Raw genomic sequence first — 72,089 nt, forward strand, 5'->3', positions numbered from 1 at the left:
TATTTAATGATATGCTTAATCTGTACTTGATCATCTTAAATTTTTCAGTATTGTGTAATACACACACACACACACACACACACACACACACATACACATATACATACAGTGGTGGCCAAAATTATTAGAACACTAGTATTTTCACCTGCTAAAAAACAGTTTTAATTCAGTTATTTCTATCCTTTGCTGTAGTGTGTCAGTAGAAAATAAGTTTACATTTCCAAACATTCATTTTGCCATTAATTGTAATAATCCAGTGAGATAATTGTTTGCACACGGAGTCTGACAACAGCCAGTGCTCCACACAGAGATCTGATCTGATCATCATCAGTCTGTCTGGAATGACATGAAGAAACAGAACAAACTGAGACAGACTAAATCCAGAAGAACTGTGGCAACGTCTCCAAGATTCTTCAAGAGACCTACCTGCAAAGCTTCCTGAAAAACTGAAAGGGAAGTCACAACAAATGTTGATTTAATTTAGTTAATGGAAGTTAATTGATAAAGAAAATCTAATTATGACATTATTTTTGACAGCAGTACTGTAGTACTGTACTGTACAGTACTGTAGCTTTGAAGGTAGGTTTCTTGAAGCATCTTGGAGACGTTGCCACAGTTCTTCTGGATTTAGTGTTGAGATCGGATCTCTGTGTGGAGCACTGGCTGTTGTCAGAATCCTTGTGCAAACAAAAATCCCACTAGTATATAGTTCATCTTATATCTTTATTTACCTTATTAAACAATGTATTATATTTGATCATTTTAGAGTTAGTTTTGAATGTTAGTTGTAAATTTATGGTATTATTTTATTTTGGGGCTTTTTGCCACTTCATTGATCCAGCAGGAGAGGACAGGAGGTGATGGGGAGAAGAAGGGAAAGTGGAATCAGTAATATCACAAGCTAAATTTGAGACACGGCTCGCGGCCTTGTGCGCAAACCACTGGGCCACATCTCATGGCCACTTGTCATGACCGTACACTGAAATCCTTTGCAGATGAACCTAAATGAAAGGTCTGCTGTTGTTTGTTCCTTGGCTGGAGAAAATAAAGTCTTGCCTCACTTTCAATCAGAGGTATTCTCCACCTCTGAAGTCCTCTTGTGACTAAACATACAACCAAATCAAGTCAAATTCTCACAGCCATGTACATGGAGCAGACATATCTGGGGTTTCCATTTCGAAGTGGGTTAAATGTGATCGCTGCAGGCTGAACGCATGTCCCATCGCAAGTCTCCTTAGCGTTGTGCTCGCTGGTGTGAAAACATGCCCCGGCAAGGCTGTTTCTGACCAGCTTTCATACATGGATGGCTTTTGTGTTCTTTGGTTGACTTTTGGTATAGCCTATGTATAAAAAAGAGAAAGGAAGTAGGAATTGTCGTGAGAAACTTGTTTTTGAATGAATGTTCTAGGTTGTCAAAGTTTCTTTGGTACTAAACCATTCGCTAGACATTTTAAAATTATATTTTTAGTTGCTAAAAATGCACTTATCAGACCCTCAAATTACAGTATTTTCAAATTATCCTCCTGCATATATGTGACCCTGGACGACAAAACCAGTCTTAAGTGTAAATTTTTGGAAATTGAGATTTATACATCATCTGAAAGCTGAATAAATAAGCTTTCCATTGATGTATGGTTTGTTAGGATCGGACAATATTTGGCTGATATACAACTATTTAAAAATCTGGAATCTGAGGGTGCAAATAAATCAAAATATTGAGAAAATCGCCTTTAAAGTTGTCCAAATGAAGTTCTTAGCAATGCATATTACTAATCAAAAATTAAGTTTTGATACATTTACGGTAAGAAATGTACAAAATATCTTCATGGAACATGATCTTTATTTAATATCCTAATGATTTTTGGCATAAAAGAAAAATTGATAATTTTGACCCATACAGTGTATTTTTGGCTATTGCTACAAATATACCCCAGCGACTTAAGACTGGTTTTGTGGTCCAGGGTCACATATACAGTAGCCTATATATATATTTACAATTGATTTGTTGAATTTTGCAACAACTTAAACTATTAATATACATTGTTTGCGGCTGTTAACAGAGGAATACAGTTCATAGATGCTTCATTCATCCAATACTCAAATTCCCACAGCATAGGCTATTATATCATGAATTACCTACAATTAAATATGATTGTACATTTTATGCTAATGTTAACAGTGCCATCTCATAAATTCGACAGTCGTTTAAACCGTCAGCTTGAAGTTTAGCTCTTCGTTTCTTTTTGTTGTCTTTAATATCAACACGATCCTAACTTCTACTCAGTTCTTAATTACATCAGTGCAGGAAAACTTAGATGATTGTCATTTCACATACTGATAGTTACATAGGGCAGTTATATGCAAATTATATGCATTTTCCAGTCTACTGTATCATTTTGTCTTTGTAGATGTTTTTGTTGACGCGCTTAATGTTGGTTGTATTTTCTGTACGTGACGAACAGGCCGATCGCAGTCACACATACCTGACGGTTCTCCTGTAAGGATTCTTTTCTACATTTTCCTCCCTGCTGGGTCTCCCGAGGGGGCAAAATCACATATTTACCCTGCAATCATTCCTTACACTTAAAGTAAGATAAATGGTAAGGTATTGTTTTTTTACGCTTTTGATTTCTTCTTTGGAGTAAACAGTTGCTTGAGTTCTTTTTGTTTGCTACTTTTCACATTATATCCGTAGTGGTGTTTCAAACATAATACTTTCCGAAACGTTTCTTGAATGCATGCCGATAGCCCGCGTTGCCAAGTCCACAGCTATTTTTATACACTGCTGCCGCAAGCTGAAGCGAAATCCACCGTCCCCTGAAACAAGATTGCAACCATAGTGGGGCTTCCTGGAAGCAGGTTTGACCCGCTGGAACGGGATATTGATAGCTATTTCCCCCCGGAACGCGACTGGGCTAGTTTTGGCCGTGATTGGGCTACTTTTGAGTAGCAGCTAGGCTGGTTTTGTTATTCAGACCTGGCAGCCCTGCCGATAGCATTCATACAGCTATGCACAGCAGTAAATGAGTTTTCTGATTATGAAGCACCACTTTTTTGTTTTTCATTCCTTTATGAAACAATTTAACTTAGTACACCATTATTAACATGCAGATTATTTTAAAGAGAACAGGCTTATTGAAAAATCACAAGAATCACATCTATGAGAGTTTCAAGTTTCTTCAGAATGGAAATGTAATATCATGAATGCAGATTTGGATAATTATGGTAAATATAATATATTTTCAGTCAAGTCTTTGGAGATAAAAAAGGCTGAAATGGCCTTTTAAGACATTTGTTCTTCATTTAATTTTTCTTTTACTATTAATTATTATACATTTTTATGTTTCAGAACCATCTGCTTGAGATTAAACACTGTAAAATGAGCTAATTAATTAAGAATTATTCAAAAGGATGTATGAGATTGGATGAACTGATGATTGAATATTCAGAAAATTATAAAATGAAATTAATTTTATTATAGAAATTGTTCTGCGAGACTTCTAGGGAAGACAAATACTTACATTTTGACATAAACAAAACTGAATTATACCGAAGACACAATCTACCGTTTTAAACTACCAAACATTTTCCTCCTCCGGTTCAGCAGTCACCATGTTCAACAAATAGCTTACTTTTGTCTGCAAGCTTTGGAAAACAATTTCTGGATTGGCTTCCTTTGAACTCTGTTGCTATTTTTGTCTTGAAATGATACAGAGATTGTTTGTTTCTACAGGTCCACATTTGAAACAGAAATGGGCAGTTCTTGATATCAGCTGATGATGAAAAAAGAACGATGAATAAGCCTGCACAAATGATCTTCCTCTCACCGATGCAAGACCAACTTGGTTTGACAGTCCATCCACGGTTGTTCTTTTTTTTTCTTCCTTTTTTGTTATAACATACAATTGGCCATTACATGTACAAATACATCAAAATGACTTAGGTTGGAAACTGAAAAACAGATTTTTTTTTCCATTTTACGATATAATACCGGGCACTTTACAGAAGTCTGTTCTCTTTTATTCTTCAAGTCTTTGTGTCCAAAGAATGATAGAGAAGTGGCACTATCCCAGTACAAAAAGGTCCTTTAGAGTCTCCTCTTTTCCTTCCATAGTTAAATACTGCTGAACAGCCCTGCCTTGAAGCCAAAAAGATGTCAGGATGTGAAGAAGCTCCTCTCTCTTTTCCTCTCCTCTGTTTTCTTGCTCTTTTTTTGTTCTCGTGCATCTTGTTCTCACTGTAGTCTGGGCCAGTACTGGGACATGTCTGGTTCACTGCCTGGCACTTGGACTGGTACAGACACTCCAGGCGAGATTAGACCTGCAGCATGTGGAGAAAATGCAGAAATATTTAGGCTTGTCATATTATGTAACTTAAGAGCAATTCTCAAAAAAAAAAAAAACACACACATATAGAGTATGTATAACAAATCAGAATATGAAATGGAGATTAAATGTTAAAAATATTTCATTAGTTTATAAATAAATTTCTGAAAAAGTTAAGACTTGTCATGCGTTACATGTGACTTCAGAGCTTCATAAAATGTCATACAAATTTTTATAAAAATATGAAATTTCTTAAATTATTTCTAAAATAATATATTAAAATGATCTAATATAATAATACATTTTAAATACTAAGTTTTGTATATTATAAAATATTAAACCATAAAATATACGATAGAAATTTAAAATAAAAATAAATTCAGTATTAAAAATATTTAATAAAATTGACAATAAATTTCAGAAAACATTGAGGCTTATTATGTCACACGTGACTTCAGAGCATTTTCCGTAAAAAAAAAAATGGTATACAAATTTTAATTTAATATTTTAATTAAAAAATGTAAAAACATTTAAGAAAATTATTAAAAATCTTTAATGAAAGAATGTATAGTATTACAATTTTATTTTATTTTTAAATATTTATTTATTTTGCTTTAGTAGAGGAATAAACGCTTACCCGTTGAGGTTGTGCCTGAGGTGGCCATTGATTGGCTGTTCATATGTGCCTGCATGTGTGGGGGTGTGTATGTGTCATAGCTCCGCCCATTCACTGAAGGACTAGTGGGCAACATGCAGGAATAGGATGAGGTCTGGCTGGGCTGTGGAGGGGGTAAAAAGGGCAGACCTGTCAGCAACACTCACATCTGATAGAAACAGCCTTACAGACCTGTATGCTGTAATTGCGTAAGATTTTACACTGCTCGGAAATATCAAATTACTAATCCTTTGAAATACTAAGGCAAGCCCAACATAGCATAGAACAATATAGTACAGTGTGAGGCGCTAAACTGACAAATGTAGACATACTTGCATAGGAAGGTTGTTGGCCATGGTGAAGCTTGGCATTGGTGGCAGGGCGCTGTATGTGTTCGTAAGGGCTGTGTCTGATCTTCCCAACATGGAGCCTGATGTGAAGGATACTGTTTAAAAAAAAAAAAGGAAGAAATAATCTAAACATACAATTTTGGTACATTTTCAGTAGTGTTTGCTAAAGGTCCTCGTGAGCCAGCAATATGCACGTTGTAGAGGTTTTACCTGGCGTTGTGGGCTGAGGGATTGGCTGATAAACGCTAGTGCTGAAGCTGCTACTGATGGGTATGTGACTCGAAGAGTTTGTGGCTTGTCTTCTTTGATTTCTTAACTTCTCCTCTCTCCTCCATTTTGCTCTTCTGTTCGAGAACCACACCTGGAGAGACGTACTTTAGTTAGATATCAAAGATATTTTAAACAATATAGAACTATCTAAGATGAAGAAATATAAAGCGGGACACTTTTGTATTAAATATTTTTCCCTTTAGATATCCGTGTTGATGTATTTCCTAGCTCATTTTATATATAATTATTATTATTTATAAAAAGCAGGTGGTTTTAGTGGGCAGGACATTCTCATAGAGAACATTAAATCAGATTTTTAGGTCAAAAATCTGTGTAGTGCAAAATGAGTCTTAAAATATTTTATTTTATATATATTTTATTTAAATACATATCTGCTACAAATGAATTTTTTCTCTCTCTCTATATATATATATATAATATACACACACAGACACAGAACTCTTTAAAGTGATATTGTTTGAGTGGCTGAGCCATTTATGTGACCCTGGACCACAAAACCAGTCATAAGGGTCAATTTTTGGAAATTGAGATTTATACATCATCTGAAAGCTGAATAAATAAGCTTTCCATTGATTTATGGTTTGTTAGGAGAGGACAATATTTGGCCGAGATACAACTATTTGAAAATCTTGAATCTGAGGGTGCAAAAAAAATTAAATATTGAGAAAATCGCCTTTAAAGTTGTCTAAATGAAATTCTTAGCAATGCATATTACTTATCAAAAATTAAGTTTTGATATATTTACGGTAGGAAATTTACAAAATATCTTCATGGAACATGAACATGGAACATCTTTACTTAATATCCTAATGATTTTAGGCATAAAAGAAAAATCAATAATTTTGGCCCATACTATTGCTACAAATATTACCCGTGCTACTTAAGACTGGTTTTGTGGTCCAGGGTCACATATTTTAAAACAATGACAATGGCAAATTATTATGAAGTGTACCAATTTATCTCTATTCATCAGATTTTTGAGTGTTTTCGCTCACCTGTATTCTTGCTTCCGGTAAATCTATTTTCGCAGCTAGTCTCTCTCGTGCAAAAACGTCAGGATAGTGCGTTCTCTCAAACTCTGGTGGAAACATTAAAAAAATAAGTCATGAGTTTAAAAAAAAGGTCATTTTCTGTGCAATTGCACAATGGAAAATGCTTAAATGTCATGCAGAGTAATTTAATTTCAATTTAAAAGTTTACAAAAGTTTTATTCTTGAAATGAAGTGTGATTATACTGTTCAGTTGTGACTGATGCTTTCACACTAGCTCTAATCTTCATGTTTACCTTTTTCAAGTGCTTCTATTTGTTCTTGTGTGAAAGATGTGCGGTTTCTTTGCAATTTTCTTTTTAGCTGAAGCCTCATTTGGGTCTCATCTGAATCCTCTCCATTGGAGCTTATTGAGTTTGTGTTCTCACCGCCTCCGTCTGATTGTTGGCAGCCATCTGGAAAGGAAAGGAAATATAAAATATAAGTTTGTTCTGTTTATTCACACTTCTCATTCTGTGTTTGGACTCTAGGTTTTAATTAAGGTATATCATGGCTTGCCTGTCATATTTAGATTTTGGTAGAAAATTAGTGGAGCGTTTTGCAGGCTACTGTATCGCCCTCTGCGGTGTTGTGGGAAAACATTTAGAGCACGCTCACTTAGATCTTTCAGCATCAAGTCACAAAGGCTGACGAGCTTGAGGGCTTTACAGAAATGCGATAAAATGTCCCAGAAACCTTTTCAGATCCTCTGAAATGTTTTTTAAAAACCAAACACCCTCTCCCCCCTTTTCATTCCCGAGTTCTTCAATTAGGCTACGGCCACCATATGGGCGTTTGCAGAGCTATTGAGGTGACCACCAATACTTGAATAGGAGAGGGATGCTTTCACAGCCACACAATGCGGGAGAGTAAGGGTAACTCTTAAATACTCGCTGGGAGGACGGATGGCAAACTTTCGTGGGTTGAATTTTGAGGACACAATTGGAGCGGGCGACAAAAGGATTCTCTCCAGCAGTCATTGTAGCACGAGGATTCCAGTCAACAGACTTTTCAGCTCGGCGTGTTAACCTTTATGCTCTACTGTCATTAATCACTGTCCCTAGGGCCGGCCCGTTCAACCTCGGTTAGGATTTATACCTTCTTATAGGCGCAGGAAGAAAAACAGCCAGGCCACCGTGAATGAGACATCTAAATACGAAGCCTCTTGTTTGTCACTGAGTGCCAACTGAGAGTCGATAAGCTTTAACCTGCTGTGTTGTTGGACACCAGTGCCTAATTAACCCATCTCACCAAATACATTTGAAACTAAAAATTTCGTTTGGAGTTTGAAAAAAGCTTGATGTTTTGCGGAGAGTCTTGAGGTATTAATTAAACCCCAAACTTTTTGGGCTTTTACATGAGTGGAAGTGGAAGTAGTCACATGGCCACCCAGTTGCATTTGAAATTTGGAAGTAATAACCTGTCATAATTTGGAATATATAATATTTTAAGGATCTGTTATGAATGTATTAAATGATGCTCATAGCTCCTGTAAACATCACAATTGTGACCATTTGGAAAACACAGAGCCTGTGTCCAATTAAAAAAAAAGAAAAAAAAAAAGAAGAAAAAGATCTTAATAATTATAAATTAAATAATTTGATCAGTTATCCTTCCGTTTTTCCCTACAAATACCTTAGAAAAAATATAGAAACAAATGTAAAAATGTAATATATCTAATCTATGTATTATATGTGTGTGTGTGTGTGTGTTAGGTCACTGTTTGATTGAGCAAATGAGTATTTTTGGACTCTGTAGTTTCCCATTGGTTACAGTTGATGCAGAATAAAACTTTTACATTTTCATGATTTTATTTATTTTTTATTTATTTTTTGGAAAGACAGAAAGACACGTTTATTTAGCTACACTGTGAAAAGTGATAAGTTGACTTAACTTTAAAAAACTGAGGAAACCCGTTGCCTTAAAATTTTTAAGTAAATGATAATTTAAAAAAAAAATAAGTTAAGTGAATTGTCAAGTTTTTAAATTATTATTTACTTAATAATTTTAAGGCAACGGGTTTCCTAAATTTTTTAAAGTTAAGTCAACGTATCACGTTTTATAGTGTATGAAACAATATGAAGTTAAATGAGAAAACTACAGTGTTATGAAATGAATCCACCATTCTTAGAGTATTTTAGATTATTTGCTTAATGTGTACATTTTTTAGATATATTTTCTGGAGATGGTGAACTGAGTAAAAATAATATAATTGAATAAGAGACTAAAATGAAGCTCATTGCATGCACATGTAACCTTTTGAAATGTACTCTTCCATACTTTTTATTGATATGATTTAAATTAGACACGGTTACTCTTCTACTGATGTAGCAAGAAATATTAGGCTACTAGCTTTCCTTTTCTTCTCAAAGTTATTTATTTTTCAAAGACAGTGCATTTCTATGTTCTAAGAAAGTTTTAAAAGGTCTTTGTGTTTAGTATCCACACTTTTCAAGAGCTAATCCGAATGTGTGGCCTGTTCTCAAAAGCCTGACCAACTGTCGCCAGATTTCGGATTTCTTTTCTCTGAGAAAGGCGCTGGGAAATAAAATCATTCCTTATTGGGGCGTTGTCGTAACCGGTGAGGCGGAAGGCCAGCAAAAAGGTGGCAAAACAACCACGGCATCTTTCAGCTGTGGAGGCCTTGATCAAAACATGCGAGGACCCTTGGAAAAAGAAAAGTGTCCAAATCCTTTAGACGGCTTTAGCACCCCGAGCCTATGGCGGAGGGAGGGGCTGCTAGGACTCCTCTGAATGCGATAGAGTTGTCTCTTTTAGCGTCCTGTCAGCCCAGATGAATCCGCTGTTTTATTCAGTGTTGCGTGACATTCATCAGATTGCGACCATATTTGTCTCGCTAAGAAACCTCACCCTGACTAATAGCCTACTTTGGGAGTGGACTTCGAAATGATGGTGGTGAAAATGATATAGGCCTAAGTTAGCTATTGAAAAAAGCATTATGTTTGTAAAAAAAAAAAAAAAAAAAAGCTAGCCAGCCACAGATTGATTGTTGTTGTTACATTATGTTTTATAGGCTAATATTTGTCGTAACAAATCAAAAACTAGATGAAATAAATAAGCACTTTTATTACTAAGTTTTCGTCTCAAACATGGTGCGTATGAGGCCACATGTCAATAAACAGTACTCGAACTCAAATGAATCCATAGGCATATCCTGCACAATATATTAAGTAAATATGCCTAATTGTAATTAGTTAAATATTATATAACGTAATTTGCTGATATGAGCCAGTTGTAGGCTACTCTCCTTTGTATAAAACACGCAGTTGCTGTAAAGCAGTCAATGATTTGACAGGCCGATATTACACAGACATTAATTCTCTATTTATCATGTATTTTTATATGCCTGTCTTTCGTTGTGTAGCGCCTTTAACAGTGACAAGTCTAATTGGCAGACGTTGCCATATCATGTCCAGGGTGTCTCCGGTGGAACATTTCCACAGCTGTCTCCTCAAACTAAACGCGTATTTATGTCGCCTTAATGGGAAACAAAACGTTCTCTAATGAGCTATTACATAGCGACAGAACTGTTCCCTTAACACATTTTTCTGTGTGACAGAAACATATTTTGTACAGGGAATCCTTGTTTATTCGATGTCGCGTTCTTTAAGAACTGTGAAGGTGGATTGCAACTCGCATTATTATTATTATTAATAATTTTTATATCATCATTATAGTCATGGTATTTATTAATTCAAACATCATTAAATTGTTGATATTATAACAGTGCATTAAACGCCGTGTAACATGCATAGCCTAATTTGATCAAATGTATATATCATCTAATAATAGGCTACTTAGAAGCATGTGGAATAAAAAACGAAATATACTTTTATTATTAATATGTAAATTGTTTTATATTTTTTAAATAATAATAATGAATTATAGGCTAATTTACTCCAGGTTGCAAAATAACAATTACATTTAGCGAATCCAATGCCCCTTTTGACAAAGCCTTCCTCTATGGAAAGTAAAATAGCCATACCTTGAGTCGGCTGTCCTGGCACTGAGGTTCCGGGGTACCATCCCGGCCGGGTCCCCCACGTGCCGGTCTGACCGTTCAGCATCCTCAGCTTTTCATACATGCCATCTGCGCCCATCTGTTGCTTTTCGCTAGCCAGGTTGCGCAGTACTCTGTTTATCGATGACACCTGAAAGACGAACCCAAAGATGCGGCACATTAATTAAAGAGCGCATCCGCGATGTGGCATGTTGGCTTTTGGAACGATTGGCCCCATTTCTGCACAGGCCTACATGCCAGAGCATTACATCGCATTGCATTGTCCTCTGGTGTAGAGGAGGTTATAGCAACGGCCGGGGAAGACCGATTTTGGAGAATGTTCACGTTCAAGGTCATTAGTGCATGCTTTTTTAAACAGTGCATCAAACTATTACGCATTACGTTCTCTGAAAGAACTTACACTGGGTATATTATCGTTTGTGCAGACCCCGTCTGATAGCAGCCTGTCTCGGATTTCCCACGCGAAGATTGACGGACACTCCCTCTTGTACTGGGCAATTTTGCCGACCACCTCGGGAGTCGCTACTCGTGGTTTACTTCCTCCGATCGCCCTGGGTCTGATGGAGCCCGTTTCATAGTATCTACCCAAGATTTTACTCACGCAGCCGTTCGACACCTAGATGGAAAACAAAAGAAACAATTCACATACATTATTTAAGACTAGTGTGAAATGTTAAGTGTATGCTGCAAGCAATGATAAGCTTACGTTTTCATTGTCCAGCACTTGGACTTTTGCATCAGCATGGGTCTATAACACAAGAAATACCTTTAACACGAAAAATATGTCTTCAGTGGTACGAGAAATTCTGCACTTTTTAAAATGCATTTCGGTCGCCAATTTTAAAAATTGCCAAATGGGGAAAAAAGAGAAGTGCTTCGATCCATTCCACAAGACCACTGTTTATGCATTCCAAAATGAAATTTGAAATGAATCCTCGTTGTTCGCTGGCATTAATAATGCAAGGACTTAAAAAAAAAAAAAAAAGTAATAATAATATTATTATTTAAAAAAAAAAAAAAAAACTACTATACAGCTGGAAAAAAGTAAGTATGAAAGCACAAATGTGAAACAAAACTACTGTATAAATATTTAAATTGTTGGTGAAGAGTTCGCATGAACGGAAAAATATGCATTCTCATCACCTGCAGAATCCGGGATATGTCACACGGCCGCGCGCCACTGTGAGCGAGTTCAACTATTTTCTGTCTCGTGGAGTCTGGCAGCGGTCTGCCGTTGACGAACACACCGCCGAGCTGGTTCACTCCACTGTGACCTTAAAAAGAGGAAGGTAAGATCCCGTTGTAAATCACCAAGCATTTAGCGCACCAGCCTCAAAATACAGACTCTATTTAAACAGAATCCAATCACAGCTGTTTTAATAGAAGCCTTCAGGTCGCGATTGTCTAAAATGAGTCAAGCATTACAAGAGCATTGTCAACAAATCTCAATCTTCAGAGTAAATCGCTTTTAAATCAGCATAGCCGGTCATTATTGCTGTCATATGTTTTCGACTGTTCTCCAGATGTGCTCGTAATATCATAATCTCCTAATGCACAATTGTAATATAATTACACATGCAGAACATTGATTAAGCGTCAGCGCTCTCGTATGATCTGGAGCAAAACATCTCCAACCCACTGAGCCGAGATTTGCGCATCTTTGCAAAGCCTTAAACGGATCAGATGGCGTAATGCTATTTGTGGCATTATATTAAAACTTCTTAAACGCTGCCATGATTTAAACCATAGCCTCACTGTTACTCACACATTAAGTAAAACAACTTTTTAAAAAAGCATCAACCAAGGCACAGCATTATGTTATTTTGTCAGTGGAAAAGCTCCTAAAAAGCAGACCAAAGGCACCAAACCTGAAGCCAAAACGGAAAAGCAGCCTTCCCGGTTTGCTTTACTTCTCAGCTCCCTTCCCTCCGAAGCCTCGCGTTAAATTGAGTCCAAGAGCACAAGCTCCTTTGCAATAAATAAGCTCCAAATATAGAAGAGGGGGAAAATATGATGAGCCTGCCTGACATTTGTCTTTAAAATAAAGCTAGCTGCACGTCAAGTTTGAGCTTAATTTCTGGAAATAGGCGGAAGTCGCCCTGGATCATGCATGGAAGGCTAATTGAAAAGATCAGTTGGAGCACTTGTGGCAGGCATGTCACTTTATGACATCGCTCTGCTTTTGAAAATCGCATCGTCACGACAAATAGTAGCATGATAAAACGACCCTTTCTGTCTGCATTTGGATATCACTCAGACTAAATTGGACTCTACTCATTTCCCCTTTAAGGGAAGCTTAATTTTAAGGTAGCCAGGGGCTGTGCGCGTGTACGTCCACGGGGGCGCGCCTCGCCCTTAATATATTAAAAGTGACATTTCTTTTTTCCCAAGTGACAAACCTCCATTGCCTATATTTACGCTCCCGGAGCGAGTCTGCAGGATGCTGTTTTGTTCTGTAGGTTTATGCATAATAAATCCGCAGAGCGAAATATAAAATCTGAATTATGCACGAATGTTTTATTTTTATTATGCACACTACCTGAGAATTATTTCTGATAATATTTCTGGCACACTTAACATGAAGAAAGGCGGAAAGAAAATCCATATCCCTTTTCGGAGCGAAGTTTAATTTGAAATTAAATAGGCACATTTCGATTTATTGGCTTTGAAATCAAATGCCGTATGGCTTTAAAAGTACAGCCACTTGATTTGAGCTCGCCAACACGCAGATTAGGATATAAAATCAAACTTTCGCTTGAAAGGTTAAGTCTTAATCGTTCTATAATTCCCCACGGTGAATGGTGTCGGTCTCGCCCAGTGGCAATCATTACGCGCGCGGTACTCTGTTTCTAATCAATTAATAAGAAGACATATGGTGTCAATTTGGACGCTCCTCTCTATATACACCCAAGAGTTATTAGCACAAAGCTTGGATTGCCGCCTGTGACCTTTAAACAAACCAAAGGCCTAACCCGAATGATTTCTTTTTAGTAATACACGCGAGACATCGCACGACAACATTTGTGTACAATAACACCGTTTATCCCTAAGAAGGAAAAAAATCAACGGAACGTTTTTAGGCAAAAACTTTTTTCGGCGCGTAATATTTTTATTTTTTTTTATCTCAAAGCCATTTTCATTAATACGGTTTTTTAAAATGTGGGATTATTATTATTATTATTATTTTTATTTATCGCTCATACATTGTAATGTGCTCCACTTCAGCTGACCTAGATTTAAACGCTCAGTTAAAACTCCAAAGTGTTGCACCTACAGAAATAATCCATGGACGTCAAAATTAGTGACTAACACAGTACACCAGTCGTTAGTATGAGGACAGAGCAAAAAAACGGGCACTTACAACAATAAAAGCAATAGAAATGAGAGGATGACATTCAACACACCTTCGTTACAGATGTCATACACCTCTTGTCCAGCATTAAGAGAGAAAATATGTCTCATTTATTGTAATCATAACTTACTCAGTACTTTCCACAAATGACTAAGTATATGTTTTGCTAGTTGGCCTTCACACATCTCAAAGACACAGACACATCCGCGCATGTAATTTATTCATGCTCTACAACACTCAATGTTGCATCAAAGCCCAGTCTATTATTTCAGTCTCACGGTGTTTCATAAACATGATAGACGTTCCATCAGAATCATGCAATGTCAATTTCGTCTCTGCTAATGGACTAGGTGGATTGGCCGCCGATGCTAACATTAATTCAGCAATTATTTAAAAGCAAGTCAAGCAGAAACATCCTCTCTCTCTCTAACACACACAGACACACACAATTATGCAAAGAGCATATGGGTTAGACACTCTAACTAGGTTGTGTAGATATGCAGGCTTCCATGTGAGTTTTTTGCCATTCAAGGAATGTAAGTTTTGCTCTCTCAAATGTAGCCTGTAGAATTTTAAATAATGGCTTACGATGTTCCATAAAACTCTAAAATTGTTAAAGTCAGGCTTAAGCAATGAGTTTAACTTGAACAGTGTTCAGCTACTTTGAGGGAGCTGTATGAATGACAGGCAAACATTTTGGCAGCATGCACACGCCCAACACCCCTGACGTACAGTGTAAACTGCCTTCACTAATATACCAAAACAAATGCTTTGCTGGCTAGACGCCCCTCACGTTTTTCTCGTGTTTTCCCCCCTCCCACACCTTACTTTTAAATAATAAAAACGCATTTCAGAAAAAGAAAAGAACTCCACTTACTGTTTTGCATCATGGACGCGACGCCAGACTCCCACGTGGCCCGGTTATAGTATTCTATTAGTCACAAAAAAACCAATAATAATGGTCAGTTTCACATTTTTAAATCAAGTGTATTGCAGTGCATTGTGTGCAAGACTTGTGTGCAAGAAAGTTACGAACAATATTTGTGTGGGCTGAAGCCTCACAATTTTTGCATTCATGCTGCAAAAAGTGAGAACAAAAAATACTGTCTCCACAAATACACTTATGTCCAGGATTTAAAACTTGCCTGGAAACAGAGTTGACTGTCCGCTTAAAACAATTTATAGACTCTCATCTGCTTCACTCTATTAAAATATCCCTAGGACAAAGCAAAACAATTTATTAGTACACCTATCCGTAATTATTTCTTTAGCATTACAACTAAATCTAATATTAGCTTCTTTTTTTTTAGGATAGTGTTTTTATGACTAATAAATTGGACAAGAATTAATTCCTTTTTCGGTTTAAAAAAAAAAAATCCAGTGTTTATTATAGTTTATTATAGTTTTCTTATTTTAATTGTTTATTTGAATAATTATGAAAAATAGTCAAATTACTATTATTATTATTATACAAATTATTTTCGACCTGTACATCTTCTTTTCCCTTAACTTCATGATTAGAAAACTTCAAATGTTGTGGGCAAGGCCTACTTTTTTCCTCTCCTTCAGATACACTGTTCTGGTGACACACGCTGTCTACCTCGCCTGGCTGCGCTGGAAAAGTAAAGCCAGGAGGGGGTGAGGGGTCCCCGACAAAGCCCCGCTGAATTTTAACAATAGCTTTCTTTCTCCCTCTACACCAAAACCCAGAGAGTAAAACCCGGGCTCCCTAACTAGCTACACCGCTTCCAACTAAACGTACCAACAACTCTCAGAAAATACAAAGAGCTGAAGGAGCGAGCATCCCCCCTCCTCCACCTACACCCGGTCCAGCATACCCCCCTTCACCCGCAACAGCCAGTGCAGCTCACTATGACCCGGTGCCCGTTACCTCAATGCCTTTTTGTTTGTCTCGTTGCGCGAAATAGAAAAGTAATTTCTTGTTATAAGTATCTGGAGGTAATTGTGTTACTGGTATGTGTCGTTAAGGGCTGTAAAAAATGTACAACAGCGCAGTGGGGTGCTCAATTGGTAAAAGACAATTGCAATAAAGAACCCATTCAATACATTTACCGAAAAGGAGGCCACTGAAGAAATACTCACTGCTTTGATTTTTTTCTTCTTTTTAAGTAGATGGATTGTGTGCGCGGTTTACAGTGCACAGCAACAAATAAATACATACACCAATCGCCAGCCAGCGTTGCACGTGTTTCATGAAATACCATTTATAATTAAAAATAATTATTTTACTGTATTGCTTTTTAAAATTATTTTACCTCTTTAGATATAGATTCAGAATTCTTCAAACAACGTTTCACTTTTTTAATTTCTTTAGAAATTACATCAATTCAAAACCATTTTTGGATTGCAAATAAAACATTTTAATATCACGATTAAATTTTATATGAAGTAAACCATTCAGTATTTCTTTCCCACGTGGGTTAAGGTCTTCTGCCTGCACTCATCTTTTTAGTTAATGATCTGTTTTAATAGTGCTATCTGTAATTGACAGGGCCTAATCTGCATTTTGTTCGTTCTAATGTGCAACATGAAGGCTCTTAATTAAACACACTTATTTAAGCCTTTGATATTTTGCGGAAAGTAGATTCTAGTCAAAGTTGAGAAAGCTGAAAACGGTGCTGATTTATACAAATGTATAAAGACTACTATACGTAGCCTGTATTATAGCATGAAAATTACTATCACCGTAAAATCAAAATAGAGACATAGAATTAGATGCTTTTAATTTTACAGCATTTAATTATATATTTGTCAAATGTTTAATACTTTTATAAGACAACTCGTACACAAAGATTTAGATTAGATACAAAAATAATATCGATCATATTTTTGTTCGTTTTTTACTACAAACTTCACAACAAAAATGGAGTAAATTAACTGTTAAGTATAGCCTAAAGTTTAATCATTAACGTAATTAATTATGCTAGTATAGTTAATAGTTAGTCTGGGACAAAGGAGGCAGCGTTTCCCTGACTGAAAAGCAAAACACCAAGTTCACGGTGCGATTTGGTGGTGGCGCCCGGCTGAATGTGATGGTGTGATTCAACCTGACACTCCACCTCATCGGGTCATTGCGTTCCCATTTTCAGGACTGATCGCGGTCTTGGCCTACTGTGACTTTTTGCTTTCCTCTGTCATAAATAAGAACTTTGCTTGGCACAAATCTCGACATAGCCAAAGCATAAAAAGGCAAAGAGCGTCCGTGAAAATCCATGATAGAGTTTGACACCACGAGGTTATGCAGCTTTTAAGTTACCTTTTTCAGTATCGTGCTTTTAGTTGAACGTTTTTGTTTTGATAAACAGTTTCTCCAAGGCCATAACTAACTTTCCCCCATAATTATTATTTACAAACCACTATTTTTTTTTTTTTTAATTTAACATGTTTAAAGCTAGCGTGCATTTAGTATTTTCACTTGTAAGTGGTGCATATGCGTGCAAGTTGCTCGAAAGAAAAAAATGTCTTAACTTACCTTTTTGAGGCATAGTTCCAACAGCCTTCGTATCCTTGCTGATATACTTCGCTTACAATAAGGAGAAGACTCTGAAGTTCTAGAAAATCGTCCTCAAACTGTTTGTCTTTTATAGTTTCCAACTGATCTCGGGTGGAAAATTTAAATTCCCTGCGAAGGAAACAGAGATTGACAATAAAATGGGATGTCAAGACTGCGCGAGACTGAAAAATGTGCGCTCGTGGGAGAGAGTGAGAGAGAGAGGGGGAAAGAGAGGGAGCGAGAGAGAGAGAGGGCGCGCACCTATGCTGATTGGTGATAGCACTCGTGTATTAATGTATGTGTTCCTGGTCTGTGCCTCGCCTCCTCTCCTCTTCAGTGGCCCATTAGCTGAGCCTGACCTCTGTCATCATCTCCCAGCAAAACACTTCCTCCTGCCCCGGTGACAGAGCGGGAAACAGGGCCGAGCAAAAAGCTAGTTTTCAACCCTACTTAATCACTCCTCATAAGCATATGATTCTCTCCAGAATTTTTTCCTTTTGGAATGCCTTTGGGGGTAAAGTACCTGGTAAAAAAAAGTACCAGGAAGTACCATGGTAATGTTTTTTTGTTTTGTTTGTTTGTTTGTTTTTGGCATGTAAGCGTGTTCTTGGAATTATCTGGAATACATAGAGCCATATTTTTATGAGAATTTACCGTGGCAGTACTTATTTGTTGTCAAATACTAAACAAGCGAATTTGTATACAAGTAAGCGTTTGTTAAATGTATATTATTATTAGCCTACTGCTTTATTACTTACATTTTTACTTAACTCTGTTATTATTGTGTCAGTTCACGCTACTCTTGTCGATTGAAACGAGCCCAAACTTTCTCCACGTGTCATTGTTGACTTGGCGTCTGAGAATGTCATCCGCCTTCACGGCGCGCGCTCAACGATCAGTTGGGAGACCCCATACTATTTACATTAATAGCGTGATTTGTTGTCGTTTTCAGCGGGAGAAAAAGAAACTCTGTGTCGTGGGTTGCCAAGGGGGAAATGAAAATATCATTACGTCCATGGCCGGACACTTAAACTACATTTGTTGATTGCTTGGACATTAGCACACACCTCGGTAAACTCCAAAGCAACCCCTCCGTGCCTGTGTTCGAGGTTACATGCGCTGCACTCTCAGCTCGCCACTCGCAGCTTGGGGTGTTCCACCCGTTCACTGGAGTGGAATAGATTCCGGGTTGGGATACAAGAAATGGAGAGGGGAGGGGGGACGTATAGCATGGTGGGACGGCTTTAAAGAGAGACAAAATGTGTTGGGACGCATGGAGCATAAAATTAAGCTGTGGTTGCATACACTTGACTTCGTTTTGACATGTGAAAAGTGCTAAAAGTCGGAGCTCATCAATAAACTATCGCGAAAGTGAATGCGAGCTCTGACAACCATTGCATTCCCCACTATAGCACAATGAGGAAACAAACGACACTGCCAAAGAGTCTGCATCGCAATGAAAGGCCGCTTGAATGGGAGTCGGATAATGAGCTGGCGCGACCGTCATGCACTGTCATCTCGGGTCCTGCGGTGCGACCCCGCCACGCCGTTTGATATTTTCGAATAATTTCCCTCTCCTTCCCATTTAAAGTTTTGCTGGTTCCTCCGAAGGTGAAAGTTCATCTTGAAATGCAACACGTTGTGCTACTGCACTGAGATTCAAATGCTTGTTTTTAGGGTTTTAGTCTGTAGTGTGTCGACTCCATCCTGTTTAATATATTCGTAGCAACCTAACTGATGGTTGTCCTTAAACAGAGCAGTTTTAACATTACACTTTTAACAATAAAAACTCTTCAATGTTTTGAAGGTTCAGCACAGAATCTTAAGAAACGCATCTTAATAGCTAACAGTATTTTAAAATTAGGTTCTTCAGAACAATCTATTTGTACAATTTTGTGAATTAAAAGTTATGTATGGAAGATTCCATGACATCACAACTATTTTGGTTCTAATTGGAACGTTTAATTTTAACAGTGTATTTATTTTAAAAAGAAAGAAAGAAAGAAAACAGAAATAAGAAGACACTAAAACTTGTTTATGGAAACAAAAGACGTGCTATATATTTACTCTATAGTTAAACCAACCTGTTTAAAAGGCTGGTCGACATCAAATTTTTGACTAGTTCCAGACTTTTCACACGAATGGACTCTTGTAGTCCTCCCATCAATTAGCACAGTTCGGATTAGCAGTCAGTGGTGTTTGGTCATGAAAAAGACCCTAATCTTGTCGCTATTTCCCTCAGGCAAAATAGACGGTGCCTCGCCTCTCCCTAAAAGTTTTCAACAGGGAGAAAAAAAAACCTAATAATAAGGGGCGGGGACAGGACTGAATGCAGCTGACGTCAGAGCGCGAGAGAGAGACGTCTATAGAGAGAGAGAGAGAACTAGAGATAGACTTGCTCTTATTAAGGCAATGTGGGAAAAGTTTATCGTTTATGGCCAGTGCAAGCCCCACATCCAGTCACCGTGTTCTGGGGGAGGGGACCTACCAAAGTTTTTTGGTGTGGTTGCCCACAGCGACAGCCACAGCTGCCCACTGGCAAAGGGCCCTTCTGTGTAGGCTAACTCTAGGCGCCATGATCCAAAAAGTTACACATTGTTCCGTTTCATTAGGTATAATAGACAAGTTGTTGTGGGCTGGTAATTTGTATTATTTCCGTTCTACCTTTTTCTCGTTATTTCAGAGGAAAAAATGTTTTGCAGCCTTAATGTTTTATTTTTATTTTTTAATTAGTTACTGAAAGTGGATTTCTGTAAAGCTGCATAAAGTGTAAGCATTAAAATATTTCGATAAAATGACAATTGTGACATAATTTATGGACCGTGTAATCTTCATTCAGGGCAAAGTTTATGCATTGCAGGTCAAATGGGAATGTTAATCTTGGAATGAATTTCTAAAGACTGTTTTATATCAGTAGCCTACTGAATGGTGTAATTTGCATAGAAGCCATATTGTACTAGGCTACTTAAAATATTTATTCTACAAATATTTAAATACACAGTTGTTAAATACACAAATTACTCTTTATAGGAAGAATTGTATTTTTATGGAAAATTAATATCTTTGTGTAGGCTAGCCTATATAAAATATTATTTTGCGGCAGCCATACATTATTTCTATTTATTATTACTATATTCATTTTACCAGTAGAAAATATTTTTATATAGACACCAATTTTATTCTGTAACTTACTGGTGAATGTATTTATAAAGTAACTCAAATACGTTATCAACTTTATTTTGTTTATTAAAGAAAGCTTTAGTGATGCGCGACGTGCTTGATTTTTAAAATAATGAAAACGCATAATAATAATAATAATAAGGAAAACAAAGTTGTAACTTACTTAAATTATTAAATGTTTAAATTATATTTACTCTTATCTGACAGATAACATCAGGCTATAATCAGGATGTCCTGTTTGCTAATGTCTTTCAAGACTTTACAAGCCAATTAAATGAAATTATTTTGCAGATAAAGCACTTGACTAGCATGGTGTCAAAACGTGTATAAAGTATTGAAGAATAATAAATTAATTTCACGGCATCGTTTTAGAGGAATGAAGTTCTGCATGGCAGTCACATTCATGGTAAATTAGGTAGGCTATCGCTCGAGATTAACAGACACCTAAATGCTGTCAGCGCAACAATCTGATACCATAACATTTGTGAAAACATGTTTTAAAGTACAATTTAGAACCTTGTAAACTCACTTACCTCAGTAAACGATATAGCCCGTTCCGCTAGCGAATCATATATGAGTGATTTCGTTATGAAATGCACGTTTCCAAATGAGCCTGGAGACGACAGTAGCGTCTAGAGAGAACCCCGATCCGGATCCGATTCACAAAACTAGTCCCAAAGTAAATAATATCCAGTCCAACAAGCCGAAAAGGGAACCACGGGAAAAGTTGTGAGAGATTGTAAACCCCTCTTTGTAGTGTTGATGAAAATACTAGCCTATTTAACAGATGAAAGCAGGTCCAACTTTGGACTCTCCCTCGAGTTTCTTACGACACACGCAAACCTCGCACGTTAACTGTGTTGTCTTGTTGAAAATACCTCTTTCTTTAAACGTGGTTCGGAATAAATAAAAAAAAGACGTCCTCGTCTCACCATCAACTTTCTCTTAATATTAACCTCAACCTGGCAGTGATTGGCTAGAGTGACGGCTCACGTCACACTTGACGCCATTTATCATTCCCAAACCGGGAAGTTGAAGGAACAAAAACTGCTATCTGTTGTGTGCGAATCTGAGAATCTATAAACCATACATAGCATGTAGTTTCTTTAAGGTTCATCTCACTTAATAATTCTGTTTAATAAGAGTGTTTGAATTAGTGAGGTAGGCTATTATTTTGTAGCCTATGCTTCCTTAAAAAAACAACAACAAAGGAACACGTTTTGTTGTGAATAGGTCTTAATTTTTTAAAGACAGGATTTAAATGAAATTTAAAATCATAGAAAATAAGCAATGTTGCAGTTCATTTACACCGTTTAAGAACTGTCACCAGCAGAATGCAACCTACATTTATACAGGCCAACAAAAAAAGTGTCTCAAAACTCTAAAGTCGTCACGTTGGCTAGTTTTACTACTATAGGAAGTTTGTTATTTATGTCAAATGACAACACAAAATACAGTTTACATCGCCTTTGTTATGGGATCCCATATTTATTACATAATATTTGTCCAATGATACAGTCATAAATTTAATTTCTTCAGATGTGTAGGCCCTATATAGGCATATATATATATATATATATATATATATATATAAAGATTAAAATTTCGAGATTGTGGCGTGTTATTGTGTCAAGCAGCGATGCTGCCAACGAAGTCTAACTTAATATTAACCTTTTTAAAGATGATAAAGATTATATCTTTGTACAAAAGAGTATGGCAGATTCGTAAAAGTATGCACGTTTTAAAAGGGAGAACACAGATGAGAATCAAGTGCTGCCGCCGTTTAGACCCCGTGAAACCGGTGCAACCCAGCAGAGTTCTTGAGATCTCCACTGGAAACCGCACGGCCTGGCCCCGCTTATCAGGCTGTCAGTAAAGCGAGATGGGGATGCTAAAGCCGGGCCAGGTGCTGTCTCTCCCTCTCTCCGCTGGCCTGCACTCCAGAGCGCGATCAGGCGTAAACTTAAATCTGTCCAGCCAGCTTTCCCTTACGCCGACCCTCTGCTTCCAAGCGCGCTTGTGTGTGTGTGTGTGTGTGTGTGCTTGGGAGAGAGAGGAAAGCAAGGGGAGCACACACAACCATTTTTACTTATCACGGGAAACCGTCTTATCATTTCCACCGGCTTTATATGGTGGAACACCAGCGAGTGTTAAAAATATTTTATTTATATTTATTTACTATTATTATTTTAAGAAGTATTATAATTTTAAAAAATATAATATTATTAAAAATGAAAACATACCGTTATAAAGAAACTTTACACTACTCATTAGGCTGTGTCTGACTTCACGCTACCTGTCACAATTTTACGATTTTATTAAGCTACATTTAGTTGTTAAAATGTAGCCTATGTGTATGAGAGACAGAGAGTCAGAAAAAGATGCTCTACTTAAATATGAATGAAAGAGTTACGTTGGGACAGTTTGCATGTATGTTTATGATTATTAAATAAGGGACGTATTGGCTTTTTCTGCTCTGAAGAAACATTTTCTTGATATTAAAGCCAGTGTTATGCCTGTGGATTTGTGCTTTTCTATTAATTAGTAGCTAATCAAAGCTACTTCGATTTTCCAAAAAAAAAAAAAAAAAAGTGACGGCCTGTTTAATTCATCATGAACACTGAATCACTCATGTGGATCATTTATCCATAGCAAAAGCTTTCCTGACTTGTGAAAACACCTGACAAAATATTTATGGCACTAATCGTTATTTCATTGGAGGTGGATTTTTGGTGATTATGAAGTAATTTAATAAGCATGCCTGTGTGTGTGTATATGGTTTTATTTGTTCAGGCGACATTAGTTGCATTCCCTCGGGGTGATTGGATGTAGTTTGCTCCAAGTCGACAGCCACGTCCTGTATGTTAGAAATTCATTTTTGCTCAACACGACAAGGCTGAGTTCGATATTCAATGTATTTAAAGGCGCGTCAAGCGGAAAGACCTTTGATTATTTTCGTCTAATGCCAAACTGTTTGCAGAAGCTGCTGTGTTTGTGTGCAAAAAAAAAATATATATATATATATATATATATATACATATATATAAACGTTTCGTTATCTTCATTAAGACTCAAAGCGGAATTCGGAGGCAGAAAGATATGCCTGTGCGTAATCGTGTTTGGATAAAAATCAACAACTGTACCTCAGTCAAAAGAGAGCTCAGACTCTGAGATTAGATATTGACAGGGTCCAATAGCATAAAGCGAAGACTGACACCTGCCTCCGAGTCGATGCATAGTACAAAAAAAATTATATGAAAGGATCGAGCACGTTTGTTATTTTCTTGTCAAGGAAAAAAAGGACAGAAGTAAACACATTGTACCTACATGACTGCCAGTAATGGAGTAATTGATTCTTTTTTTTTTTTCCTGCACACACACAAAAATTGTTTTTATATCAGGGGCATTTTGACTGGCCAGTCAAAAGAAAAAAATAATATATATATATATATATATATATATATATATATATATATATATATATATATATAATATTAGTAAGTCTGATGTGTATTATTTTACATTGTGCTTACAGGTTACTGCATGCAAATGAAAAGTAAAATCTATTTTGTTGTGTAAAATGGGAAATGCATGCATGGTGTAAGTGCAGAAAATGCTCCAAAACATTTCTTATGTGCTTAAAATGAATTTCTTGAGTCTAAAATGCTAAAGTGTCAGTATGTTTTTTATTTTATTTAATTTTTTTATTTACTCTAAGTTAATGTGGTATTATTCATTGTCTACAGGTCCTGTCAAGGTAAAATTATATGAGTAAAAATTCTCCAACTGTATGGAAGAGAATGAAGACCCCTAATCCAAATTTTGTTTTTGGAGTCCATTCTTCTCAGAACATAGTCCATCAAACTCCAAGTTGCGCATTAAGATTATCAAATGACTTGGAGGAGAATGTCTGTTGCAGACAGTGATGTAAAACCTCTCAAAATTGAGTAATTACTAAATGATGAGGGCAGACTATTCTGTCCAAAATTCCACTCCATAAATGGACAAATCCAGTATTCTTTGTGATCAGTTAGGTCAGACACATGCCGCGTGCCTCTGGAAAAACTGCTTTCTCCTGAGATCATCCTCCTCATCATGAGGAGAGCTGCCATAATCATTAATGGTTCTGCACTGTTGGTCTTAGATCCAGTTCTGTGCATTTGTTTCTTAGCTTTCTTAAAATATTCTTCATTTGACCCTAGTTGCCCTCTTAAAAATTGTGGAGTGTGAATACATAAAAGGTAACAAGAAAACGGGCCAATTTTTACAAGGAAAAATTGCATTCCAGTGAGTTTGAATTAAATGTAGATACACGTTTTTTTCTTTCTAAAACATTGTTTGTTATATGTCATTGTGTCTTGATTTCTAAATGTCTTTCCATGTAGTTGCTATTGATGAACAGCTGTGCATTGCATCTAATCAAAGTTCATAGAAACAATGAAAGCACAGTAAAGGCCTCTGAACTTGGAATCCACCCAAGTTCACAAGCGAGAAATATTTTTTTTTTTTATTCTGCTCCCAGATATAATTGCAAGGAAATGTATGCCTCACATATGGTTTCTTCTCATGCTTGTGCAAAGGTTGAACTTAAATATTCTACAATTTATATCACTGCTGAAATCTATTTGTACTGTAGCTCCACTTTTTCTTTAACCAAGATTCTAGATTTTCCTTTTCTATAAGCAACAGGCTCATTCATCAGTTTTATTTCAGGTTACAGAAACCTAAGCATACACTGTCCTATTAAATGACCGTACAACAGTGGGTAGATATTGTAGATATTGCTCTGCCCATTCCTCTAAATTAGGCCCATGCAGAAGCAGAGTAAGCAACGTAAAGCAAGACATCAAGCGGTGAATTAGGTTTCCCTTTTGCCTGCTCTCCCTGGTGAGTCTTTCCATTTACATTATAATTTCAAATGCCACGTCGCTGGGTGTTTTATACCATTGTTGGGGCATCCAAGTGTCCACTGAGACCAAGACCCTTGGCAATTTCTTATAATTAGCAACCCCCATCTTGCCAATAACTGAAAGGATTCCATTTCATCCCAATCTTAATCCATGCTAATTTGGCCTGCGCACCTCCAGGTGTTCTTTCCCGATGCATGCATTGGAATAAAGCTGCATGCTGGGCACTTCAAGGAGTGATATTATGACTGATATGAAATTTTATCCTGCTGAGAAATCAAGTTTTTATCACAGTTCTCATTATTAGGTAAATAAACATATCTCTCTCTAAACTTCAACTTTCCAGTGACTGCAAGATAAGAAGATTGAGTAGCTATAAAGGAAGGTTAAAGGTAATGCCAATCTAATACGATTATGTAATTAATAGGTAATATTGGAGAAGGATTTATGAATGTTAGAAGTGCAAATAAGATTGCAAAGGGATGATGAGTGTCATTTGAAATCATAAGAGAATTTAAGCTTATTCGTACGTTTGTATAGTTAAAAAAGAAAAGAAAAGAACATACAGTGTGTTTGTATTGATTCGTACAGTTACCTTCCACATTATGGAGGAAACAGAATTCATAACTATATGTAGGCTACTCGTTTGTCCATTTAGCCGTATTGTCTGTCTGAAAATCTCGTTAAACGTGCAGCGATGAGAAAGAGCGAGGATTGTTATGTTTTGTGAAACCGCGAAGCAATTTTCTAGGAAACCTGAATAACAGGAGGGAGGAGATTATGAATAAAACTAAGGTCATTAAATCGGGCTGCGTAGCTCCCAGCGAAGCGAAGACGAAATGTAGAAACACCTAAAGTGACAAACTCAACACAAATCTGGCTGATACATTTAAATAGATGCAGCAGCAGCGCCGCTGTGTTTGAATAACAGGGATACTAACACTAAATCAGGCAATAACAACGACAAACCGCCTGGAAAATAGATTCATGGAGTAATGAGATTTTTCCGGTTTTATCTAGCTGACAAATTTTGTCCCAAAGTAAATATTTTGAAGATAATTGAACTGATTGCTGCTCGCTTGCTCATCTGAATTTCTGAACGCGAAATATAGCGTTGTAAAACAGAACACACTTTCAACAATGCGCAATTTAAACCGTTATTAATTCAGTTAATCAAGTGATATTATAAATAATGTCACTAGCTGTTAATGCAAATTCACTCGCGTCCGTTGCATTTAGATTTAAGTCTGAATAAATTTGCAGTTTTCCAACACTGAGTGTCTGTGAGCCTCAAAATATTGAAAATAATGCAAATGTAAACTTTGTTATGGACTAACACGGGGATATTTGCACGAGTTTTACTACCCTGAACGATTTTTTAAAATAAACAAATAGCCTAAATGAGCATTTTTAGCGATAACACGTGAATGAAGGGGTTTTGTTGTTGTTTTTAATAGTGATAACGGGACGTCTCGCGTTACAAAACGAGATTCATCGAATGAATTCTTCAAAGCTCGTACTGTTGACAGAAAACCATCTGTTTATGTTCCTGCCTCTGACAGAACCTTAAATATGCTTTTAATTAAGGACAGGTTAAAGCTGTAGACCTCATGATGGGCAATAATTACAAATTACACTACAAATTCGACAGATGTGACAAGGGGCCTTCGTCTGCAGGGAGAAAATAAAAGACAACGAAGAGCAATTTGACAGAAGTTGTGCTGAATTTATCTGGTGTCTTGAGAAACACCGTCTTTGATTATCTAGGCAGGATTTGTTCTTCTTCTCCGTCACGATTGTTTTCATATTTCTTTGACATCCATTGATTTGGAGGCAGCTGTAAGACTTTGTCACAAGAGAGAGGAGCAGTCACAACGCATTAGTCTGATGGCATAACTCGAACGTTAGGGGCCCTACAGAGCGCATGTTGAGAGACCATGTGATGGCTTGTCTTGGCTCCCACCTAAACGGATAAAAGGTCTAATTAGTCAATTTTTAGTCAGTTACAAATCTGATACAGGATCATTTCAATTGTGACGTAGCTACTTCATCACTCATTAATACTGTAAAATATGATGATTTAGGCCTTATGGCTGATATCCGCAATGAAGCAAGTTTTACGCACAAAACAACTTTGAATTTAGGAGTTCTGAGTTTGTTTTGAAATTAGTTCTCAAAACTTGTATTACTCTTATCAATAATGTGTAGCCAAGTGGCAGAAAAAGACTGTCTATGAAAATGAATTTTATTTACAGTTTAACCGTCAGTTGTCAGTGCACTTGACGACTAAGTCGATTTCTTTTTATTTTTGAGAGTGTAAAGTTGAAAACAGCCCCAAATAATTGCACTGTAAAAAAATATATATATTTGTATGTAGGCCATGTTAAAAATACGCATCAATGTGTACTTTTTAAAGGATTTTAATCAAAAATAGTGAATCTTGACTTTGGTAAATCTATTTGTAAATATCGTGTCTGTGCTAGATACAGAACAAATATTTCAATTCTTCTCATGCCTTTCAGACAAAAATCAGTTGTTTTCGGATGAGATATAGTCACCTTCCATCCTTTTGTTATGGTAGCTTATATAAATCCGTGAGAACCCTGCTTAGTACAGAAGTGTAGTTTAGAACTTTACTTTAGGTTTCTTATATTGTACTGATAGGTTAGACTTGCATCAACAAACTTTAGAACAATTGAAATCCCCCCCTCCTTAACATTATTGCAGTTTTGTCTGTTGCATGTGGTGTTTGCGGTGAATGATGAGTTTGAGACCATGCATATAGCAGTCTCTCGTGGATTCATTTGGCTGTAGACTGTGCCGATGTTTCAGCCGGTGTGGGTTTATCGCCTTCATCAATGCTCGATCGCCCTCTAGCGGTTAATCTGCAGCAGAAATGCAGAGGGGAAAAAGAGACGAATCAAAAATCCGATTATAGCATACATACTCAATGGATCAAACTTCAAATCAACGTGCACAAATCAAATAAAATGACAGGTCAAAAAGAAGGGTTGTCTTAACACTAATGCATGTTCAGACTTCAGCTGGCTCTTATGCAATGCTTTCAAAATTAAAAATTTAGCCCACTGATCTCAAACCTACTGAGTCTCTCTCACCTATGATACTGCTATATTGAAAAACAACAACAACAACAAAAACAAGTAGCCTATTGTAGGTGCTTGCACACGCTTTTGTAATTTGTGTTTCTTGACATACAGTATGTAGGCCTATAACCAGTTCTTAAAGATGATAGAACTCACGTAATTTACAGTAATTAATTAGTGTCGCGCATGCTGGTGTCTGTTGACTTCTTCAATGGTTCAGGCGCTCGTGGTGCTGAACGGACAGCGACAAGTAGCCTAATAAAACAATCAGGGTGCGAATTATGGGAAGGGGGTTCGCAGGGTGGGGAGTACCTGTACCTATACGAGAAATGTAATCGTTTAACACATAAATATATAAAACAACGTTTCATTAACAAAGAAAGTTAGTCAGATAGGCGCTAAAATAGGCGTCGCGTTCGCCTGAGGCGGTAACCATAGCAACAGTACGCTCCTTTAGCGCTTTCCGTTCAGTATCGGCCGCTCTCACTTTTTTATTACAGATTTTCATTAGACAGATATTCCTACAGAAACTTTAGCGTTTTGTTAAACCATGTTAATTACTGAAAAATGTATTCTGGAAGTCGAAACATTTCGCCTTTAAAATCTACTTTTAAAAGTCACGTGACACTTGTGCTGAGTTGCTCTCCAAGGAAGCCGGAATATACAGTTTAAAGCTTTTTCTTCTTCTTTTTTTTCTTTTTTTCATCACTTGAGTTTCCCAACTAATCCACGAAGTTTGCAGGCCTATTTTTTGAACGTGCCCACGGTAAACACTGTGTGCTTCGGGACCTTTTGGATGGTAATGCCCAGTCAATTACATTTCTTTCGAGATCATTAAACACAAATCCGGCTTGTCTTTTAACAAGGCAGTCCCATGTGTTAATGAGGGTCACGGAAGGTTAGAGTTACTTTTAATGGACGCTTTTCCCTCTGCAGCATCTCTGTTCAGTGTGCTAGACAAAACTTTAAGAAAATACTAATTCCCTTTGATTCCCAAATGTTGGTTTTGTTTACTTGGGCACATTAGTGTGCATGTATTATTAATAATGATTTGAACCTTTTTGTAAATTTCCTCACAACATCAACACTAACAAGATGTAGAAGAAGAAGAAACAACATTATTTATATATTTAATTTTTATAACATTCATTTGATATTTTACACAATATTTTAATATTGATTATCTCTTTCATACATAAAATTGCACTTTAATTCTTTTTTTCGTGTTGAACTTGAAGGTGAGTCACCCTGTTGTCAATACACTTCACCAGTCATCAGCTGCCATGTAACTAGAATGCAATTTCTTTCTTCTCGATTCCGACATGAGAGCAGTGCACCGGTCTATGGTGAGTGAAAGAATTGCAATGTATAAGTCATGTTTCAGTGTTCAAGGCCCGGTAAATTACGAAGAGCGAGCAATTGATTTCTAGATTCGTTTCATGATTCATTGCGTTGCATTAATTCTGTAGGATGACATGCATGAAATACCTTGTTTTCTCAATACTGATGAGGAACCGAGCTCAAAGCGATACCAGATCTGATGTGCTTTTAAGAGTAATTGGTTAGAAAATGGTTACATGTTATAGCAACGATTGGAGTTACATAAGACATTTGTCTTGTTGTTGATTTCACCTCTAATATACAAAGCAAAATACATTTGTATTCCAGGGACGTAACATTATCAATAATTTATCATCAGTCATTCGAGGTACAACTTTGGCCTTCATTTCCGTTTAAGCCATTATAACTGTTCCTGCAACCCAAAGTATTACATTTAGATTGTTTTATGGTAGCTTACAGATTTTCTGCACTGATTAAAAAAAAAAAAAAAAAAGACTTGATTGTGTGTCAAGCTAGCATAAGTCAGAGATCTTCTCTACTAAATGAGGTGCTCCACGCTTGGCTAATGATGCTTAATGAAGTATTGCGGAAAGCGAAATTATCATTCAAAAACGTGGCAGCAAGAGGCAAACAATCTGAAGGGTTGTAACACTCAACCACTCCACAGCCCAAAGAACAAAAGTATCATGCTGAAAATTAAACTAATGATGAAAAAATGTGCATTAATTTTGCATTTGAGAGGACATGGAAAATGTCAGACATATTTAAAAGGTTAATCTTTAATTCAACCACTAATAAACACAGCAGGGGAAAAGGAGAAATTAATCAAGTGTTCTTTCACTGGACATATTTAATATTCTTACGAATTAATAACTGTCCACACGGCAGTGTGTTTTCCCCCTAAATTAAGTGATTATCAGTCTTATCAGTGGATGAGGCTGAAACCGAAAAGGTTTGTGGACAGTACAGAAAGAGTTTGTAGTTATTTTTGCATCTGTTCTGAGAAATCTTGGCTGAAGGATGAACAACTGAGTGAAAATGTTTGGTGTCGGATCATTATGTTGGATTCTTTGTTGCAAATGAACTAATATGGCTTGAATAAATGGATCACTTACCCATCCTCATGCATAATGCAAAAGAAGGTTTTTTACCTATGAAAGTCAATGGGGTCCAAAACAGCAACATTGGGCCCCGTTGTCTTCCATTGTTTGGATGTTCTTTCATCTTCCTCTGTGTGCCAAAGAAAAAAAAGTCTTACAGGTTTAGAACAATGTGAGGGTGAGTAAATGATGACAGAATTTTCATTTTTGAATGAACTATCTCTTTATTCTGCTCATAGATGCTCAGAGAACCAGCACTAATGTTCTGCTACTACTTAGGAAATTGTCAGAACATGATGGATGTGGATCATCATGCTTTGCAGAAGGCTGGGGAGAAGTTTTCTGAAATTTAAAAAGCTGTAAGTTTAAACCAAGCTTGTTTCCCCCCCTCCTCTCATTCATCAAATACACTCTTTCCAGAAGCAACAGCTTTTATATTGTCCTCCACTTTCTTAGCACTCAGTTTTCCACTCGAGCTGAGTCTATTTTGATGTATGAGTGGGAAAAGTTTGCTCTAGGTGACGGGCTAAGGTCATGCTTATGTTATTGAACTCAGTGCCAGGCACGTATGCAGGGAGCGAGAGAAGGACTTGGAACAAAAGCGGATTCACCCGCTAGGCAGCATATGCCTCCACACTGCCATTCCCTACAGGCCTACAGCACACATCCAGTCAGATCTGCCGCTCTATGCCCAAAATATAGCTCTCTGCTCCTGTTACCACATACTGCAGACCTCTCAGTATAAAGAACGTACACCGTTGTGTGGGATATGAAAGGACAAACTGTTATTGTTGGCTCCCTAGTACTCAAAGATTGAGGGTTTCGGTCAGTCAGTGGGTTACTAAATGTGTCACTAGGCAAGTTAAAAATAAACTTATGGATTAAATTGTTTTGTAGATATTTTGTCTCACATTAATGAATATGAAAGTAAGAAAATTTGAATATAAAAAATGTTTAACAATGTAGTTAATATAACAAATGTTGATTCATTTAAAATATGCTTTCCTGCTCTGAAATAGTGGACAGTGACACTTTATACACTCATTACGAGTTTAATCTTCAGCAGAGTTTCCATGAAAGATACTCTGTCCATTGCTCTCTGTGGTGTGACCTTAGGCACAATGGGGATCCCAATCCGCCCTAAGCACCTATTAATAACACAGAAATGTGATTATTCATGGTAGATGTCTTAGCTTGTGTAATCAATGAAGCATTGTCCTCAGTATGATGAAGATTTCTGTCAGGTAGAATAGCCTTCACCTGAACTAATATTTTAGGGGGAGTCACAGCCTTTTTGTTTCAGCTGCTCATCCATTCACTTGTTAAATATGTGAATTTAACCCTCATGTTGTGCTCCAGTCATTCTGACCCAGAGAGTTCTTTTTCCTGAAAATGCTTTTTCATGTTTCTGCATTTGATTAAAACTAACTGACTTTGCTCACAAAGGCTATCAAAAAGGGGGGATACTTTTTGTACTTCGTGGTTTTCAATATTTTTATTAATGTGTTTTCTTTCAATTAGCACAGGCTTTATATTTTTTCGGAACTGACTGACCATAGGCCCCATAGTTTTTTAGATTTACAAACGCCAAATTAGGTAAAGGATTTTCAGCACAGCACAGAGGTTAAATTTAAATAGTCATTCAAATTCTAAATTCACTTGTAGCATTTAAAAAGATCGATTTTAGTTGATATATTAGTGCTGTCAAACGCATCCAAAATAAAAGTTTTTGTTTACATAATATATGTGTGTGTGTGTACTGTGTATATTTATTATGTATATATAAATACACACACATACAATATACTTTGAAAATATTTACATACATTTATATTCTTATATTTTATATTATATATAAATATATTTAATATATAAAGATAACATATTTTTATTAAATATATACATGCATGTGTTTGTGTGTGTGTGTGTGTGTGTGTATATATATATATATATACACACACACACACACACATACATACATACATAAAACCAAATGTCCTCATTTGTAAAACTGGTAAAAAAAAAAAATATATATTAAACAAAGTTCTTTTAAAATGCAAAAATGCCTATGGAATGTCCCCATTTAGATGTGTGTGTGTTTTAACAAAATAATTAACCACTTATCAGGCCAGAATTTTAGGTTCATCCCTAGTTCCTACTGTACATACCTCTACACTTGCTTGCATAAATCAAGTTTTTGTCAGGCACAGCCACTGACCCTTCACCCGCTGCAAAAATAAACTAGGATTGTAGGTGTGCAAAGCCAAAGTGTGCTCATGCTGAAAGCTTATGGGCTGTAGAAGGCCTTCTGGTTGGAGCATTATCAGCATATGGGACTTCTGATCCTATCACTCACATTTACCTCCAACACCAACTGTGCATCTGTTCCCGCCATGCTGCATATCCAACACGCTGCTCAGCCCTGCAAAGCCAGATGTGCCGGGGCTTAACCACACACACATCTTATAAAAGTGGGCACCGAGTCCAGGCGAATTGGACTATGATGGAGCTTGAATAGTGAAGGAATGAAATCAATAGAAATTTAGATTGCAAATGGCTCGGCAGGATTTGCACTTGTGTTTTAAAGATAAAAAGCTTTGATTGGCCAGTGAACTGCATATAATTAGAGAGGAATTATTAATGAATGGTTGATTATTTTGAAAGCAGCTCATAATTGAAAGCAGCAGTTTGTCTTTTAATATTTTTGATTTCGAATCTTTTACTTCTGATTTACATTCACTCTGTATGTGCTTGTTTTCTTAGCACTGTAACGCTCCATTGATCAGTGATCGTGGGAGCCGAACAGCTGAGTGAGGACATGATGGTTTTGGGATAGCGCATATGTTGCTCGCACCCTGTTTGCCAGCTGCAGCCCTTTGTATCACTGCAAGCCCAACAACTCTTTACAGGTTCCTCTGTCAGGTAATAACCACCAGCCTCTCTGACTCTGCCTGCAGCCGGCTGTGTGGCAAGATGGATTACCCTTTGATTTCTGCAACATGGAGATGATTTCATTTGTTGATCTTGATGCTTTTCAGCACACTAAGTCTAATGATTTCTCTTTTTCAAAGGAACTCGAGAGATTTGTTCCTGATGTGCTTTATTGTGGAGCCATATTCATTATGGGTGGTAAACAGACAGGAGAAAACACACGCACACACACACACGCACGCACGCTCTCGTCAGCAGAAGATTCTGCTGAGCATATTGTGAGCCTTTGATGCTTTTGCAAGCAGGTGTTCAAGGATGCATGCAAGTCAAAACGAGTTCAAACACAGCTATACTTTCACTTGCTGGTCTTGTATCTGAGATTTTGCCGTTTTAATTAATAATACACTTTACTTTATCAACTTACAGTCACAGTGCATACTTAAAATGGAAAACCCACAATGTACTGGTAATTTTCTACCAGAACATTATCCATTAATTTTACAGACATTTCTGTTAACTCTAAAACACAACATAATGCAGTGTAAAATTTAAAATAAAGGTAAAACGGCTGTAACAGAATGGAAAATCCCTTCATATTAATACATATCATATATAAATAGGAATATATACATGTAAATATTTCTTTAATATATACATGTATGTATATTTATATATAAATATACACACCACACACACATATAAATACAAATTTTATTCTGGATGTGATTAATCATAATCATAATGTAAAAAATTGCATATTCATTTTGATATTTGATTATATTACATCAGTGTTACTAAATAATTTGTGTTTTTTTAAAGATTAACTTTAAGAGAGCATATAATGAAAGTAATATTCAGGTGAGGTTTTATTCAGAACTGGATGAAGTATGAATCAGATTTAAATCAGAATCAGATGTTTATGAAGTTAATTTTAATGTGAAAGTAGGGAAACTGAACATGCACAAGTAAAAATCTACCATCAACCTGTATTTACTAAATATTTTTTTTGAATCTGTTCAGTGATTTTTACCAAATATTAAATTGTTACACTAGCAGATGACAAGTGACTGTCTTAATGAGTGAGTCGTTGAATCACTTACTCAGTCATACATATTAGGCTAAAAAAGACCTCTTCATTTAATTATCTCCAAAATGCAATTCGACCTTCTTGAAAAGTCAGTCATATTAAATAATATGAACTACATTTGCAACCTACAACCAGGGATGGGCAGTATTTCAAATACATGTATTTAAAATACGTATTTGAAATACAAAATACTATTTTGTATTTAAATACCTTTGAAAAAAATCGATGTATTTTGTATTTAAATACATTTAATCTTCAAAATACATAAAATACTTTTTGCCAATCAACCTCTTTATTAGACTGCTGATTTCCTGTATCAACTAGTTCAAACATGCCACTTTCATGCATGTGAGCTGCAGCTGTATGACTGCATTTAGAATTGGGTAATGAAATTTTCTGGATTCCTGTAAGGAAATGAGGAATAATATTGCCTTTGTGTGCTCTCAAAATGTCCTACTTCCAATTTCAGAAGTCCTGATTACAAGCATGTCGTATTCTAGTGCTTTGCTGTTGGAAAGAATATAGAAATCGTGGAGGACACGAGGTTTCCTGGGAAAATCTTAGTAAAGCCAAAATCGTAGATATTTAAGATATTTAATTTTGAATAAAATGTAGCATCCCATTTGTTGACAACTATATCATCATTCACAGTGCTATCTTTATAGTTAGCTTCTTAATGATTCTGGATTTTCAGTCAAATACATGCTGTTTTGCTGTGTATAAACCATACAAAATGCTTGAAATGGTTATAAAATAAGGTGACGTGACATGTGGCCAAGTATGGTTACCCATATCATCCTAAATCTAAGTGAATAGCAGATAGCACACCACAACTATAACCATAACAGCACAAAAAATGATGAATGATAAAAACATTGAGAGTCAATCGGAATAATTTCTGATTTAAAGAGCTTGAGCATTTAAAGTGAACTGCATTGTATACCTAGAATACACTAATATAATTATCTTTATAATTATCTTTCTTGGTGTAAACAGGCCTTAATAGTGTTACTTTACTGGATGGCCAATTTCAAATGTATTTTGTGCATTTTCAAAATACGAAATACTGTATTTGTATTTGTATTTAAATACATTTTCCCACACAGTATTTTGTATTTAAATACATCTTTCCACACAGTATTTTGTATTTTTATTTTAAATACATTTTGATGTATTTGTGCCCATCTCTGCCTACAACATACGGTACTAAATTCACAGAACAGTTATTTAATTCATCAAACAAAAGCATCTGACTTTTGCCTCAGATTTGTGCAGGATATGGTTTTATGAGTCTTGTATTCTCAAAGGTATAATACTGCAAAATATTCTGCTCTTTTAATGAACAGTTTTACATTCATGCCACATTAAACCTCAAGCCTAATTTTTCCTCAAGTGTACAGCTACAATAGTATAATCAGTGTTTTGTAGGAGTTGAGAGAGGTTAGTCAAATAAATTCTGAGTGCGGTATAAACGAAGCCCCTGACGCTGCTCAAAACTGTTTAATCTGTTTTTCATGTGCTACATAATTCATCGAAATTAGAGATGAAACGCTATCATATGTTTATAAATACTCCAGCATTAGGATTTTACTTCCCCATAAATCTGCAGTCGACCGCGGTCAAGAGCCGAGGAATAAAACCCCCAGTAGAACAATGATATATTCCCTTGCTGCCCATCGGGCCATTCATCCCAACACACACACACACACACACTTCCTCAAACATTATTCCCTCCATTGATGCCCCTCATTTCAAATCTATTTCAATTTAAAGATGCTTGACATGCCAACAGCGGAAGAGTGACTAATGTTGGTTCGCTATACATCAGAGCATACATCAGAGTAAAGGACTCTCTCTCTCTTTCTCTCTCATCCTTGTCCTTAATTTCTCAGTTTCTCTTTCTGAGTTAAATGAGTGAGCGAGCGGCGTTCCGGGTTCAGCGTGGTCACTGCCGAAACAGGGGAGTAATTACCAGATCAGCTCTGCTAAAAATGCAGGCAGGGTGTTCGGTGACCTATCATCCACTAATCTGCATAGTGAAGTATAGCTTCATAACTGTAAATTGCTGACTTAATTAAAAGCTGGGACCTTTCTGTCATTTAATTACAGGGAGAAAAGGTTATTGCTTAAACGCAATTTTCCAAATGCGATTTCTTAACAGTTATTAACGGCGTCGCTATCATTTATTGTTTCAGATTTTTCAATTTGGAAATGGCCGCCGCTGACAGAAGTAATGAGTCGGAGGGGGGGAAAACTCAATCTCGATAGCGCACGCACGGCGGCCATTTGTTTCCCACAAGTGGAGCCGATAGGTGGGGGAAGCTTGGAAATGTCACGAGGAGGACGGGCCTTGATTACTGCAGTTTTTACTATAGCGATTAAACCAGAAGTGTAGTTTTGAAGAGAAGTTCATTAACATTTCTCAAATGAGCAGGACGGGCAGTGGTTAGAAAAAGTGGAAAGATTGTGAGGAGGAAACAGAGAGGAAAAGGGGCTTGTCATTTTTCTTCATTAAAAAAAGTTTTACACTAAGAATTGTTTTTTTGTTGTTGTTGTTTTAAATGAAAAAGAAAAACAATTTAATTTTACATTGAGTCACATAGTATTCACTTTATCAGAATAAAGAAAAAAATGCAAATGAATTATTCCTACATTGTTTTTGGTAATCTTGTATAGTCAAGACTTTTGACTTTTGGCATAAGTGTTCTCTGTAGTTTGTTCTAGTCCAAAACTGCCCACCAAGAAAATGAGACTAACTTCCATGTGACTGACTTGTAAAGCAACCAATCAGTTTTTGTTTTTATGTGCTGTTTAAGGGCAGAGTTGATTATCTGAAATAGATTATTCCACAATAATACACTGGTAAATAGGAAGAAATGTACTTAAATTATGGCATGGCAAACAGCAAACAATAAAATTACAGAAAATTTGTATAAACTTGTGATCAGAATTTCTTCTGGATGCCTGATGCTTCATCTATGCTGGTAGGTTTTAGTATAAAGTTCAAGTTTCATTGTGGCCAATGGAAATGTTGCTCCCAGGCAAAATTACTGACTGCCCCTTTAAGACACTGTAGTAGAAAAAAGATGTTTGTTTTAGTGGATAAAAACAAGGGGGAAACGATTCAAAATAGGTAGTCCACCCAAAGATGAAAATTCTGCCATTATCACCCTAATGGCTTGCTTTCTTCTGTTGAACACAAAAGAAGATATTTTGAAGAATGTTGGTAACCAGTTTTGCTTCCCATTGACTTTCATTCAAACAGGAACCACATTTTTTTTTTTTTGTGTTTTTTTTTTTTGTGTGTTTTTGTTCCACTAAAGAAAGAACAGGTTCAAACAGGTTCGGGATGACATGAGGGTTAGACTTTTTTATTTTTGGGTGAACTATCTCTATGATGTTAGTTTCTGAAAATATGGATCATGTCTGCTTTTGTAAAGACTTGAAATTTAATTCAATGAGTTGGCTTTGCATATAACAAACTGGTCTTTTTTACTGTGCAGCATTGGTCCACTTGCATGAGTTCCTCACTGTTGAGTATCACATCGGGTGGAATGGCCCATCACCTACAGCTCATGGTTCATGTTTGCCCTCTGGCAGGTAAAACGTACTTGACCGGACCTAATTTATACCATCCAATAAACACGTCAACTCAGCATGTCCTTTTGACCTCCCCTGCACTACTCTACAGGCCCGATTACATGTTTTATGGCACAGATTATATTGAGTTCAGTCCATTTAATCAACATATGCGTCAAAAGGAACCGATCTACTTATTATTTGAAGATCTGGTTAGGGCCAGGTTAGGGCAACTCCAGTACCAATAACATTTGGATATATAAACTTTTACGAGCAATAAATTATGAATACAAGCATTGTAAAGCCGCTATGGGTATAATCATTCTTTTTAAGGTTGTTATTAGGTGACTTTGAAAGTGTTTTAGCATGTGTTGATGTGCAATTATGTGCATTCATAGCTGTCGTGAAAGTCAACCACTGTATAAAGTTTCAGATATTTCCATCGATTGTTTTTGTCAGTTGAAAATAGGCAACTATTCTTGTGATCAATTCTAGTTTTTTGTAGCTTTTCCAGTAACAAGCTGCTTTTAACTAGTAGCAGTTTAGCATCTTTTAAAGTGAGGAAAGAATTAAATGCTACACCTAAATGGTCCTCTCTCTTACAAGTAGTGTTCATAAACGAACCTCTCTCAAATGTAGCGTTTAAAAAGTTTGATTCATTCAAGAGAATCGGTTTGTTCTTAAATGGTTCTTTTTCTCTCAAGTGTATCATTGGAAAGTCAGATTCCACAGAATCAGTTTGTCCTAAACAGACCTGTCTCATAATGTTAAAAAGTTTGATTCATTCCACAGAATCAGTTTGTCCTTACATGGTTACTTCTCTCATCGGTTCATCCTAAAGACCTGTCCTATATAGTGTTGGAAACTATGATTCATTCCACAGAATCAGTTTGTCCTTACTTGGTTACTTTTCTCATGTGTATCATTGGAAAGTCTGATTCATTCCACAGAATTAGTTCGTCCTAATTAATTCCCCCTTATTAATTTACTGTCATTGTATAATTGTAGCTAAATTATGATTAGCTTGTCGCTATAGCTTCAAACTAGCTTCCAAATGAATGCATATTACACTGCTATTGAACTAATTTTAGTTGATTATTAAATTCTGTGAATCAAATTTACATTGAAAGCTTATTATTATAGCAATTTTACACCCCTCAGCACTCTTTTTTGTTGTTGGTGTTAGTTTGTAATCGCTTTGTGACTGATGGATAGCAGTCTTTTGTTTCTGAGAGGTCTGAGTGAGTGTCTAAATCAAGAAGTGAAACTCCTGCATTCTTTCTTCACAGTAGCACTTTCCGTACATCTGCACTTTCAACAAAACCACTGGACATATGTTGCGTCCAAACGATTCCCAGCGTGAACCTGATCCTAAAGTGACATGGAAACACCACGCTGCTCCAAATAGAAGCCACTCTGCTCTCTAAACACAACTTTTCACTTAATTAAATCACTGATTTACAGTGTTCTCCTCTCTAGCGGAATCACAGTCTTTCCGCCCAGCCCCCCTCATCACCCCTCCCCGCTCTCACCCTGAAATATTCATGTTGAAAAGAACACATTTATCCAGGCTGCTAACATCGTGTCATTGCTGCTATTGTCTGATGTCAACCTCTTAATTATAGCTTCTGATAGCGATACAGTATTTCCTTCATTTCTGTTCATCGCTCAACCTCTGCTGTCCCCCCGCTAAAGGTGATTAGCGACATTTTATGTCATATCGTTCGTCTGTTTGACAGCCAGCGCAAGTGAACTGGATTAGATTGGACGGCCAAATGAGATAGGCCTGAATCAAATTAAAACAGCAGAGATTATACAATCTTTTAATTACGCTAGCTGCGGTCAGACAAGGAATATTACCTCTATGTCTTTCCTTTCTTATAACCTGATGTAAATTGACCATTTAAGTCTTCGTTCATTCATAAAGTAACATTTTCTGTGGCTTGAGGAATGTGCTGACACAAAATGAAACCAAAGTGATCATATAAATGCCATGTTTTATGAAATAGCTAACTGGCTAAAACAAAAAACGCATAATATCTTTGTCAGATGGCTGAAATTATGTAACTAGTGACGTCTCTGGATGTCTCTTTCTACAGGAAACTGGTCCTTTATGGCAAATGTTTTGAAGTGGTGGCAGTCTTTCAAGATCCCTCATGATTCAACGTCCCAACGGTACAACCTGTCAGCCCTAAACATGGAGAGTAAAGGGGAAACTTAGCGATACGGTGACCTTGATGATAGTGTGGCAGTCATCCGTGAAGAACCTTGTTCCACCCGGAGGAGATGAAGATATTTAGGTCCATGTACCTAAGCCCATTTAGGCGCCACTAGCATCGGCTCAAGCTAAAATAGAGGACTGTTTTCAGAGGACGCGATGGGCTTGCGTGAGACAGGTACTCCCAGAGCAGAAGAGGACACCCTGTGCAGGTTTAGTAAGTATTTATGTCTCAAACGAACCTTTCTTGCACTAATATAGTCAGGAGTGAAAGACATTGAGGTGTTTATTTAAACATACAGGGTTAGCTAATGCTTGCTAGACTTTTCTGTCAGTTACAATATGGTTAGCTTAATGTGTATTTATCTGTATGTGTGACTACAAGAAGATATTTTGATAAATGTTTATTCTGTTTGAGTCCATGAAATGAAGGTCAGTGGGGTCCAAAACAACAATGGACCCAATGACAACAATTGGGTCAATTGTATGGACCAAAACAATTGAGCAAAATATCTTCTTTTGTAATCTACCAAAAATCTACCAAATCTACCAAAAATAGATTAATTTGTTATTACCTGCCCAAAATGCTTTTGAATACGGATTCCCTTGCATTCAAAAGTAGTACTAGTACCACTTTACCAAAAACACTGACACTTTTCAAAATATCTTCTTTTGTGATCTACAGAGGGAAAAAAGTCATACAGGTTTCGAACGACATGAGGACGAGTAAATGTATTTAACCCTTGTGCAACCTCATGGAAATTTTTTTTTTTTGTCCATTTTAGTTTGTTTTTTTTTTCTTTGTTTTTTTTTTTGATGATTTTGCCTGTGTTAATGCTAACTGCATATATTTTGGCTGAGGTGTGTATTTTTTATTGGAATTTTAATATTCCACCCTCATTTCCTTTAATAAATCTATTTTACACTAGGTACAAAAAATAGTTCCTCTCAGTGCCTTTTGGACAAAAATGTCCCCATTGAAACCCATTAAAATTGCTATTTTTAATCGCAGTGCTGTTTAACTGTAAAATGATGCAATTTTTGTTAATAGGCTTTCATTCTGTTGGCAAGGCTTCAAAATGTAATTTTTTACCAGATAGTGTCATTTTTTCAGGTTTAGTCTATATAGCAAATAATCGCTTTATTCCTGTTTTCTGCTTCTGCATATTATAGAGCCAATTGGATAAATAATGCAGCTATAATTGTGTGGGTGTGTTGGTATGAATGTCAGAGTGTGGTTTGTATGAGTGACATAAAAAAAAAATTGTGTGTGTGTTCTTGTAAAATTTGAGAGAGAGAAACTCTACTGCAAATCACAAATGCAACCACTGTGTGCACCAGCGGAGATTTGCTGGCATCTAATGGGGAAAATTTGGTACTGCGCCCAAACAAAATTTGACTGAAAGCTCATTTTTTGAGATATCAACCTCAAATTTAGAACATAACTTGTTTAGATTTATGGCTTTGATTTTCTAGCAGGTTTAGAATTCAACATGTTTAAAAAATATATATATTTTATATAAAATATTGCTCTTAAATCATTTTCATAAACTTTAAACCTGTTTAAATTTTATTTTTTTTTTTTCACTTTTTAAACTTTTTTTTACTTCAACAATAATCTACCATGGATCTTCTTTAAAATGAGACCAAAGTTAAATCTGTGCTCCCAAGCTTCCAATTTTTATGACCGTTTTTTTTTTTGGAAATGGACATTTTTGCCTACTATGGACCTATGTGTAACTCTTTTTTTTATTGATGCACAAGGGTTAAGTATTTATTGTGGAGTATTGTACTTTGTCATGTAAGCCTATTTTAAACATGGGGAATGTGGTGAAGTGCAATAATTTGTGCCATTTTTCTCTTGAACTGCGTGTCAGTGGGGTAATATTTCACCGATATTTCTCCTAGTCAGGGTCTGAGGTTGCATGTCACGTTTTGGACTAATGCACTTAGACTTCAGATTTCATAAAAACTGCAGAAACCTCTTTAGCATCTTAATTATTCATGTTGGTGAAAACATGTTACATAGAAATGCAAGATTAGAGATAAAACAGCTCCCCTCGATTGAGCTGGTGTTCACAAGACCAAGTTAAGTAATTTCAGACAGATTCAAGTCAATGAAAGCGTGATCAGCATTAAATATTGATGCTATTTTGACAAGTCTGTAGTGTCTGGTTTGTGTACTGAGAGAAAGATGTCACAACGTTGTGTCCTTCACTTCATTTATGAATGAAGAGTTTGGACTAGGTGGTTTAAAGTGGGAAAAAAGAAGACAGTTAAGATTTAAGCTTGCTGTAACCTAAAGGTATGTAACATTAAATGTGCAATGCATAGGTATATCAATATCTTGAAGGCCTTATGGAAACTATGAGATGAGGCCCCACCGACAAGTAGTGACATCATACATGAGCATTTGTATCAGAGGTGAAATAAAATAATTTTTATTTGTTTATTTTTATTTTACATTTTTTGCCTTTTTTGAGATGAAATATTTGTAGTTCCTCTTCCAGGATTTATGTCAATTATACTGAAAAAGAAAAAATGTCTAGAAATAATATTCATTTTGAAATTGCTAGTAAATTTGAGAAATAATCACAAAGAACTGTCAAGTAACTATGAAAAAATGTAATTGTGACTTTTTTCCTTGCAATTCTGAGGTTATATATCATAATTTATATTTCACAATACAAGAGGTAAACTTAGAATTACGAGAAAGACACTTTTGAGACTTTTTTTTATTTGCAAGATATGTTTATGAAAGCCTATTTCTGCCATTGAATAAAAAAATATTAAATAGGCAATTGATATATCTTGATAAAAAAATATAATCTCACATTTCTTTTTTTTTCTTTTTTTTGTGATCAACTTTTTATTTTCTTCAAATCAAAACAACATCCATTCAAACAAACAACAGGGAGGGGGGAGCAACAGACACACCACCAAGAATTTCACAATCTGAAAGACAAAAGGGAAGGAAAAATAAATAAATAAAAAACTTTACATGGTCATTCCTTTATATAGTCCAAAATGTTGGAAGAAAAACATTGCCATGCATCAATGGTACTGGGTTTAGCCTTGTTAATTCGTGCTGTTGTACATTCACAAGTCACTATTTTAAGGAGGCTATGAATCCAAAATGTTTTTGCACACATGTGCAGAATAAACCAGTTTTGTATTATTTCCTTCTTTGCAGCTGTAAAACCAGCAAACAATATTCTCTTCTTTAATGAACTTATACAGAAGATAGTATCGTCATTGAGAAGACATAAACCTGGATTAGACGCGTAAGCAATTTGTAGTAAAAAGGACAAAACAGAATTCACGAGTCCATAGATTGACAACAATTGGACATTCCCAAATCATGTGGAGAAAATTACCTGCTGATACAGTGTTACAGATATGACAGTTATAGGTCGATTGCAGTTTCATTTTAAACCTCTTGTAAGGAGTTATGTATGCTCTATGGATTACTTTGAAATGGATAAGACGATGAACCAAGTTTTTAGAAGTTAAGATTAGACCACACCCTTTCCCAGTCGACCGATAAATCAAAATCTGTTAATTCACGATTCCAGATAGATTTAATAGAAAGAGACTTTGCAGTGTGATCATTAAGTTTACTATATATTAAAGAAACAGATGGCCGACCAGAGGGTGGTGCGATACAATCCCATATAAGATGAGAGGAAATAGGGGATGCCCAGGGAACTCCATAGGCCTTGAGAGCAGAACATAACTGAAAAAAGACAAAATATGATGATGCTGGTAAACAAAACTTAGTTCTTGAAGTGAACAGAGTCCCTGGTTATCATATAAGTCACCGCATGTGTTTATATAATCTCACATTTCTGAAGGGGGGGGGGGGGTAGAATTATGAGATAAAACTGAGTTTACATCTCGCAATTCTGAATTTATATCTTCTGAATTAAATGTGAAAAAAGTAGAAAGACTGAAATGGTATTTTCTTGAAAAACATACTCCAATAATCTTTGCTTTATTTACTTTGCTTTGAAAAATTACTTTACAGTGTAGAAAATATAAATTTGATTAGCTTCAGTTGGCTACAAGTGAGCGGCAATTAGCAGTCATCTGTCATCATTCACTCATCTTCATGTTATTCCAAACCTGTATGCATTTCTTTCTTCTGTGGAAAATATTGTAAAGAATGATGGTAACCAAACAGTTTCCCATTGACTTCCATAGTAGTTTTTGTCCATACTATGGAAGTCAATGGGACGTTGAAACTCTTCTAAACCTTTAAACTCTTTCAAGTTGCAGTAGGAGTAAAATTGAATTTAAAGAGCGTTTAAGTGAGTAAAATGCAAACAATCCCATTTTAGCCTTCTCTTGTGTGCAGCATTAATGATTATTGCCGCTTCGGTCTGTTTTGAATCTCCAGTAGATAGATTGAGGACGGCGTGTCAAAGCACCCTCATCGCTTTATTCTCCCACCTCCTATGTCTCCCAGTTCTGAGTTATTTCCTCACTGCCACCTAATTAGGATTATCTTTAATTTGCAGGATTACAATTAATAGCTTGCTGCAGGTAAGTGATTAAGAGTTACCTGGTAATGACCCCGGGAGGCTAACTACAGAAGGAGGAGAAATGATGACAGCTCCTCAAGCCCAGCGCGTCAGGCCGCAATTTAAGGTGGCCGATTTGGAACGCTCCCCATGAGCCAGCAACACAATGGAGGAGTACACTTTCCCGCTCTGTAATTAAGGTCCATTGAGTGAAATTACCTTCCGATAATTACCGGGTAGTTGTCAGCGTTTGTTATAGCGTGGTGAGGCTCTGTCTTCCTCGCCTGGAGGCTGGACTGGGTTGGGCCTGCTAGCCTTCAGCTCATGTTGGTGCTCTGTTGAGAGGAGGGGCTGGTCGTGTCAGAAACGAGGAGATGAACGCTCAAGAAGCACGGCAGAATTTTTGACAGAACATCAGGCCTCATCTGGCATCCTGGAACTCGGACCTCATTGTGGTGATGATGGATTTTGAATTCATGTCATCCTATTTTTTTATAAATATATTTTTAATGTAAATGTATATCAGTAGTATTTATATAAAATTGTAGTACTTATTAATATTTTGAATTAGCTTTTATATTTTTAGGTTTTAGTCATTTTAATTTATTTCATTTTAGCTTTAATTATGTTTAATAAACCTGCCATTGTATATTATGAATATTGTTGGATCTTTGACAGATTGCTTTTGTTCCTCTTTTGTAAAAAAAATCATTTTTATATCAGTTTTATTAGTAGTAATTCTATTGCTTTTAACTGTATTTCTTTAACATTATTCAGTTAGTTGCCAAGGAAATATATATATATATATATATATATATATATATATATATATATATTTATTTATATATTTTTTTATAAAATGTATTAAAAATGTTCATCTAATATTTATATAGTTATGTTTATTTTATATTATCCTATTTTTAAGTGTTTTTTTTTTCTAGTTTTTTTCACCCCTGCTTGAGTGCCACCAATCCAAATGACCAAAATTATGTTTTCATTCAGCACTACACAGTAAGAGTTTCTTTCCTATGAATAATGTATAGTCAAAGTGCTTTCAGATGGGAATGTGTAAGCCCAAAGAGAGCCGACCTTTTAGGCAGGAAGATTCAGAAGAGGAAAGGTTAAAAACTCACGCTTAATTGAACCCAGCCAGAGTGGCACTAAATTTGGTCAGCAGCAGGACAGAAGGCATGTGCGCGAGAGACCGTCTGTGATCACACACCTCATGTTCATACAATACATACTGAAGCACTTAGATGGAAATTACATACTCTACAAACTGTATTATGCTGTATACTGTGAATTATGTAAAATAAAGCATGTTCAGGTTATTGTTTAACTGTAACTTAACTCAGTGATAACATTTTTATTTTAATATAATTGTATGACGCATGTAATTTCATTTGTTCTCAGAACTATTTTAGAGCAGCTATTTTACCATTAATTTTTTTCCCCCCTATTAGGATAGAGATAATTTATATGAATAAAAAATGTATATTCAAATAAATAAAAAGCTATCATTTGATTGCAATAACATGAAATAATGGTTAATAAGAATATATAAATTACTTATTTATATTAAATTCTAAATTTTAAAAATACTTAACACTATACTGCAATAATATTAAATGATTATTCATTATTATATGTTATTAATATAGAAAATAAATATTATTAAAATAATTTTAAAATGTTTTACCGAAATTACATTATGATTATAATTTATTGTATATGTATTAATTGCATATGTATTTTAGTTTATACTGTATACATAGAATATATATATATATATATATGTGTGTCTGTGTGTGTGTGTGTGTGTGTGTATAATTTTACATCATTTTATTTTTATTTTATTTATAATTTTATTTGTTTATATAATAAGACCTGAAAACACATGTCTGTGTAAAGCCAATTCTGAGAATTGTTTGTAAACATTATAAATGTTAGAAATGCATTGCTGAAACATGTTACAAAGACTGTGAACTATGTAGTTATGAGTTATACCGTTAAACAGTTTTTCACCATTTTCGTGATCAGGATGTTTTGGGCGGGGCTAAATCATGACTCCATGACGCAATCGGGCCACCGAGCACGGCCCCTTCCCCAATACTAGGTGTGTTCGACTTCACGCGGCGCCATGAAAACCGATCGGCGGCTGACTTGAAGAAGTGCATGCCGGTTAGAAAATTTGTCCGACTTGAACCGGCGCCGACGCCACGTCACTGTCACGTGTGGCATCAAAGTACCGCGAGAGCATTTCGAGAGCAGCCGGCTGACTCAGCCAGCGCAGTTTCTCCAGAGCGACTGCAGGAGCGCTGATGACCACACAGCTGTTTCATGATTGGCCAAATTCACCACATGACAACAATGACATGTGTTTCTAACATCTTCAATTCCAATACAGCTCACAAATATTATTTTACTAGGAAAATATCACAATCCTGTGAAAAAATGGAAGCTAAGCCAAACTTTGAACATTTTATAAAAAGAGATTAAACAAATGGTACTACTACATTAGATAAAATTAAGAACAAAAAAGCAAGAAATACCTATGAAGCTTTTTGTTACTTTAAATTGTTGTAATTTTACCCCTGGCATGAATTCACTTTACATATTCCTATGAATGTTTATTTGTTTTTGTACTTGTTGTGAGTTGTATATGCTTGTACAAACCTTTGTATAATTTTTGCATAATAATAAAAAAATACTGCCCACAAATCTGTTTTTAGAACAGTAAAAGCTTTTTTTACTGTATAGTCACAATGTTATAATGAGTCACATTTAATAATAAAAAAAACACTGATAAAGGCTTATTGGTATTTAAATAGTACATGTTTATTTTGAACTTTATTCTTGAACAGATGGCCCTGTATTAAGCAGCATATAAAAAGTGTTTCTATTGCTCATGAAAACATTTCTGAAAGGTCCGTGCATTTGACAAATATTGCATGTTATTCACTTCATCTGTGATAAGAGTATCCAAACACCGCTAGAGCATCACTACCGGGAGCAGAAAGAGTCCGACTTCACGTCTCCGCTTTCAATTCCGCCCCCGACTGCAAGCGGCTATTCTCGCCGATAGGTCTGTGCGGCGCCGCATGAAGTCGAACACACCTATAGAGAGCAGACGCTCCTGATGCTTTCGAATCGCTCTCGCGGTACTTTGATGTCAAACACTGATCGTTCTGCGCAGCGCTGCTTCATGTCGAACACATAAAAACTAGATCGCATTAGCATCAGTGGTTCGTCCGCTCAGTCGCGAGTTACTGTCAATACCGTTAGTTACTATAGCCTACAGTTTGCTAGCTAGTAGCTACCTATCCCTTCCTCACAATACCTGGTTGCGATAATTTACAAAGCAACTGAGCGAGGTCTCCTTATTTAAATTAAGCTGCTGCTAGAGTAAGACAGTTGAGAGAGACAGCAGCTTTCCCGCGAGTGGGCGTGGTTTGAGCGCCGCCAGTGGACACGCCCCCAGCGTTTGAGAGCAGAGAATACGGCTTATTTTTTCAAAATTTTGATACCTTTTATTTACTTGGCGGGTTTTTTTAGCATTCAAATTTGGCTGGGTGGTTAATAACACATTTTTCTGTGGTGTGACAAACTCAGAACAAAAAATGTATATCGACTTTACACGACTTTACAAATGCAGTACAATTTATTATATAATTACTTAATAAAATAAAAATAAAATAAATAAAAATGCGATTTTATTGCATGTTTTAAGTAAGTACATATTATGTATGTTATTAAAATAAAATATTTAATGATATTTCATAATTTTAATTGTTAAAGGTTCAAATTATTAGTGTGAAATTTAGTACAAAAATATTTCTATTGATATGTTGGGCAAGATATTATTTGGGTCACAATGACTTATTTTCTTAAAAACTATATTGGGCTTTGTGTACATTTACATTCAAGCACAGTCCATTGGCACTGTGGATAAAACGTGTGTGAGTTCATTTAATGATGCCTAAGGCCTGTGTTATTTCACTGTGTAATCCATTTGTGTTCGTTAACAGGCCAGCAGTGTTAATTAGTACTAAAGGACTTCCTTCCACTTCTCCACTGCGAGCATATGTACTTTGTCACATGTCATTGGCAGTGTGTGTGTGTGTGTGTGTGTGAATCACAGAGGTCTTCCACAGTTCACCATACGCTTATCTTTTACACAGGCCCTCTCAGTTTAAGATGAGTATCTAATTATTCAGGCGAGGCTAATTTAATGGCTGCGGACAGGTCTTATGCGAACGTCTATGTAAATTATGTGCCTCCAATAAAAATTACAGAGTCGGTCTGAGAAGCGAGATAATGTAATAAATTATATTTTAATTTGAATATTAATATTTGAATGTGGCAGCTTCCATATCGGCCGGTTTCTGGTATAATCAGGATATGGGGATAATTTTGTTGATGGGACTTTAAAGCTCAGAGAGAGGATGATGAGGGAACGAGTGATGGAGAAAGAGAGGTAGAGGGGTGGAGGGTGTAATATTGCCAGGAATGTGCTGGCACAGTCAAGGTCAATTGACTAAATGGGGAAAAAAGTGAGAGAAAGTCCTTACAAAGCATTTTCTGGGGGTGGCATGAGCGAGACTGTTTACACACATTGATAACTAAGGTATTTTAATTACAGATTCGCCATGTGGTCACATTAAAAGCACATTTCAGAGATCTGAATTCATGAATAAGAGAAAACTGCAGTTAAGTGCAAAAATTAGTATACAGACTGAATTGGCAAGAAAACGCTTTAACTTTTTATTAGTTTAGTTGTGATTTAAATAGTCTGTACCACTTTGATTAATAAATATAAAATGACAAACAAATCCATGTAAAGGGATATTTCAACCAAAAATGAAAATCTGTCATTAATTGCTCACCTTCATGTCGTTCCAAACCCATAAGACCTTCGTTCATCTTTGGAACACAAATTAAGATATTTTTGATGAAATCCGAGAGCTTTCTGACCTTCCAGCAACAAAACTACCATGTTCAAGACTCAGAAAGGTAGTAAGGACATTTTTAAAATAGTCCATGTGACATCAGTGGTACAACCGTAATGTTTGCGCGCATAAAAACTACCTTTTTGGGCCTAGAATGTGGTAGTTTCATTGCTGTCAATGGAGGGTCAGAAAGCTCTCGGATTTCATCAGAAATATCTTAATTTTTGTTCCGAAGATGAACCAAAGTCTTACGGGTTTGGAACGACATGAGAGTGAGTAATTAATGACAGAATTTTTGGGTGAACTACCCCTTTAACTAATTGGACTGAAGTAAATCCAAATGGTGGGACCATTTAAAATGGGAAAACATGTAATTTGTACATTTAAAGGGACAGTTCATGATTCAGAATTTACTCTCCTTCATGTTGTTCCAAGCCTGTGTGGACATTTAAATCATTTTCTTTTACCATTGTTGTTTTGGGCCCAATTGTTTTTCATTGTATTTACAGAAAAATTCTTGACACATTCCTTAAAAATCTTCTTTTGTGTTCTACAGAAGAAAAAAAGGTCATACAGGTCCAAACCAACATGAGGGTGAGTAAATGATTTTTAGGTGAACTGTCCCTTTAAAAATGCTTGATACTACCGTTTTCTGTTTAATAAGCCATGCAAAATTACAAAACACCCACATATACAGTATACAATTACACCCCATTTACACCACAAGTGAAGATCATTTGCTTGCAGTGTAGACAACGTGTTAGATACTCCATATCTCCACTGCCCAGAGAACCCTTTCCCATAAGTAATTTGTGAGATATGGCACTATTTTAGACTGTATGTTAGGCATCCATAATATTACCAGAAGCGTAGAGGTTATTAAGACACAAATTTCATGTGGTAGAGCTGATCGTATATTAACCTTAATCTTAACTGATTTGCATTTCCCCGCCCCGAGTGAATGACGGACAGCGAGGCAGAGCAGTTCTCACCCCTTGTGGCCCTGCAGAGTAAAATATTAACGCATTCACACCGCTGAATTATATTAATGCTTTTTTTAGACAGCATTTGCATATCACATCAGCCACCTCTTTTCACCTAAAACGCATTCTTGGTGAAACCCATGCTGAAATTCTGCATTAGATTTTTTACGTATAACTTAAATGTAATATTTAAGTACATCTTCATCAATTTAGAGCTCATATTTTTGGACATATGAAAATTAATGTGCCATGTCTCTGATGTTTTTTGTAAAGAAATTATTTTTGTTCTAGCAATAGCATCATTTTATTATTATTTTACTTTTCAAATTAAAATATACTCTACCATTCATTCATTCTTTCATTTATGAATAAAATAATAAATGAATGAATGGATCAATGAATGAATGAATGAATGAATGAAGTCGCTTATTGATTAAGAATACAGTAAAATAAAATTAATGTTAATAATGTTACAAATTATTTCCAATGCTGTTCATGGAACCTTCTATTCGTCAAAGAATCCTGAAAAAAGTACATTAAGTTGGGGGGAAAAAAATGTTTTCAGCATACATTATAATAACAATGACTTTCTGAAGGATCATGTGACACTGGAGTAATGATGTTGTAAATTCAGCTTTGCCGTCACAGGAATAAATTATATTTAAAAATATATTAAAATGGAAAACTGTTATTTTAAATTGTAAAATATTTCACAAAATTACTGTTATTACTATATTTTATCATATAAATGCAGCTTTGGTGTATATAAGAGACTCCTTTTAAAAACATTTAAAAATCTTAATTTTTCCAAACCCGTATGAATTTACTGCAGTGAAACACAAATGGAGAAGTTTAGTAGACTGTTCATTCTTTTTTTCCATATATAGAAATTCAATACATAGTGAAAAAAATATATAAAAGTGATCCATATACCCTACATCCCAAGTTGAATAATATATACGATATACGATACTGGAGCTTGATAGTCCACACTCACCATTCACTTTCATTGTGCTCATTCATTGGTTTGGAGCAACATGAGGATGAGTAAACAACAAAATCTTCTTTTTTGGGGGGTGAACAATCCCTTCAAGTGGACCTCTCCACCACTGCTTCTATTTGTCCTCATTAAAGCTGATTATTTTGAAGTACAGTTAAAGCAAGCGTTTCCTAGATCCAGAACCACGTTCTGTCTTCGGCAATAGAAAGGATGAAACCGCTACAGGTTAGCACTCAATTTAAAAGTGTTTTTGTTTGTGTAGAGATCAACTCCTGAGGATCCTTAGGCTCCCAAGTGTTCTGTGCAGAGGATGCTTTCTGAAAAAGTAAAAGTGAAAAAGTGAAGTGACATGTGGCCAAGTATGGTGACCCATACTCGGAATTTGTGCTCTGCATTCAACCCATCCAAGTGCACACAACAGTAGTGAACACACACAGTGCAGTTGGGGGTTCGGTGCCTTGCTCAAGGGTCTCACCTCAGTTGTGGTATTGAAGGTGGAGAGAGCGCTGGTTATTCACTCCCCTCACGACAATTCCTGCCGGATCTGAGACTCGAACCTGTGACCTTCGGGTTACAAGTCCGACTCTTCTGTCCACTTGTATAGCTCTGGATCTGAATGAAAATATACATTGTAAAGGCACATAATGGACTCTGCAACCCATATACGCTGATTTTGAGTTTGTGTGACAGAATAACCTGCGGTCTTGCATGAATTTTTAATTTCACCCTCAGCATCTGAATAAAAGGTTAATACTGTGCTGATACAGAGCCCTCCACTCCTCCTATAGACCAGAAATAGCTATGACAGGCGCTCATTTGAGGGCCATGAACTCACCGGCATGCAGAACAAGTCTTTTTGTCTTACATTATGCATTTTCATCCCACCATTAGTCGCCCAGGCGTCTTTTCCCGTGATAGCTACACAATGAGAGCGATATATTTTAATTTAAACACCATAAACCCGTTGAGTGCTTAATTAACTTTTACCATCTTTAGGGGAAGAAAGCCAATTTAGAGATGCTAGTGAGGGTTTGATTTGATATCAAATGGTTTTACATCACCCGTCCATTTGCCAGGCCTTTTCAGAAGCTGATTAACGGACTGAATTACCGTGTTGGTAAAATTCATACCCTTTCCCCTTGGGAAATCTCCTCTCTCATGCAGTGAGCATGATTAGCTCAGCCATTGTTTTTCTTTAACAATATTATTTAATGAGCTTTAAGCTGACAAAAATGAGAAGAGCTCATTTTAATTTGAATATTCGGCATATCAGTGTTGTGATGTCACAAAGCCTCCTGAAAGCTGCATAAATGTTCGTTTGAAAATGAGTCTTTCTTTGCTTTCTGCATTCGGGTCAGCAGCAAATAAAGATGATAAAATAAAAAAGCTTTGGAAAATCTAGTTTAAAATGGAAAAAATGAGCACAAATTATATTTTTTATATAAATTTATATTTTATATAAATATATGACTATATGTGATATGATATATAAGGAGAGTGTGTATAATATATATATATATATATATATATACATATATACATTTATTTTATTTTATGGTTAAGATCATATTGCTTTTTTAACTTAAATTTTATGCACACCATGACTTGCTATATGTTGGTCAAGCATTTGATTTATTCTATTTATATTCATATATTTCTAGACAATTAACATTTTTTTTACTTTAAGCTGCACCAAAATATATTTATGCAAAAATTTATTTATTTACATTTTTCATTAAATTTTGTTTCAGACATGTAAACATCTTTGTTGTCACCTGTTTTTTTTACCTGTTTAAAATAGAAATTGGATTTAATTATATATATATATATATATATATATAATTTTTTTTTATTTTATTTTTTTTACATAACTTAGTAGATAGGCATCAATTCTGACTCATTTGCAAGAGTCCAAAGCATAAAAACAGAGACTTTCATTACAGTTAAACAGAAGCGAACAAACAAAAGAACTTGTTTGTTCACTAGCTAGAATGAAAGAGCTGAATAATTACACAGGACATTAAGTGATCAGATATTAATGCCATTAAAGGATGATTTTCTGAGAGCTCTCTGCGTGTATGGATCACATGATTTCCAAATGGAAATGGAAATGATCTTTAATTAAGAGAGCAAGCCAAACATTTTCATTAAGTCTGCATGACAATGAGCTCAGGGATCTGACTAGTCTCAGGAGACCAGCGCTCTCGTTCTCTCTCTCTCTCTCTCTCTGTTCTAAGACAGGCTTTTGTCGCAGTAAAGCACACATGATGCTACCGCCTGAAGGCTTGGTCCCTCTCTCCCCCTGCCGCCCCTCTCTCTGTGTCTGCCTCCCTTTGGCAAGGATGGAGGAAGCAGGCAGGAGAGATGAGACTGGGGGAAGGGGTCCCCTTGAGCTTAGCCCCCTGCTCAAACTCTTATCTACATGATGTTAACAGATGTAATCCTATTACTGTCTTTTATTCTCTGTTATTCTTTCTCTTTCTGATCCAGGCAGATATCTCCCGGCAGGGCCTAAGAGGGGTGGCAGATGCCCGGCTATGGATGGCCTACATGTGCCCTTTGAGTGATGCATACCAGGGCAAGTTACCAGTGCCTTCTTAACCCCTTTCTATAGATTGTTTAGAGCATCCTACAATATAAGCTTATGTAGTATATTTATAAAGGACTATATTTTTGAAGAGCGGTTTTAGACTCACTTTTGCATGCAGAATGGTTGTCAGCAGTTCAAGACAGTTGGAACTAAAATACTTGTTCAGACTGACTTTCTACTTTCTACTATATATATATATATATATATATATATATATATATATATATATATATATTTAATTGATTTATTATTTGTATTATGTATAATGAAATTATAAATTATAAATATATATTTGAATGTACTAAAATAACTAAAACTGAAAGAAAAACGAATAAGTATTATATAGTCATATATTTAAAAACAAAATAAAAACTAATAAAATTGACGAAAACACACAATAATATTACTAAAATTAACCAAAATTAAAATTAAAACACAAATTATGAAAATAAAAACTAATTCAAAATACAAACTGTAATACTGCCTCAGTTCTTCTGTGCAGGTGCCACAAAAATATTGTTTACGTGTGGAGGAAATTTAGTTATAAAGAAACAAAAGTTGTTTTGAAATGAGGTTTGAGCTTAGATCAAAAACTGACTGACTGAGTGCCACAGGGAGGTCCAGGAGTCTCATTTCTGAATTTATTAGACAAGTTTAGCAAACTAGTTGGTAACACTTTATTTGGATAGTCCACTTTAGGCATTCTACTAACAGTAAGTAACTTTGCAACTACATGTCAACTAGCAGTCATTAGATTATTAGTAGACTGTCTGCTTAATAACTTCTAACACTCTATTTTGATGGATCCACAACATACAACATACTGACTATGAGAAACTTTGCAAGCATATGTCAACTTTTTATTTAACCACTGGCAGAAACAAGCTTCAAAAGAACAGAAAACTCAGATACATTTAAATACGTCGTTAACAACTAGTAGTTCAGTATGTTTCTGTACACACTGCTTAGAATTTTTGTAAATGCAGTTATCACTGCCTGAACTTTTCAGGAGTTAATTCGGTTGTAGAATTTGGGTGTCACACATGTAAATTACTGAACTGTGTCCAGAACCGAATTAAGCACTAAAAGGTGAATTGACAACCAAATTTAGCTGACAGCACAAGCAATATTGACTGGCAAATGTTTATGCAACTCAAATGGGTCACAAGATCAATCCAACACTGAACAACCATCACAGATTAATTTTTACAGTATAGATCATACCCTTGAGTGACTCTCACATTACTCTTCCTGGGCTCACTATAGTGTAAATTGTTGGCTGACAGACATCCAGTTTAATCTCCTGATATGAGGTCAGGTAAACCCCATCCTGTCTGCAGTAGATAATGTGTCATGGGTGTCATTAATGCAGGATTGGAACTAAAAATAACAGTGGCTGTGGTGTTTCAAAAAGGCCATGGTAATCTGCCTCTGCTGGGGTGTGCAGATTTTGTGTTCGGGTAAAACAATGTGACTATCTCTAGTTTTCCTTCATGCATATCCAAATAAGTATTGTAATTGAAATCTGACTGTCTGGTTCTTTTCACAGACCGCTGAACTCTGTTATTATCCATTTCTATACATAGATGGGCACCACTGGCTAACACAGAGGTAATATGACACAGTAATGCCCATGTATTATTTAAGAATATAGTAATGGGCTGCATATTTCTATTCAAGTTGGATTGATTATGTGGTGACTTATTATAAGGAATTTGTGGTAGCAGTGCTAAGCTATATAGCTTTTCTCTAACAAAAACAATTTAGTATGTATGTGAATTTAAGATTCTGTATTATAAGGGAGATCTGAGCTAGTTGTCACATGAAAAAAACTACAGTGTACCTATTGTGACAACATGCCCCTGTAGTGCTACTATATGGGGTAAGTTGTCACAATGTATGGAACCTGCCTTTTTAAAGCAAGATTAAATAGTAAAGCAATTAGGAAACAAAAAGATTCATGAAACTTTATAAAAATGGAAAATGTAAAAGCTAACACAGAAAAAAAAAATGGAATGTCTACCTCAACAATTTAGGGTGACAATTTAATTTTTCCATTCTTACTCTCCCTGACTACACTGGCCATTCAACATACACAGCAGAACTGGATTTTAGCCCATAGGCAAACACATGAGCGATGCAGTCAAGCAAACTGTATGCACAGATGTGTCTCTCTGCTGTAAGCTGCTATTCAGCATTATAATTCACTACTAGACTGTGCCACCGCACTAGTCTTTTGTTTATACAGACCAGAAGTGCTGCTTTGTTTTATTGGCTGGATGACTGAAGTGAGCAGAGAAGAGATGAGGGCAGAGCCGAGTCCTTGCTCTCTGTCCATGTTCTTCGTGTATTTCCTGACATTTATGAAGTATAGATGTGTTTTTTTATGTTTTGGTGTTTTATCCACCTGCTCTGGGTCACTTTTTTTTGAGAATGACATCATAAAGAAACTTTTTTTTCTTAAAGGGATTTTACAAACTATTAACAGAATTAAAAGATTTTTTTTTTTTTTTTTTTTTAAATAATACTTGTTGTAATAATATTATGATATTGTTATTGAAAAATATGTTTAGAGGAATATTTCAAAAATTTGAAATGATTTTTTAAAGATCTGCAATTTTATTAAACAGGACAAAATATTTCATAGTAATAAAATCCATTAAGAGTCGTACAGTTCATCAATTTCATTGCTAATATTTACGGTACAAATCTTTGCGCTGTTGATTTCCCACTAAAATGATGTCACTTTCTGGAAGATGACATCATGAAAGAAACTGTATTTTATATTTTACAAAATACGAACAATATTTTTAAAATCCCAAATTTAAATCCAAATACATTTTTATTTAAAATATGTGTTTAATATTTAGTATTATTAAAAATATTATTTATAAACACCTTGAATATTTCTTAATAAATAGCCAGTTTTAATGATTGAAGCAAGCATCCGAGCAACGTCCAAAAATGTATAATTTATCAATATTTAAAATTCAAAAACAGTAACCACAATTAAGCTAATGTGATTTTTATTATGCACTTTTAATTTTTTATTAAATATATTAATACAACACGGTGACATGAAAATGTGTTACATAGTAGGGATGACCCGTCTTCTCACACATGGAAAGCAGAAGCACAAAGAGGGCCTGCAGGTTTAAGCATGAAGCCACATTTATCCCTCTCCTTTACAATGAGTGATGAATGTAATTAGGGCAAGCACCATAATCTAGCAAGGCCACTTAAGGCATCCCAACATATACCCATGCAAAGTGCTTCAGACATGAGTGTCAGTGAGCGTGCAACCCCTCTGTCTCAGTCACACACACGCACACACTTCGTCATGGCACCCATAGAGGACAGAAATGGAGATGAATGGAGCCCCAGCCACCAAAGTAATCAAAAATGCATTTTCCATATCTCGGTAATTGAATTGTGTACAAGCTGCAAGTTAATGAGGTCATCTCCCCTCCAGCTCTGACAGGAAAGCACAAATAATTATCTCCCCATTTTTCCTTATGTAGCAATTAATTTGAACCATTGGCAAGCGACCGCCGCCCCTCCCCGCCATCGTTTCTCCTACTTTCTCTCCTGCTCCCCCCCCCCCCAGCCTTTTCCCCCGTGTGCCCCTTCCCGCCTCTCGCTCTCGCTGCTTGAGTGCCTTCTGGTTAAGGCTGAGAGGAATTGACAGCCGATTGATGTGAGAGAGCCGGTGGGCGGCTCGAGGCCGACATGGGCGAGGCAGGCAATCAAGGCCCTACAGCTGTTATGAGGCTGAGAGGCTTCCAGGTGACTGTCACCTGAGATTTCACATGCTGGCACTCGTCGGGCACTGGGGGCGTGAGAGAAGTGCCAAAGGGGCATCTGGTTCCAGGTGGAGAATGAGGAGGCCGGGTCGGCGCTGATGTTGTTTGTCTTGTGCCGCACTGAAAAAGAATGAGGAACATAGCAAGAGTCTGAATTTGAATGACAGGAAGAGGAATACCGGTAAACAGGAATTGTCATTCAAAGAAATTCAACACAGGTTAAGCATTCTGGGAAATGAAATGTTCAACCGTGTTTCACCCTGGTCTACAAAAATCTATCATCTAAATCGATCTATCTATCCATCCATCCGTCCGTCCGTCCGTCCGTCTGTTGTCTGTCTGTCTGTCTGTCTGTCTATCTATCTATCTATCTATCTATCTATCTATCTATCTATCTATCTATCTATCTATCTGTCTGTCTGTCTGTCTGTCTGTCTGTCTGTCTATCTATCTATCTGTCTGTTGTCTGTCTGTCTATATATCTATCTGTTTGTCTGTCTATATATCTATCTATCTGTCTGTTGTCTATCTGTTTGTCTGTTTGTCTATCTAACCGTATTTGTCTGTCTATTTGTCTGTCTGTCTGTCTATCTGTCTGTTTCTGTATGTCTGTCTGTCTATAAAACTATTTATACACTTATACACTTATTTATCTAACACACATTCTTAGTCTATATTTCAAATTTGCACATAATATACCTGTACATACAAAACTGTCTATTGTAATATACCTGTACATACAATTGTCAATTTGTATATGTTATTTGTATGTTATGTATATGTATATGTTATTCCTTATTTACTTGTTCTATTTTTATTCTTTTATTATCTGTGTTTTTGTTCTGTCACTGTCATTCTGTTGCACTGTGGAAGCTTCTGTCACGAAAACAAATTCCTTAAAGTTCATTCTGACAATAAAGTTCATTCTGATTCTGATTCTATCTATCTATCTGTATTTGTCTGTCTGTCTATCTATCTATCTGTCTGTCTATCTATCTGTTTGTCTGTCTGTCTGTCTGTCTATCTATCTATCTATCTACCTATCTATTTACAGTGCTGTGAAAATGTTTTTGTCCCTTCCTGTTTTGGCTTGTAAATGATTCAGATAATCTAAACCTGCCTGGCTCTACGTGAAAAAGTAATTGCCCCCTAAATCTAATAACTGGTTGTGCCACCCTTTGCAGCAACAACTGCAATCAAGCGTTTGTGATAACTGGCAATGAGTCTTTCACATCGCTGTTGAGGAATTTTGGCCCACTCTTCTTTGCAGAATTGTTTTAATTCAGCCACATTGGAGGGTTTTCGAGCATTAATGGCATGTTTAAGGTCATGCCACAGCATCTCAATTGGATTTAAATCCAGACTTTGACTTGGCCTCTCCAAAACCTTAATTTTGTTTTTCTTGAGCCATTTAGAGGTGAACTTGCTGGTGTGTTTGGGATCATTGTCCTGCTGCATAACCTAAGTGTGCTTGAGCTTGAAGTCACAAACTGACGGCCGGACATTCTCCTTCAGGATTTTCTGATAGAGTGCAGAATTCATGGTTCCATCAATTATGGCAAGTCATAAGCCATGTTTGACTGTTGGTATGATGTTTTTTTTTATAAAATGCTGTGTTGGTTTTACGCCAGATGTAACGGGACACACACCTTCCAAAAAGTTCAACTTTTGTCTCATCAGTCCACAGAATATTTTCCCAAAAGTCTTGGGGATAATCAAGATATTTTTTGGCAAATGTGAGACGAGCCTTTGTGTTCTTTTTGGTCAGCAGTGGCTTTTGCCTTGGAACTCTCCCATGGATGCTGTTTTTGCCCAGTCTCTTTCTTATTGATGAATCATGAACACTGACCTTAATTGAGGCAAGTGAGGCCTGCAGTTCTTTAGATGTTGTTCTGGGTTCATTTATGACCTCTTGGGTGAGTTGTCGTTGTGCTCTTGGAGTAATGTTGGTATTCCAGCCACTCCTGGGAAGGTTCACCACAGTTCCAAGTTTTCTCCATTTGTGGATAATGGCTCTGACCGTGGTTCGCTGGAGTCCCAAAGCCTTAGAAATGGCTTTATAACCCTTTCCAGACTGATACATGTCAACTATTTTGTTTCTCATGCGTTCTTGAATTTCTTTTGATCGTGGCATGATGTGTTGCTCTTTAAGCATTCTTCACTTTGTCAGACAGGTTCTATTTAAGTGATTTCTTGATTCAACAGGTCTGGCAGTAATCAGGCCTGGGTTTGGCTAATGAAGTTTAACTCAGCTTTCTAAAATAATGTGGTTAATCACAGTTCTTTCGTGATTTAACAAGAGGGGGCAATTCATTTTTCACGTAGGGCCAGGTATGTTTGGACAGCTTTTTTCCCTTAATAAATGAAATCATAATTTAAAAACTGCATTTTGTATTTACTTGCATTATCTTTGTGTAATATTAAAATTTGTTTGATGATCTGATCTGAATGTGACAAATATGCAAAAAATTGTAAAAAACAGGAAGGGAGTAAAAACTTTTTCACGGCACTGTATCTATCTATCTATCTATCTATCTATCTATCTATCTATCTATCTATCTATCTATCTATCTATCTATCTATCTATCTATCTATCTATCTATCTATCTATCTGTCTGTCTATCTGTCTGTCTGTCCTGAAGATCTAGAAACCAAGGCTTTTAAACGTTTTTAAAGTTTTGTCAAACCTTGCATTTTTAGTCAAAAAGCAGCTATAAAAATTTCTTTAAATCTCAGTTCTTGTTTTTTTATATTCAAATTCAGATTGCTCTTCTGCATTTTGGTCAAATCCAGTTCAAATTCAAGAAATAAACTGAAAGGCATCTACATTCATTTCAGTTAAATTCAAACTTTTTTACACAAGCCATTTATCCTGGGTTAAAATGCACACTATATATTTGTTAACACTGGGTAAGCATTATTATTTGCATATTTATAAATTTACTTAATGAAGTCACTGTTTAGTTTCTAATTGGTTAATAACTCTCTGTGCTTGTTCTAGCATTGCAAAGTTTAACTGTATACCTATGGCACTGTTAACCGCTAGTGTTGTTAACCCTACACTGGCATATAGTTTCATAATCCAGAGGTGCTAACTGGCTTTCAAAAATAGAAGTGTGAAGCATTACTTTAGGGTTAAAAGCCACGGGTTAAGCATAGTGTGAAAAGCCATGAAGAGGGTTAAGGAAGTGTTGCGTTAGAACCAATTAATTTACAATAAGTGGGTTATTTGTCACAATTAAAGGAGGGACAGATATATTATTTTTTATTTATTTCCTTATAGCTACTTTTCTCCATTCATCTCAACCACAAAATCCCTGCACACGTTCTGAGCTTTAGTAATTGCTGTCACTCAGTCCTCAAGTATCTCTGTGGCACTCCAATTATACGATCATCTGCAGTCATATCAAAGGGGCTGTCAGTGCTTTGTCTTTCATCTTCAGGGGGTTCTTTCTGAAGCCAAAAGGATGTCCGCTCACATGAGTGACAGCTACTTTATCTAATCTCTGACAAATAGTGGCTTAATAAGCATCCTCGGCCAGGAGCGGCCACAGAGGAAGTGTCAGTAATTGGGGTAATGGAGGAGGTTGGCAGATTTCATTGACCTCTGCCCTTCATTAAACCGTTTTCCTTATCCAGCTAATATCATGTCTCAAGTGAGCTCCTCCACCCCTAACCAAACAGACAGTTTCCCATTGAACCTGAGATCTCACCTCAGTGGAGTGACACCCTGCCGCGTTTTCTGTATGCCCTTGAAAATTAGGCCTAATAAGTCCTTTGCTCCTATTTGGAAAGAGAAATGGCCCTCATTACCACATCTTTTCCTCTGTGGTGTTGATTTACACTGAGCACTGGTGAGCCGATAGGCCTGACCGTTTACCATGGTGTCCCCAGCAGCCCTGACACTGTTACTCCTTCGACGCCACCAGCAAATAAGAATGATGAATTATTCAGCACTTGAAAGAAGTGTTTGTTATCCACAGGCATAATGAAAAGGAAATGTGCATTCGTCCTGAATTATTGTAAATTACCGACTATATGGGATTACCTTTCTGCCTCAGTAGTTGCTGAAACCAATTCACCTGCTTAGGAAAAAAACAGATGGAGGAGGTTGTGACATCATAGTAAACGAGAATTCAGAAATATGCTTTTGATGTTCACTGAGGCAGTAACTGTATTCATTCGTTTGATCACGCAAACTGGGCGTTCTCATACATGTAACTGCTTAATCTGCTCATCCCACCAAGTAAATAAAGATGTTTTCATGTGTTTTAATGAAGGACAAATGTGTCAAACCCTGAAAATGACATATTGTAACTTCAACAAGGTCTAGTATAGCAAAAAATGAAAATTCTGTCATTATTAAACCTAATGCATTCTGGTTGAATAAATGTTTCAATTATGTGTTTCAAACCTTTGAATGGTACTGTAAATAGGCCTACTTTTATTTGGCCTAGTACTATTTCTGTCATGACAATTCTCTGAGGGATTGGCATGGTAATGCACATGGCAATGTTAATGTATTTGGTCTTGGCGGAATAGATCTGCTACGCTGCTGCTGCAGCAGAGCAAGTACCGAGACTTGCTACTGCCAATACATCCACAACATGCTGCTGTGAGCATGTAGGAAATACTGCTGCTGCTCATTGTGACGCGTGTCCCGAGACCTCATCAGCATCGCCCTGGAAACGGAGGAGGATCACCTGCACGCCATCAACGCGGGCTGGCCGGCCGCACCTGAACCCAATTAGGAGACAGATACAAAAGCCGCCAACAGGCACAGACTGGTGAGATATGACTCCAGTTGTAGAATTGCTAACCTTCCTCTCCATCTCTGACAGAGAGCAGCGTCTGACCGGCCAGCCCCGAGGCACACTCACCGCACGGACAGCAAGCCCTCACTCACGTGGAAGAACGGAGGAAGCAGATCCTGGAGCACGACGACATCTCACACAAGCACTACGGCACGATTGCTCTGCACAATAAACGCACCCTTCGGGGCATTTATTGACCTCACCTTGTCGTGTGATTCTTCCACCCGTTACAACATATAACACATATGAATAACCCCATACAGCATACATAAATCACCTCGTAGCAGATCTATGCAGGTGGAGCTGGGGAAGGTGGAGGGTTTCTGAAGTGTGCTGCCAAACTGCGATGTGTGTATGGTAAATCAGTCAAACTGTTTGCTATCTTAATACATTCTTGAAAAAAAACAGTGTTCATTTTTTAAGAACAATAATGATCATTGAAAAATTTTGCAACTTGTTAGCTCAGAAGTCCAAATGCATTCATTAGCTTTTCAGACAGCAGGATGAAAACATGGATGTCTGTATTTGTGATAATGAGGGGCATGGAATTGGGCTCAGATCCTCCGCTTCTATGGATATTGACTTGTTTTTTGAGGTCAAAGCGCTCTGTGAGCCAAGACATCTAATGTTTTCTCACATCTGCCAATTTGTTCTTCTATGGTAATCAGGGAGGAAGAAGCGTGTTGACTTTAGCGAGAGGGACTTCATTTTCCTGTCCATTCCATATCCTGTCTATCAAGATGTGGTCTCCATCTCATCTACGTATCATTATATGTTGCTGTGTGTCACGCTTATTTTCCTCACATGCCATTGGGGCTAGAATGTGGATTGCAATAATAGGAGACAGCGGTTGTGTGTGTGTTTGTGAATCTCAGTAATGTACACAGTGCTAACATTAGCTGTGCTGGATGTGCGTATGAATGGTTGAGCAGAAATTGCCGTGATTTGAATGACGTTTGGCATTATGTGAAGTGACACGGGAAGGTGATAACCCAGTTAAATGCTTGCTTTTGTTCGGTGTAATTTTAAATGAAACTAACGACGTCTCAGTGTCATTTTGACATGGCTCTGGCATTCTCTGCAGCAGTGACATGAAAAGCTACAAGACAGTGTATTAGAGCACATGAGGAAGATTGGCTGAGGGAGAAAATTGAGTTTGCTAAATTCCCATGTCTGATAAGCAATTACATGCCAATTGTTTTGGGTTCTTAGTTCAGCTTTTGCTAGCGTACTTTTCAATAAAGATCTCGTTTTTAATTTTAAGACTTAATCTAATGTACGCTAAGCTTTTACCACTGACATTTTTACTGGCGAGACATGGATGAAGCCCATCAAAAAGTCAGTCCTTAATGGGAAAACTCTGAAATTAGCACATGCTGTTGAAATAAGACCAAAAAGTCTGACTGTAGATACCGGTTTTAACCTTCTCCAATTTAGAAGGAAGAAACCTCAACCTCGGTCCCTTGACAACACTAATTCAGACTGCAAGAAGATGTACAAGGACATCAAATGAGGACCCATTAGATCCATCTGTGGGTTGAAAATTAGGCCTGGGAAATTATATCTGACATGAAGCATAATTACCTTTCAGTGAAAGTGAACATAGATCACAGGTTTCCTGTTGAGGGCTCACGATTCATCTTGCAGTCACCTATTTTTTTTTAAAGACTCAACAAAGGATTGGCATCAGGTGTCAGTGCTAATGAATAAGTGTATAATAAATGTCTTCGATGACTGGCAGAGGGCAGGAAGATAAGCTGGCTTTGGAGCTTCGCAGAGTGATTCAATTCAAGTATTTCTTGAATTGGAAATTGCACATCAATTTTGTTGCTACACTGTTAGCTTAATGTAAAGTTGCCCCAAAAAGTATTTGGACACTTTTGGATACCAAAGCCACACTTAAAATTGTCTGAATGTCATTGTGTTATATCAAAGTGGCATACCTCTTCTCAGAACTAACTTCACTTTTCTTAGCTGGTTAGTGGATGTGTGAAGTTATGTGTGAAGAGCCTAACAAACTTTTTGTAAAATAATTTGCTTGACAAAATATTTTCTTTTAAAATACTGTTAAATGTATTTTCTGTCCTCAAATGTGATATTTCTGTGTTTGTGTGTTTCAGACACACTGTCAGTCTGTGTATGAGGCTAGTGACAGGGATTTTCAGCACTCTTTCACTGTAAATGACTTATGAGTGAGACATTGATCAATTGATATTTCAAAAAGCTAGTTCATTGTCTTTACACGTGACAATTCTGATTCTTTCAGGAACGATCAAACGACCTGTCCTTATGAGAGAGTGAGTCATTGTAACATTTACTCAACCAATTTGTTCAAAAACACTGATACATTCAGGAATGCCACTACTTGTTGCTTGGAATCGTGCAAAGGCCGGGACACACCAAGCCAACTTCAAAGAACTAGCGGTGAGTGTTGTCACCTTGCGTCGGCAGCATCTGCACCAAAAAGCCGTGCTTGAACACACCGCACAGACTGCAGCCGACTGCAAACTAACAAATGCGTTCTGCACCTGCGTGAGAGGAATTAGCTGTCTACATGAGCTGCAATCAATAGTATATATTCGTAATTGAAAGGAGAAACCGAAACAAGGATATACCAGATATAAGCAGATATACGAAATGTAAACAAAGCAGCGCTTGCTTACCATTTTGAATATCAGGTATGTTGATAACTTTCTTCATTTTAATCGGCTCATGTTGTTATGAAATTATTCGCAAATTAGCTGTCTATATCAGCTGCTATCAGTATTCGTCATTTTAAAAGGAGAAACAGAACTGAACATCCAATCAGAGTTCTCACTCTCGCTGATGGCCCCGGAATCGGGCAAACTCCCGCCGATGTCTGGAACACACCAAACAAACTATCCCGACAGACGCTCGCCGATGGACGATCGCTGGCTTGGTGTGTCCCGGGCTTAATAGACTGGAAATAGGCCTATTGATAGAAATAGAAATAGACGGGAAATTGTGCCTGAAATGTAAATTTCTCAATATTAAATTTGGTATTAAACTGTTGTATAATAAATCAAAATCACATTAATATTCGAACTGATTACTAGGGAGTCATACTAATATTCAGAGAAGCTGCTCTCATGCTGATGATTTTGCATGAGAGCAGCTTTATCAGTGAATTATCAGTGATACTTTAATATTATTATAGTATTTGTTAATATTTTAATTAATATTTGCATTGTTTGTCACACTTTGCATTATACTTAAGCAATTTTTAAGTGTGACTGAAGAGTCCAACTAGTTTTCAGGACCAATGTTATTTTGTGAGATTAACTGCTGATAAATTATAGTATTTGTTATTATTTTGAATTAGTTTTTATTTCTTATATTTTCAGTTTACATTTTAACTGAAGTTTTTTTTTTTTTTTTTTACTATTATGTTTTTTAATTAGATTTTTAAAACTTTATTTGCTTTTATTTCAGTTTTAGTAATTTCAGCACTTCATTAATTAACATTTCTAATTTTAGTTGAAGTTTTTATTCAATTAATTGTAATTGTTTCATCTAATATTTACTATTTATTCGGTTATATTTTAATTACCCCTAAAAAAAAAAAAAATATATATATATATATATATATATATATATATATATATATATATATATATATATATATATATATATATATATATATATATATATATATATATATATATATATATATATATATATATATATATATATATATATATATATATACAGTGAGAAAAATAAGTATTTGAACACCCTGCTATTTTGCAAGTTCTCCCACTTAGAAATCATGGAGGGGTCTGAAATTGTCATCGTGGGTGCATGTCCACTGTGAGAGACATAATCTAAAAAAAAATCCAGAAATCACAATGTATGATTTTTAACTATTTATTTGTATGATACAGCTGCAAATAAGTATTTGAACACCTGAGAAAATCAATGTTAATATTTGGTACAGTAGCCTTTGTTTGCAATTACAGAGGTCAAACGTACCAGGTTTGCACACACTGCAGGAGGGATTTTGGCCCACTCCTCCACACAGATCTTCTCTAGATCAGTCAGGTTTCTGGCCTGTCGCTGAGAAACACGGAGTTTGAGCTCCCTCAAAGATTCTCTATTGGGTTTAGGTCTGGAGACTGGCTAGGCCACGCCAGAACCTTGATATGCTTCTTACAGAGCCACTCCTTGGTTATCCTGGCTGTGTGCTTGGTCATTGTCATGTTGGAAGACCCAGCCTCGACCCATCTTCAATGCTCTAACTGAGGGAAGGAGGTTGTTCCCCAAAATCTCGCAATACATGGCCCCGGTCATCCTCTCCTTAATACAGTGCAGTCGCCCTGTCCCATGTGCAGAAAAACACCCCAAAGCATGATGCTACCACCCCATGCTTCACAGTAGGGATGGTGTTCTTGGGATGGTACTCATCATTCTTCTTCCTCCAAACACGTTTAGTGGAATTATGACCAAAAGTTCTATTTTGGTCTCATCTGACCACATGACTTTCTCCCATGACTCCTCTGGATCATCCAAATGGTCATTGGCAAACTTAAGTCGGGCCTGGACATGTGCTGGTTTAAGCAGGGGAACCTTCCGTGCCATGCATGATTTCAAACCATGACGCCTTAGTGTATTACCAACAGTAACCTTGGAAACGGTGGTCCCAGCTCTTTTCAGGTCATTGACCAGCTCCTCCCGTGTAGTTCTGGGCTGATTTCTCACCTTTCTTAGGATCATTGAGACCCCACGAGGTGAGATCTTGCATGGAGCCCCAGTCCGAGGGAGATTGACAGTCATGTTTAGCTTCTTCCATTTTCTAATGATTGCTCCAACAGTGGACCTTTTTTCACCAAGCTGCTTGGCAATTTCCCGTAGCCCTTTCCAGCCTTGTGGAGGTGTACAATTTTGTCTCTAGTGTCTTTGGACAGCTCTTTGGTCTTGGCCATGTTAGTAGTTGGATTCTTACTGATTGTATGGGGTGGACAGGTGTCTTTATGCAGCTAACGACCTCAAACAGGTGCATCTAATTTAGGATAATAAATGGAGTGGAGGTGGACATTTTAAAGGCAGACTAACAGGTCTTTGAGGGTCAGAATTCTAGCTGATAGACAGGTGTTCAAATACTTATTTGCAGCTGTATCATACAAATAAATAGTTAAAAAATCATACATTGTGATTTCTGGATTTTTTTTTAGATTATGTCTCTCACAGTGGACATGCACCTACGATGACAATTTCAGACCCCTCCATGATTTCTAAGTGGGAGAACTTGCAAAATAGCAGAGTGTTCAAATACTTATTTTCCTCCCTGTATATATATATTGGTTTAGTTAATGATAACAAAATCTTCATATCTTTGCGTTAAGCAATTTTTAAGTGTGACTGAAGGGTTCAACTAGTTTTCAGGACCGATGTTATTTTCTGCTGATAAGCAGTGTGCAATATTTATTTATTTATTTATTTTGTTATTGTGCTTAGATCTCAAGGTTGACACTCCTGGTTTCCAGGCTTTTATTTGCTCAGCTTCAGTAACTCCTCAGGGAGGTGAAGTTAATGGGTTCAAGTATTGCTTAAATTCTGAGGATATACTAGACAAACACAAATGCGCTATTCCCATCCACAGCTGGGTCAGGTGTAAGTGTTGCCTGAACAGAGACTGAAGTCTTTTCCATCATCGTTCTCCTCCCATCTCTCTCTCCAACCCATGTGTACATCTTTCCTTGCGTCTTTCGGCACAGAAAAAGGGCTTGAGGCGGAAAGGGTCTGTAGGCCTTTCCCTGGAGACGCGGGAGCCCATCTGTCTGTGTGTGCCACTGAAGCTAAACTAGCGGCGGGCACGACTCCTCCTCAGAGAGCCCCCCTCCCCCCACCCCAACTTCTACCACAGACGGCAGATGGCGCGCAGCCTCCTCGTTTCTTTGCCATGTTTGTTTAATACACTTAATTAATATTCTACCTCAATAGAGACCCACCGCAGACCCTCCCTCCAGCCTCCTTGTCGTGTTGTCCATCGCCATCTCTCGTTGCTCTTCTTCTCCTTCTCGACTCTCCGCTGCTCTTTTCTGATGGACAGACTGGCATTGGACAATTATACACACAAGAGGCTAACAATGCCCTAGAGTGGTCTCTAAATGAAAAGCTCCATGTGTTTTCTTGTAGTGTCGGATGTATTAATCACACGCCACCCTCAGGACACGTACAAGACCCCATGAGAGCCTCTTGCATCAATACTAACCCTGGTGTCCTAATGCATTGGTTAACCAATATAGTGCTGAGGAATTTTTCAAAGTTTCCCTTGGGTGTCAGTGGCCTAAAATTGAATAACGCTGTGCTTAAAATGCAGTTTTTGAAGAAGAATTTCCTGGATGTAATTTTGACCAAAGGCCAGTTTACACAAAATTCAGTTGTGGCTTGTTATCCCATGATTGGGACCGAATGGAGTAGCTGTCATTTTAATACTCTGACAAGTGCTTCTCAACAAGAGCTAGGGCAGATATGACACCTAACATAGTATTTTTTTTCTTTTTTATATCCATTAGCACACTTTCACTATCCTGTAGCATTTTATTATCAGCTCAAAATTTGTTTAAATAGTGGAACTATTATCAATCATACTTTTGCTAGTAACTAATATAAGTCATAATATTTAAATAATTACATTTTATTGTGTGTGTGTGTGTGTGTGTGTGTGTGTGTGTGTGTGTGTGTGTGTGTAAAATTGATCAAACTGACAGTAAAGTCTAAGTCAAAAATATTAAGCAGAACCACTGTTTCAACATTGATAATAATAAGAAATATTTCTTGAGCAGCAAATCATTATATCAAATCATTATACCAGCCTGCGGTCCCCACGAGGCGAAAAAAATGATTAAAAATAGTAAATGATGTTTATCTGAAAGTGTAACAATGTAAACAGGTTTTCTGTAAGGGGTCGGTTTAGGGTTGTTTGGTCAGTATAAAAGTAATAGAAGTCTATGGAAAGTCCCCACAATTCACAGAAACAAATGTGTGTGTGTGTGTGTGTTAGTGTGTGAGTGTGAGACAAACCATCCAAGGACATTCCTAATTGGAAAAATGATCCATAAAATGCAAAAAAAAAAAAAAAGTTCTCTTTTAGTGGTAGAGAAATCTAAATCATAGGACATTGACATTTGGAACAATTGTTAACTGTTAGCCTTCATTTTTTTAATATGATGAGATAAATGTCTCATCCTTTTAAAACACTTGATTGTATCACACTACCAAAAATTCAGATGAATACATAATCATAAGCGAAGATGGTGTTGATGACAGCATTAATGACGTTAATTGCAAGCAACAAAAGGAACAGCAGTCAAATAAAGCACATCTGTTTCATTGAAATCATCTAAATTGTCTTTGTGTAATAATGAAGACGTTAGTGGAAAACAGACCGACTGTAATCTGTTTACAAGCACTGAACTGGGAGACCGTCCAATGCCTTAGGGCAGCGCTAACACAACACTGCTCGTTTCACCCAGATGTACATGGCACATTTCTCTATCAAACAAGAGCATTTACATACGCAGAGCAGGACATGAGCAAATCAAAAGTGTCATTAGCATATGCACCAAGGGCTCATTTGACTTGCTAACGTGCCGGGCATGGATTTTGCCACTGTGGATACGTTTCTCTCTTTTCACAAAGACAAAGGTTATCTGACATGTAATCCAATCTGGAGTGTCCTTGGGGCCTGCTTTATTTAAACAAGGATCTGGCTTTGGCTAGACTGAAGCCGGTTTGTCAAAGGTTATTCCATTGCATTGGGAATATTTTAATTGATTTAAATCATGTTGCGCAATGGTGCCAAAAGAATCCATCTTTGTTTTGCCCTCTAGAATATCCCCAGATTTTTTGGTTTCAGTGCATATGTTTATGCTTACTCTCTTTTTGTTGTTACTTTAGGTTGTAGTCTGCTTTTTGCAGGACACGCCAAGCGATTCTCTTCCAGGCTGTGTTTAATTTAAGACTTTTTTCACCTGAATAATTCACCTATTTATTGAACTGCACGCTAACTGACACACAACCCCATACACATCATGCATATTTGATCTACATTCACTCAGTCGCTGCTTACTTTATGACTGAAGACTGCTGCAGCATCTCCAGGGACATGAGAACAGATTTTCTTTAGCACTCACATGAAGACTAATACTGCCACCATGTGGTTAAACAATGCACTTGGGTTTTGCTGCGTTGTTTATTAAGTATACTGTGTGAGGGACACATTACATTTGATATTTTGAAGAAAATGTTGTTTTAAAAATTAAATACTTTTACTTTTCTAAATGAAAATAAATTATTGTTCTATAAATAAATATAAGTAGCCTACTGTATTTTATGAGTGTATATTTTTTCTTCTCATTATTTAATGATTATTAGATGTAGTTCCATGAAGATAAATATTT

At 36.5% G+C, this 72,089-nt stretch overlaps 1 protein-coding gene and 2 long non-coding RNA genes across 13 annotated transcripts; 2 read left to right on the forward strand and 1 right to left on the reverse strand.

Annotated features, from left to right (window-relative positions):
• Positions 1–3,116: 3,116 nt before the first annotated feature.
• Positions 3,117–21,685, reverse strand: pax6a (paired box 6a). 11 transcript variants are annotated; one of them, XM_058767962.1, is made up of 15 exons: positions 21,271–21,685; positions 17,537–17,686; positions 15,189–15,260; positions 14,921–14,974; positions 14,096–14,119; positions 11,835–11,965; positions 11,398–11,439; positions 11,092–11,307; positions 10,656–10,821; positions 6,907–7,065; positions 6,617–6,699; positions 5,541–5,691; positions 5,313–5,425; positions 4,963–5,104; positions 3,117–4,320 (listed from the first exon to the last, which is right to left on the reverse strand). In XM_058767962.1, the coding sequence occupies exons 4-15, from the start codon at positions 14,931–14,933 to the stop codon at positions 4,235–4,237; spliced, it is 1,326 nt and encodes a 441-aa protein (XP_058623945.1). In that variant the 5' UTR covers positions 14,934–14,974; positions 15,189–15,260; positions 17,537–17,686; positions 21,271–21,685; the 3' UTR covers positions 3,117–4,234. The 11 variants fall into 11 exon arrangements, with proteins under 11 accessions (XP_058623945.1, XP_058623940.1, XP_058623938.1 ...); XM_058767957.1 differs by lacking the exon at positions 15,189–15,260 and adding an exon at positions 17,819–17,949; XM_058767955.1 differs by lacking the exon at positions 15,189–15,260 and adding an exon at positions 17,819–18,080.
• Positions 21,686–30,069: 8,384 nt separating this feature from the next.
• Positions 30,070–34,080, forward strand: LOC131534806 (uncharacterized). The gene is made up of 3 exons (XR_009269435.1): positions 30,070–30,094; positions 31,469–31,548; positions 33,953–34,080. It is a non-coding gene; the product is annotated as an uncharacterized LOC131534806 (long non-coding RNA).
• A 194-nt stretch (positions 34,081–34,274) lies between these two features.
• On the forward strand, positions 34,275–46,164 carry LOC131534805 (uncharacterized). Its single transcript, XR_009269434.1, has 3 exons — positions 34,275–34,318; positions 40,886–41,221; positions 45,525–46,164. It is a non-coding gene; the product is annotated as an uncharacterized LOC131534805 (long non-coding RNA).
• Positions 46,165–72,089: the final 25,925 nt, after the last annotated feature.

This window comes from Onychostoma macrolepis, chromosome 25 (genome assembly GCF_012432095.1).
Source record: "Onychostoma macrolepis isolate SWU-2019 chromosome 25, ASM1243209v1, whole genome shotgun sequence".
Taxonomy (NCBI): Eukaryota; Metazoa; Chordata; class Actinopteri; order Cypriniformes; family Cyprinidae; genus Onychostoma; species Onychostoma macrolepis.

Coding starts and splice junctions, on each gene's coding strand:
- pax6a (XM_058767954.1), bottom strand. Junction 6,700..6,906: donor AATAGAAGCACTTGAAAAAG/GTAAACATGAAG, acceptor TGTTTCCACCAG/AGTTTGAGAGAACGCACTAT. Junction 4,321..4,962: donor CTCAGGCACAACCTCAACGG/GTAAGCGTTTAT, acceptor CACATGCTGCAG/GTCTAATCTCGCCTGGAGTG.